We start from the raw sequence: 69,122 nt of genomic DNA on the forward strand, positions 1-69,122 counted from the left end.
TGTGGTGTTCAAAGGAAGACCCTCAGCATGAGTAACTACACCCATGAGAAATGGTGAGCAAAAACATGAAAGCAGATCTTGAAAATCTTGATTGTAGAAAACCTCCATAAGGGCAGGAAGCATCCCCCAAGGAGAAGGACGGGGATGCTTCAAAAGCCCTGTGCCCAGGAACACGTTTCACAGCAGAATTTCAATGGCGAGTTCTCCGACTTCAGGTTGCATTTTTGTTTCCTGCATGTGACAGACAGCCATTAAACACTCCACGACGCAGCACAGACGGCTCATGGCCGCTATAAGCAGCGGCTGTGACACGCCTCGCACTTCTCTGCCCCATCACACACGGCACAAGTGCTGCGAATTCTTAATCCAGCACCACGACTCACGTCCGTCTCGGCAGCAGCTTGAAGCATGGGAAGTGTTAAAAACCCTGACAGCGGATTGATGGATATTTGGGGGTGGGAGCAGGACCTGAGGGCAAAATTCTTCCCCGGGATTCAATCAGCCATAGGCTCCCATCATTTTGCTATCCTAAAAATGGCCCCACAGCACCCCGTTTTCCGGTGGGGTCCTGATTTTCTTTGATTCTTGAGCGAATCCCAGTGCAAGAAAATCCCTTAAGCTTCAGAGAGCGTTTCTCATACACAGAAGCGCTACCGAGAGCCCCACAGCCGCCTCCCTGTTCTGGAAAGGCAGTGAATGGGATTAAGCCCAGGGTTTTGCAGCATTTACGGTGCTCCTCTCATCATCGGAAGCACAGAGAAATCTTCTGGTGGACATTAGCAGAAGCTAGTGGCCAAGTCATTAACCTCAGAGTAGGGGAGTTTTTCATCAACCCTATTCAGTAGGAAAGTTAGGAAATGGTAAGGGCACTCTTAAAATCAGACAAATAAAAGGCAAGACATCCCCCCATATAGATACTTTCTTGCTAAAACGATTAATAAACATTGCACATTGCGTCAATCTTTGAAGGTCAAAGCAATCTTTTTCCCTAGTGGAAGCTCTTAAAAGAGTTTTTTTGAACTGCATTTTATTCCTAAATGTGTTTCTTTAATGAGTGCAATTTTACATCTGCTCAGGTAAAACGGGTTGTTGTACATTCGCTTTCTTCAATGGTTTTATTATACCTATTTGGCTGATGATGCCCAGCCAAAAGAAATGAAAGGAGCTGGGAAACAAAAATGGAGTTCCTGAAAGCGCTTGTCTTCATAATAAAATAAAAAAAACCCAGGCACATGAAGCAGTGTGCTTCAGTACGCGTTTACTGAGATTTCACTGTATGCCTTTTCCCAATATAAAAAAGCACTTAACTAACATAAAAAAAAAAACTTAATTCTTCTGCTAGACAAGCCATTTGCTTCCAACTCTTAATATACAAAGGAAAAACAAGATGGCTGTGAACTGCCCACAGGGGCACAAAGGCTGCCTGACACAGACAGAGACTCCAGAGCCTCTTAACAAAGGTAGCCCACGGCTGGGACATGGAGCAGGGAGTAAAGAACACTAAATACAGCCCAGGCCTGCAAGCAGGAGCCGCTAGTGGAAACCTCTCTAAAAAACTCCAGTACACAGTAAATTAAATCACGCAAAGCGGCTCGTATCTCTGCTGGCGATGAGAGGGCAGTGGAGAGAGTGATAGACGAGAAAAATTCAAATGAGTTTGCCCCTGAAAATAACGATAACTATGAAATATTATTGCTGCAAAGTGCCAAGGGAGGCCCGACAAGAGCAGGGCCTCCATGCTGAGGCCTGCACAGCGCAGAGGGGCAGCCTGCCATGCTCAAGCCCAAAATGTTCATTAATATTATTATGAGGATGATGACAAAGGCTCCAGGGGAGCTCGAGGGACCAGCCTTGGGGGCTGTGCGGTACGCTGGCAGAGCAGGCGCCACAAACGGACGACCCAGGCCTCGCCCCGCCGCCATTTCCCCCCCCCCCCGGCCGCCATTTCCCCCGGGCCCCTAGCAACCGCCCCCTTAGCAACGCCGAGCCACGCCCTCTCCCGCCCAGGCCACGCCCCTTCCGTATAACCACGCCCTTCGGACACGCCCCTCCGCCTGGCGGCGCCGCTCTCCCACCTCCCGGGTGGGGCCCGGCCGGTGTCACGTGACCGCGTCGCCTGGCAGCGCCGTCGCTATGGCAACGGCCGTACACAGGCCGCGGCCCGTCGCGCCGGCGGGAAGGGCGACGGGTAAGAGCCGTCCGTCGGGGACAGGGAGGGGGACACCGACACCCCCAGCCGGCCTTGGAGGACCGGCCGGCGGGACAAGAGGTCACCGTGAGGGGCGTAGAGCCGGCCCTCTGCCGCCCCCGAGGCCTTGAGGCCTCCTTGCACTGCCCTGAAGCAATAGCATGGGAGAGTGGGGAGGGTTGAGAGAAAACCCTGACAGAAAATAATCATTTTGGGGCCGGGGGCTGCCGGGCCCTAGGCTGCCGAGAGCCGCGGTGCAGCAGCCAGGAAGGCGCTAGTGCTGTTGCAGTGTCTTAGACCTCAAAGGAAACCCCAAATCTGTGTGTGGGGAAGGCAGGGCGTGAGGAGCCAGGTCTCAGACAGAGCTGCCACCCTGGGGTAGGCAGGTGTGGTGAGGAGGGGTGTCCAGGTATGCTGCTAACGAGGCGACAGGTTCCATCCCCGAAAAGGAGCTTCCTTTTTGTCTCTTTTTACATAAATGTATCATCTATATAATGGTGGGCAACAGCTTCTGTAGTTACGCAGCGTTTCAGCCCAATGCTGGTAGCAGAAAGATGTCCCTGGGATGCCTCTTCCCAGGACACTGGACTTTGCGATGTCAGGATTCAAAAGGTAATTCCCCAACGCTTTTAAACCAGGCTGTGTTCCTCAATCTGTGATTTCTCCCGAGCCTTGCTGGGGAAAAAGATCATTTTAAAAATATATATGTATTTCAGGCCTATTTCTTCAGTGTTCATGGGAAATTGCACTCATGGTTTTTGAACCCAAATGCCTGCTCTTGATGTTGTTCTCAAGGAGAGTTAGCATCGTCTGAGTCAACAGAAGGGCCCGTGATGTTGCCTGTGGTTGGCTCTAGCAATGTGTTAGTTACAAAGGTTTTCTCGAGAGCTTTGCTCGGTTTGTTTTGGGTTTTTTTTGAGTCTTATGTTTTATTTAGGAGACATACTTCCTATAAAGGATTCTTGAAATAGAAGGGGCTTTTTGCTGTCAAGAGCAACATCACAAAAACTGGATATCTACAGCTCTCTTCTCATACCCTATTCCCTTTGTATTATTGGTAATTATGTAATGTTAAAAGAACCTTAAGAAGAAGATGTAGGAACACACAATCTCTGCTCCTAAAACCTACTGTTCTGAGTTACAGAAACAACAGAGTGAGTGACAGGTGGCAAATCACAGGCCGGGGAGAATCTTTAATTCTATCAGTTTAATGAGTTCTTTCCTTATCAGCGTCAGCCCTTGTCCAGATCTGCTAAGTGGCTTCTCTTGGAGATCAAATGACTATGAATTAGTGTGTGGCAGCTCCTTTTGTTACACAACTGACCAGATTTTTGACAGTTCAATCTCTGAGGAGCTGTGCTGTTTCCAAAGTGTGGCTGCTAAAGCAAGCATGCAGATAGCAATTGAGCTCTTCTGAAAATCAAGCCTTGTGTGGGGCCAGATTGTGAGGCCACAGGGCCTCCACCCACTCAGGCAATGCCCAGGGCCTCACAGGGCCCAAGACGTTTTCACCCTGAGACTTCCCCAGGTTGGAAAGCCAGCTGTGGGAGCCAAGGCAGCCACGATACTTACGTTGGGAGCTTACGTGTTCAGATCGAACTTGTGTGACCGCAACCACACTGAAGCAGCAGCGATCCAGACTGTCTTGGGACGTATTTTGCACTGCCCTAGGAAATGCGATACAGTGTTTTGGGGGAAATCCACCTTTCCTTCATTTGCAAAAGTGTTTTCCATCTGGGAAGGCAGTGCACTGAAGCAATCCGGGCTCTCCACTCTTCTGCCCAGGGAATGGAACTAGCTCAGGAAAGGCATCTGTGGGGATAACCTCAGTCTCAGGTCTTCCTGTTCTAGGGCTCTTCGATAACTTTTAGAGTGGTGTAGAACAAGGACCTCGCTTGTCTCATTTCTACCATCATGAAAACCAATGTTGTTTTACCTTGGACCACATGAATAGCGGGGGCTGACCTCTTGATAAACTGGATAAGCGCTAAACCTCAGTGTGCAACCATTTATAGAGCTTTAACCCACATGAAGGCCACTTCCATCAGCAAAGAGAAACCTTGAAACTAAAAAGCCAAACTGCAGGTGGGCCTTGTTTATTAGGCAAAGGTACATTTTTTTCAGCAGATTTGAAATTGAGTTGTATTTTATAAATTGCCATTTTAAATTGTGACTATATTTATTCCTATTTGTCTTGTCCATAATATTTTCTTAGTGATGAAAAAGCTGTTTCTTGCTTCACTACAGAAGTCAGGAAATAAAGCCACATTTTGCACGGAAGACAAAGGCTCACAGCACATTTCACGTGCATGGGGACAGGTGGGGCAGATGTCACTGATCTTTTGATCATTGAACGAGGGATCTCTTGAGCCACATAGCTGAGGGGGGGTGTCCCTTCTAAGACTCATCCCTCTGATGCTTAGGTGACACTTAGCAGGAAAATGTATTTCGGTTTTGTAGCAGGAGTTGACAGCATTGATGCATTGCTGTGTTTGGGACTCAGGACACATGAACAGGCAGCTAGATCTGCACTGGCTCTGATTAAATTAAGTACTGTGGAGTCAGTCTCCTGAATTTCAGTTTGTGAGGAACAAATAGCACAGAGGTGAAAGCCTGCATTTTGTTACAGGCTCGCCAATACAACATTTTAATGAAGCATTTAGGAGCAAGCCTTGTGAATAACTATTTTACTCTGAGTTTGGATTTATTTAACGGCTCTGATTGATAGAATTTGAAGATTTTTTGGCTTCGTGTGGCTACTGACCTGAATTTAACTGCTTAAAAGCTGTAGATTAGCTGAAAAGAAACTGAGCTACATTTCGTATACAGTAAAAGAGGCATGATCGTAGACTGCATACAGAAATACACAGGCACCTTCACTGAAAGTTTGCCAAATATATATGTATAAATACACACACAAATGTGTACACAAATTCTGTAGGTGCATCCGTATGAATTATTTGTGTGCATGGTTATTTTTAAGTGTATTCAAAACTGTAGCAAATGACTAGCTAGAACTGAAACTGTTTTCATTTGCAGTTACAGTAGGTGCACCCGCTATCACAGCGATCACGCAAGGCTCTGCACATGCAGCCTTCTTAGAAACCGCCTCATGCAGCTTCTGTTGAGGCAAAGAGGTATTGTGCTGGTGCCTTTGAACCCGTACACCACATCAAGAGTGAGAAGAAAAATAACACACCAAGGACCTCAATAAACATGGATTATCTTGTTTACTGTAACTGCTTAAAAATGGCAAAGGCAGCCTTGAATTCTGCAGAAGTCAAGTACTTTGCCCTGTTTCTATAATAAGGCCGCCTCGTGCCTTGCCCGCTCCCCACATGATGTGTCGTGGGTCAAACAGGACTCAGAGTAGGTGGGGCCTTCACCAGGCAGCTCGGTAAGGCTTCAGAAGTTTCGGTTCCTGAACAGGTTTTGTAACACCACCACCCTGAAGCAAGAGCTTAGGAGACAGTTTGGCCGTGTTTAGTCATGAGCCACCGAGGCTTCAAATAGAGCTCCCTGAGTTGCTCATTGTAGCGTGCGCTGCTCCTCTGGCAGCAGAGGCAGAGAAAGCAGAAGCAGTTCATGGTATATTAAACCAGTAGAAAGACGTACGCTTCGATGTGTCTGGCATCCCACTTGCAGAGTCCAATGTCATCCTTAAAACCACTTCCTCCTTCTCATCAGCAGCATCCTGTGTGATTTCCTGCATTGTTTTGTAAGAGCAGTACAAATGAAAGGATTCCTCATTTATAGAAAGCCATTTTCTGTCTTTAGCAGCTTTTCTTTTAAATCTACTTACAAACCCCCTCTTTAAAATAATTTTTCTGACAGGTTTTCTTTTTTCTGTGGTTTTTTTCCTTTTTTTTCCTTCTTTTTTTTTTCCCTGGAATTCGGAGTATTTCTCCCTACAGTCAAAATATTTTTCCTGGATTTTTGTTGCTTTGTTTTGTTGTTTTGTGTTTGCCTTTTTCTAAAATACAGTTATTGTTAACACAGAAACCCCAAAATTTACTATTTCTGTTACAAAATATGTTTTCTGAGATACAGCACAGCAAATTTTTTATTGCATGCACAAGAGCCAATTTTTCACTGAAATCACTTACTGATCTTAATAACTACAAACATCTTGGGCTTTATTTCAAAAAGAAATTAATTTCCTTTCCATCCTCATCCAAAATCCACTGTGAAGAGCAGAGTAATTTGCATGCACCGTGCACCATTCCTACTATTGTTAGGATATCACACCCTCCCACAGGCACGTAAAGCTGCTTACTCAATGCTTAAATCCAAACTTTAATACTACTTTGATGGGTCCTAAATTGAGGTAAGTTGGCATCTTCTGGCAGCTCCTGAAACTGAGCTTTGCCAGAAATTTAACCTCCTTTACACTCAATTAGATTCTTTTAGTCTCACTAAAACTGACACCCACCTTCTATTGTGTGTTATAAACCCTCCAAACACCCTAAACTTTGTATTAATATGCAAATTAAATCAATTTACCTTCCTGCTAGTCATGTTCACCTGAGTACAGATCAATCTAAGGAGAAGTCAGCTGAGGCAAAGGCAGACTGCTGAGACTCCACCATATCCCTCTGCTCCGAACACGTTATTCTCTGTGTCTTGTTGGCTTGTCTGCTTAGAGTCAAACCAATTTACTCGATCTCTTGTTATTAAGCACACTGCCAATGAAATAAACCCGAGGATCTGTCTAGCAGAGGCAAAGTCGAAGGCTTGTTAGCACTGTGGGGACCAAGCGCATTTGTTGCTCCTGACCAACAGCATTTCCTGTGATAAGAATAGTTTCTGGTTACCACAGGCTGTCACATATTTATGCACAAATTCCAGTTTCTGAGAACTAAACGAGTATGCCTTGGGCTGCCCTTCGTGTGAAACTTGACAGGTTTGGTTCACACGGCTTGGTGAAAAACAATCTCAGCTTCCGTTGCTCGTCCATGGGTTTGGACTCCTTCTCCACAGATCTTTCGGCTCCGGAAGGCACCTTGCCACATTTCAGCCATAATATCTGTATTTAATCCACCATTAGTATAATTTTGACCTGCAACCATTAGCTGCCTTGTGTTAATCTGCAGTCAGCTATGTTTTACACTGAGAGCTGAAACCAGCAGCTAGACTTCAGGTTTTATTCTAGAATACCGGTATGACTCCAAGAAACCCGTTTCGGTAGCAACAAGCTAAATTCAACAGTAGTTTCTGTTTTACACAGACTGTTTTCAGAAGTTGTTGACCTAACCCCGTCTGTCTGGGCTTCTCTGTCATGACGACATCCTAAATGTGAGACCCCTGTGTTTGTGTGGCCATCCTTTATTCGAGAGCTGTGGTTTCTCAACCTCGGGATTCTGGCCCGTGCTCCCCAGCTGCCATGCTACAGGTACACGTCAGCAGCAGCAGGCGAGGAGCGTAAGAATTCTCCGAGTCCCAATTTTAATATGGATGCCAATGTTTGCAGTCTTTAGTCAGCTAATTACTCTTTGTGGCCTCAGTAAAATTAGGATTGTGCTACTTGGGATCTTCCCAGGCCTCTTTTAAGGATCAGTTGGTCAATGTACGTGGAAGGTTAGAATATATATGATGCTTTTTGAACAACAGATGTATTCGGATTTCTTGATTGCCCAAGTATTTAGTGGCTTGTGGCTTGTATGTTCTCCATCACCTTCAACCGGAAGTAATCAGCACACGCAAGGCAGTATCTAGCATCTTTGCGCTTTTAATACTTGGCAAGGTCGTGTCAGCCTTTTGTGGCTTTGACTCATGCCCTCAGCTCACGCTGCAGCTGGGACGGCCACTGGTGACCTCGGCGTTTGGACTGAGATTGAACCGCAGTTCCAGGAACGCTGCCTAGCCCGGCTTCCCTGCTGATGTGAACTGGGGTTGCTCCAGCTCCGCAGTGGAGCTGCGCTGACTTACTCTGGCCAGTGCCTGGCCGCTTGGTTCCTTCCTTGGATTTCAGTTTCTTTTAGGTCACAGACTGCCTTGGGATTGAGGAGGGCCATGAATCTCTCAAGATGCACTTGACAAGCTGACATGGCCCAAGCTACTAAAACAAAACACAAGCCATGGCAGACTTTCCCTGTGATCCTTGAACATTTGCAATCTTCCTGTTTTATTGTGCAGGTGAAATTATCGGTGAAATTATTCCCTGTTAAATTGTGTTTCTGCTGCGGATATTCTGCTTCCATCCAGAGTCGGCTTTTCTCAGAACTTGAAAACATCATTCTTTAGTGAACTGAATTGGACTTTGAATCTCATGAAGTGGCGGGGACTAAGTACACTGTGTTTGTAATGCCCCATCTGTCTTCTATGAAGCTGTACAGAGCACAGCCAGAGGATCTTTGGGCTCATCTAAAAACATTACACTCAGATGAAACCTGAACTAAAAATAGTAATTACTGGAAAACGAAGGGGAAAACCTGACCCCACGGTTGGCAGTATTAGTACAACAGCAGTGATATGTAATTGCCTGCATATTTCCAAACTACGCTTGAGAACAGCTTCCAGTAGCTTCCAAGTAGAGATGCACACACAGCTCTGGCAGATGGTTTCTCCTTACAGAAGAGAGGGCTCCTTGGACTATCCAGGCCCCATCCCAAATACAGACCAGGCTGTTTGGCATATTGCAGCTCAACTACCTGCAAAAGTTCTCAAGTGGCCCAGACCTGAATCTTTTCCCTGACAGCAGAGGATTTGAACAAAACAGTGAACCTCTAAATAACCTTGATAAAATAAGACTGGGTCATGATGCCCTATGCAGTGGTAGAAATCCCAGTGTTAGGTCAGGGTCCTGTATTATTAGGCAGGGAACAGATGTCCTGCAATCAGTGTGGAGAAAACAGGCATAGTATGAGAAATGACAAAGATTTGATCTTGCTAGAGTTACAGGATGGGTCAGCAAGCTGCACATCTTCTGAGCCTAAAAGCAATACTTTTTTTCACTGTCCATAATAAAGAAACTATTGGTACTGTAATTTAGTACTAATGTCAGTGAAATCTCTTCTAGCCACTCACTTGGCCAGATGGCCTTTATATTTTTTCCTGTAAAGTATACCAGATAACTCAAGAAACCTCTGTCTTCATACACGAATATAATTCTCCTGTCGTCTTCTTTTTTTCCCCCCTTTAGGTTGCTTTCCAATTCTCAGCTGAAATAAAAATGAATTCAAGACAGAGAGATTCACACACACAGAGGACTATTCCCAAACCAAAAGCATCCCTCCATCTAACACAGCCTGAGAGAGGGCAAGGTATGTGGTATTTGCTGAGCCCGCTGCTGAGAAAATGAAAACCATGCTGGCCTCCCGCATCTTCATGATGGATAACAGTTTACTTTCAAAGAAGCCAAGCCTAGCATAGACAACGAGCAAAAGAAAGAGGCCAGGGTCTTCAGCCTGCTCAGAGCTGCAGAAGCCTGCAATCGCCTTGAAAGCTGAGACTCCGCTGTCAGGAGCTGGGGGTAAGTTAGCCACCAGAGGGGATCTCAGCGGGGATCAGGCCGTAGCCGTGAGGGACAGGGCTAATGAACGCAGTGTATCAGACTTGTTCAGCCTATCCTCAAATGTCACTTTTCAGATATTCTCTCTATGATTAGAACCATAATGGAGATGAGCATATGGAAGAATCATAAAGGAAATGCAGAAATAAAAAGTAAATTTTTTTTCCTCCATGTGTTCAAGTTTCTCCAATGCTTTTCATCGGGGGCACCCTCTAATCTGTGCTGTGAATTGGCATTAAACTAAGGGAAAGCATTTCAACAATTATTATAGATGTTTGCATGTGGCAAAGTTCTCTTGCCTTACATTAGAGAAGTCATGAAATTTGAAATGGACGTTTGTACCACAATTCTATGGTCCTTTATACCAGGTTTGAGCACTACTGGATCATTTAGCAGGACAAATTCAATCCAGATCATGCCTGGGCACACAATTATGTTTCTGTTGAATTAGCCAGAGTACATAATATGGCGTTTATGCTGGCTTTATGCCGGGAGCAGGAAGAAAGACAGTATCTAATCTGGCATAAAGCCTACCAATACAGACTTAATGTCATAACTTTTTGAACAATTTTGAATGGGATCAGTGCTTTGGGTTGTGTGGTCTAGCATTTTGTATCTAGGAGCCCTAGAGCCCGATTTCCTGTATCACCAACCTATGACCATTTTTGCAATGTTTAGAGGGTTTGTTTCCCGTAAAATTTTTCTTGTTATGCCTCCAAACGTAAGCCCCTTGACCCATTTGAGTTACTTGTTGTACTATATGTAACATATTCAGGATCAGCTTTTCGCTGTTGCTCACATGGTCCTGCAGAATTGTATGTGCATGTAATTGTGTGTAAATTTTGTAATACAAATATCACAGTTGTTTGTTCGACTGGACCAATGGATGCACGCTAGCTGTCATTTGCTTGCGCAGTTACTATACTGTTGCCCACGCAGCCATGGGAACTGTCAGCGCCGATCTCTCAATCCATCTTTCTAACGGTCATTAGTGGCGTCTGATTTCTGAAGGGACCTATCTTCTGCATTTCTCCATAGTACAGAAGTCGGGCTGGAAAAGACTATGCTTGTTCTCGTTCACAGAAGGTGCTGTTTTCTAAGAAAACCGACAGAGTGCCAGGCTGTCGTTCACTGAGGAACTTAGAAGAATCTACCCTCTGAGCTGTTTTACCTGCTGACACTTCTCATCCAGCCAGTTTTAGCAAAGTAATCCTTCTAATTTACAGCTACAGGCTGGAGTTTCTCTGTATAGTCTTTGGAAGAAAACCCATTCTGGAAAAGTTGCTTATTTTAGAAGCCGCAGCCTCAAGAAAGATATTTTTCCCTAATCCCAAACTAAATGATATCATACTTGGCTAGTGCTGTAACCATGGTACTGAAGTTATTTATGACTCTGAAATTAATGCTATAGTTAGCAACACTGGAACAGGGTTTCTTCTATGCTACTGTCCAACTGCCTCCCTCCCCCCGCCCGAGGCTATACTGGAAAGCAAGACAGAGTGTCTCCAGAGGGTCTTTAATTTGCAGTAAACAATGTCAGCCTTTGCTGATTTCCAAAACTTGGCAACACGCAAGTGGATATGCACAAAGATGCATCTTCTAAGGAAAACAAAGCACTTGGCTGTGTTTTTATTGATCTTATTTTGTTAGGAGATTTATTTGTTTTTGTTTATTTTAATTCTTAAAGTAAATGTTAATTTCCGTGAAAGGACCTGGAACTGCAGTGTGCAGAGCCAGGACGGGCAGGAGGAGGGAGAGCTCGGTTGTACACTGCTCATCAGCTCCAGCATTAGGGAATCACCGCGAGGGCAGAGGGGAGAGGTCAGCTTTTACACCTGGGACACTCTGCAAAAGTCAGCTCATAGAAGTGGATAGCCTGTGCATAAAAGGTATCTGGGAACCAGACCAACATTATTGCAGTCTCATCCCTCTGCAACGATCCCAGAGAAGGCTGGGAAGAATCCAGAAAAGTAGAGAACAGAAGAAACACAAAAAACACACAGTGCTGAATCCCTCCTGGTCAAAGATCAGGTGGCTCCCTGCTTCCACGCTGCAGATCACTGGGGGAAAAGCTCACGGCTGCATCCTGAGGCTCAGACGGCGGCCTGAGGCACCTCTCTGCCCTTCCAGGGGACTCGCGCCAGCAGCAGTAGCTTCTGCGTGCCTTACGTGGCAGATCACCTCTCGAGTTAGGAACTGAAGACTGCAATTAAAACATTGCAAATAATAGAAAAATAAAGGGTGAAACACAAAAAGAAGAAAACAGAGGAGAAAGGAGAGCCAGGCAGAGAGCGCCAAGTAGTGTGAAGAAGTGATGGGATACTGTGCTGGGATGCAAGAGTACATGGGCAGCCCATCCGCTGATCCACGACTAAGGGCAGTTTGAGTGAATTTGGGTAGCTCATGTCGCAAAGGAGGCAAGCCTGGCTCCATCCTCAGTGCCTGCTCTCAGGTAGCACACTGATAGCAGATACAGCATAGCATTTTTGGTTGCTTATGCCGCTACCATGCTTCCATTTGATATAACACTCTGACTTCAAGTCAGTCCTGCTACCTGCATTAACCTTTTAATGCCCGCCTCTGAACACCAGTCGACATAGCAGTCGAATTGTGCTCACCCCAAGAATAATGAGGAGCCAAATCCCTACTCCTGGCTTTAGGGCTTTTCAGGTACTCTGGCCTTAGGCCCAATCTGATTTACAGCTAAAGCTGATGGAAGAAACTCTCAATGCCTTCACTGAGAGGTAGATAAGGCATTCAGCGGGAGATAAGGCATTTACTGGGGGAGAATGCAGCATTTATTTGGGGTTTCAGTTTTATTTTGGTTTACAGTCTAAACTTCTAATTCCCAGAGCCACAATTCTCCCATTGCCTTCGTGGGATTTATATTGGAGTCACTTGACCGGGTTTTGCTATGTCTAACATGATTGCCTTCTTTATTTTTTTTTGCTTTTCTAATTTTTTCTTCTTTTGACCACAGGCGAAGGAAATAAATCATCTGATATCCTGCCAGCAAACTGCTATAGGCACTTTGAGACTGGAGGGGTTTCTCCTGCCCCAGAAGAGTATTAAAAAAAAAAAAAGAGGCTGATGACTTGGACAGGGTTCAGGTATGTTTGTGCACATACCAGCAGTTAAACTGATTTCTTCTACTATCTTATCTGTCCATTTCTGGTTTTAAAGGGGAGGAAGTTTGGCAGGCAAGTTACTCTTGGAATGCACTCAGTAAACCATGGGCAAGAGAAGTGAAGAGCATAAATAGAAATAACCATAGGTACAGCAGCTGGGAGCCTGACTGCTGGCTTCTATTCCTAGCTTTACCCATGACTCACTTGCTGACCTTAGAAAGCCACTTCACCTCTCCCTGCTCCAGCTTTCTCACAGGCAAAATCACCCATTTCACTGGTCACCCCAGGCAGAGAGACCCTGTGTCCCCCAGCTCGGAGGAAAAGCCTCATCCTGCTCCCTCTGCCTGCCTCCCGCCGTCCCACCGCGCAGGATCAGGGCATTGCAGACGTGGCGCCTCTCTCCTTGAGAGGAGCTGGCAACTTTAACCGAGTGCATTTTGTGAAGCTTTTTGAGATCCTTCAAGGAAAGGAAAAGCACTATAACAAAATGTTGCTAATTATAGCGTGACAGCATGCAACGCATTCCTGCTCTGGACAGAACTCTGCTATCAGCCAACTTAATTATACCCTACCTTTGCCCAGTTCCCTCCCTATTAATTGTGGCCAAAGCACTGAGCAAAGCCAATTTGCTGCTTGCTTTCCATTTCTCCTTATTCAAGACCAAATCCTTGACAGCGACAGCTAGACCGTGAGACTGTTAGGCTGGGCTGGGTTTGCCCCCCTGCCTGTGCTCCCCACCTGCCCTCCCCCAGCAGCTGTAAACATGTCTCTCCACTTTATCCTGCCAGCCTGGAGCAGATTCCTGGGATGTTAATGCCAGATACAGCCCTGGCCTTGGCCGAGCAGTCCCCTGGCTGGAGCAGGATGGAGCTGCACTACTGTGCTGGGAACATGCAAACACCCTGGAATGGGCCACTGGAAAAGCAAACCCCGTTTTTGCAGGAAAAGCTTGTTACTGGTGCTTGGGAGCCTCCTGCACGGGTCAGAGGGGTGTCCCTCCACACATCCCAACCCTGAGGATCTAGCCACGGTGCAGTGCAGGGACGGGCGAAGGCTTGGTACTAGCAGCGAACAGGAAAACTGCAGTAAAAGCCACAGAGCCCACGTACACTGTTAGCCCGTCTGCACGCATCAAGGCCAGCAGCGGCACAAAGGCATCCTGGATCAATCTAATTTCTGTAGAAAAACAGGAAACTGCCCCTCCCTTCGCCAAAACAGAGGAAGAGCTGCATGGCCTATATCTGTGTCACCGAGAAAAGGGGCAGGGGAGGGAGCAAAGGGCTCCCTTCATCTCATCCGGGAGCGTGTCAGAAAGAGGATGCCTCAGTCAATTTGTTCTAGGGATACTTCTAAGTCTGTGCCCAGCACAGGTCTTGGAAAACAGAAAGTGAGAAGATCTGTGCTCCAACAGGGCTCAGACCTCTCCTAACATCAGCAGGAGAAGCAGGTGGGGGTTTTGCTACAAGCAGCGGGGCAGGGGTGCCTCCCCCCGACACCCCGGGCTGCAGGGATTTCATATGGGGCCTCCGTTTGAAATTCGGCGTGGGCCCATGGCAGCCGAACCCTAGTGCTAGCTGATGGTCGTTCAGTGACCTGGAGGAAATGAATCCTCACACACGAGCCTGCCAGCCCTCCCCTCCTCCTCCACCAGTCACAGCAGGGAAAGCCAAGATTGATTCAAGACTGAGAAAAAATAAACCTTTTCCCTTCAGAAACAGTGCCTCCCGCACTGGACCGAGCATTTTAAGGCAGGGGTGAGTTTCTTATTTGTGACACTTCTGTAATGAAAAACATCTTAAGAGTTCAGCGATGTCAAATAATATCTTTCCTCTGTCCCACAGCCATTACAGAAAGAAGAGAGGAAAGTGAGAAAACATCTATATTCCTTTTTGTCTTTATTCCCCTGGACTGCGGTGAATCCACCGCTGACAGCTGTAACTTGGGAACTAGCATCTAAGCCAACATTTCCTCAGTGCACAGCACCCTGCTCTCCTTTACTCCATCATCTCACATCGCTTTGGTGTTACAGAGGAGTCACGTAAAGGCAATACTAGAAGATGAAAGAGGTGGAAAATTAATTAGAAGACGCTGAAACTTTGAGGAACTCTCTAGAATAATTGAAGACAGCTGATGGATTGGGACGAGGGACCAGGAATAGACAGATTTTTCAGCTACTGAGTTAAAAAAAATGTTTCCAAACCTGTGCAACAGCTTCAGCTGCAGTAGATGGGCCTTCAGTGCTTGCAGTGTGGAAGAGCCAAAGGAACGGGCAGGTTGGCCACACAAGCTAGCCCAGGATCTCTTACTAATATAAATTCTGCGACTTGATTGTGTTTGCTCTGGAATTGCATGCACATAAATCAAGCCATAATCAAAGCTTTACCCATTTCGGTACCACCTGATCAATCAGAAATAGGGATTATATGGCGTTAAACCAAAAATCGCATACAAAAATCGTTGTTCTGCATATAGAAGTTGTTCTTAGCTTAGCATCTAAGTGAGAAACCTCAAAACCATGAGCAGTTTTTCCTGACAGTGAGTCCTGGACCTTGCTATGTTAAAACAGAAATACCAGAATGATATTTCTTCACACAGTCATAACCATCATTTTCTTTGTCTGCTGTCTTGTAGCCAGCAGGTCGTGTACGCTTGTGTTTAGATGTGTCCACAGAGGAATCTAACCTGCAAATAAAGAACTGCAACAGAAGTTGTGGTTTTGTTATTACTGCTCAAGACTGAGATTGTGTGAGAAAAACACTTTCCAGTTCAGATGGAGGAAATGGAAAGCACAAAGATTCATTACTTTGCTATTCAACAGAGCAGAATTTCTAATGAATCATGTCTACCAAACAATTTAGAGATGAGGAAGTGATGGAGAGATGCTTTTCATGCAAGTAGAATAAAAATCAGAGAATATAGTTCTCAGGCTAGATTACGCAACCAAGAATATCGTTACCTTCCCCTCTTGTGCAAAGTATGTTCTTCTCATTATAGACACTTGACCTTGACTTCTCAAACCTTCCCCTCAAATTCACTCTTCCCATCTCTAATCATCTACATCACCTTTCCCCTGCAGCCAAAGAGCGGCGAATTTCCACTAGTTCTCCATAATACCAGCAGGAGCTCTTCCACCTGTCTGCGGACTTTGTGCAGAGCCCAGACCAAACCGTGCTTGTTTTTACAGGTGGAGGGTCTGCAAAGTGTCTTTCAACTCCTCCTACATTTTAAAAAGTCAGAGATGCTTTTGAACTATCCCAGCAGATAGAGGTTGGAACAGACTGGATTTGGTCCAGTTTTTCCCACTGTCCATCTTGTGATCGAGGAAAGGGCGCAGCTGTCCAGATCTCCTCTGCCTGCTTTGGTTTCAGCCGAAAGTAACCAGAAGAGTCCAGCCACCTCAGTTTTGTCCTTATTGTCACCGCTTCCTGACTTTTTTCTGATGTGCTTCATAACAACTGTTCAGCCATCTCTCAAACAGTGCTCAGAGTTTGAGGGAAAGTCTGTAGATCATTGACGAAAACCATAGTGGTAACATGAATTAGTGCCCCCAGGGCCCTGTCAGCTTCTACCACCCGGCACCCGAATTATCAGAGCTGATAATACGCAGTGATTCCTTCAAGGAGGACATCGCTACAATACCAAAGGTAGGGTTTGGGGCTGCGGTGGCCGTGCTGCTCTTTGTCCCATCCTGGAACACCAGCACTAGCCCTTTTGGCTAAGACTTCTGCTAAGCTCCTTCTCCCTGCCCGCCCCCTCCCAACTTGGCATTAAAAAAACAAACAAACAAACAGCTCTGTGCGCTGCAGAATTGGTGGAGTCTGGCTTTCAACAGGCTGCCGTCTCTCGGGGGACTGACCTGGGTGCCTGAGAGGGCACAAATTCTGACTGAAGCTTTTCCCACGGTTTGGGCATCAGTCAAATGTCAGCTCCGTGCAGATTCTCTAGTGTCTAATAAGGTCTGACAACATGTCTTGGTCTTTCTCACAGTTGCAGCCCTGGCAGGGTCATTCTTTACCCAGTTGCTTGTAAACGCAGGAACTGAGATTTATACCTCTGTCAGTTTTGGATAAAACTGGCCAAAGGGTTAAAAAGTTTTTCAAGAGAAGAATTTGGAAGAATATGAGTGTGCTGATATACAATGTGATTGCACAAGCTCTGTTACATTAGGAAATCAAAATAATCGACCCTTTTCCCCCTAAATGTGATAGAATTTGTACTTGTGTTCCTCTTGGTAGTGCAAAAGCCCCTTTTAAACTTTGCTCTACAACTTGCAGAGAGCCACACTCCAGAACTTCAAATTCTTGCTTTATCTTCAAGCTTGAGTACAGGAGAGACAATTTTTACACTTCAGGCCCCTGTGGGAAAAACGTGACCCCATCCAGAATGACTCTTAAGTCAGCACGTGAGCAAGCAGTCATGGGGAGCCATGGAGATACGCAGGTTTGCGGCACACCTGAGGCAGAGATCAGTATGGGAAATGCGGCTCTGACGTTCCCTGGGCCTTAAGAGAGTAAAGAGGCTATAAAGGGTGCCCATGTCTTTCCCAAAAGGGAATAAATTAGCTGTGGTGGGACTGCACGGCCCAAACCAGGTATTCTACAAAGACAGCTCTGCACTGAGGCACAGGGGGTGGATTTTTTGCCCCGGAGCAGGGCTGGTCTCCAGGGCAGCTCTGCCTCCTGCCCCAACACGTGCCAGCACTTTGCAGACACGGCCTGGGTGGTGAGCCTCACCTCGCCGTGTCCTCGGGCTGCCCTCGGCAGACAGGAGGTGCATATTCAGGGACAGGACGAACACAACCTTTACAATCTCAGCTCTGACAAGCGTTTCCTGTGGGGTGACAGACGAGAGTTGCTTCTCCTGTAACCCCCACTTGGGCTGTAGCAGCTCAAGTACTGTCGCTTCCTCAGGGCTCCAGTCCCAGGTGCGTCTTTTTTTGCCATTCCAGTCAAACTACCCTCTGCCGCTTAGAAAGCTTTATAAGGCCCAGGTAGCTGGTGGGAGAAAGAGGGTTTTTCAAAGTAAAACACCTCGCCAGCCTCCATGCATCCCGTTTCGTTACCCGACAGCCTCCTTAGGAGCACACTAACTGGAAACACCCTGGGAGGGATCAGTCCACTCTGTCGCACCAGCGAGGCTGATACTGCGGAGTGCTTTGGAGATGGATATTGAGCAACCGTTGACAGGATTTCTCCACCAAATGGTGCTTTGCAGACCCACGGGGGAGCCTTGCTGTATCTCAGTCCTGACACAGGCTGACTCCTCTCAGATATTCATCAAAAGAGGCTTCCTGCTCCCTAGCACCCTGCCTGGAGTTATCATAGAATCACAGAGTCGTTTAAGTTGGAAAAAGCCTTTAAGATCATCGAGCCCAACCGTTAACGCAACACTGCCAAGTCCGCCACTAACCCATGTCCCTCAGTGCCACATCTACCCATCTTTTAAATACCTCCAGGTATGGTGACTCAGACACTTCCCTGGGCAGCCTGTTCCAATGCTTGACAACCTTTTTGGTGAAGAAATATCCAATCTAAACCTCCCCTGGCGCAACTTGAGGCTGTTTCCTCTTGTTCTACTGCTTGTTACTTGGGAGAAGAGACTGACCCCCACCTCGCTACAGCCTCCTTTCAGGTAGTTGTTACTGGAGTTCTTCTCCATAAGGAGGAAAACATGCTTTTCAGGTGCTTGCTTTGTGTTATTCTCGGTTCCCTGCTGCCTGTGGTCTCCAGGCAGAGGTCACTCCTGCTCACCCAGCTCTGCCTTATGGCAACACCTCCAGAAAATTAGAGCCCAAGCCCATGGAAGGCCCTGCTCTGTGCTTTCAGGGCACACGCCCTCCCTTCGGAAACGCCTGTCGGGTACCAAACGGAGGCGGCACCAGCACCTCACAGGATGGTGCCCCGGCTGCCCCAGTGCCCCTGTGCTGGAGCTGCTCTGCGACAGGCAGCGGAGGCTCCGCTGGCTGCAGACCGCCCGTCTCCCCCGCGCCGGGAGCCGGGGCCCGGGGCCGGGGCACCCGCCGCTCTCCCGGCGGAGTCGGGCGGCACCTGCGGGCGGTCCCCGCTACTGCAGCCGGGCGGGCGGGCTGGAAACCGGCTGGAGACGGCAAAGGCTGGACAGGATTTGGGTGGGAGAGCCCAAGGATGTGTTGACAGCTTGGGGCGCAGCCGGAGAGGATGCTGCGGGACCGGCACGGGGTGGAGGGGGGCTCCAGGCAGCGCCTCTGCCACCGACTGTCACCATTTAGCACAGAAACAGCTCAAGCCAGGTTGTCGGTCCCTTCCTTGGTGCCTCCGAGTGCGGGCAGGACGCTGCCTGTCCTTCCCAGGAGCTCCTGCTCCCATCCCTGCTTCCCAGCCCAGGCTGGCACTGGGGGAAAGCAGCTTCCAACCTCAAAGCCGAACCGGAGCAGTGTTCCCGGCTATTTATCGGCGCATTTGCAATAGCTAAAAAAGATGGGTTTCCCTCCCCAGTGTGTGTATTTAAAGAGGAGGTGTCTAGGCCGAGCTGTGGCACTGTGAGCACAAACTGCTGTGAGTTTGGCTATTCATTGACACCACTACTTTGCAGGTGATTTAGGAGCTCCAATTTTTTTGTCGCAATCCACACTTTCTTTTTAAAAAGGTGACTTCTTTTAAACGAAACACTCACAGTCTTTTCACCATCCGAAGGGACAGACTCGCTCTAGAACCACAAGGAATCACAAGCTCAAATGTTCATGGGGATTTCTTACAAATCTCAAACACACATTACAAAGCAGTTCCTGAAGATGTTGGAGACTTTCCGGGAATTTGTGAGCTTCCAGCTAAATGAACCGCTGAAGCAAATCGGAGGGGCCGGCAGCCCGGTCGCACGGCGGGAGGGAGCAGCCTGGCAGCTACGGCTCCGCACTGGAGCTGCTCCGAAGATTTGGAAAAGTTGCAATCAGAGGAAGGACCCTGCTTCGTCCACTGAGGTCCTTGGGCAGATCCTCCCCGGGCAGGCGCTGTGTGGCTCCCGCTGGAGTGAGCTGGGTGGGTAAAAAGAGGAAAATCCAGAGTATTGGACAGAGCAGGTTGAAACGGTGGGAGGTGCAGTGGGTGCCGTGCGATCCCCCCGCATGGTCGGGGGTCGGGGTTGGTGTTTTCAGCTGAGAAGTCGCATGTAGGGGACTATTTTAAACGCGTTCCCCACGTAGCAGAGTGCACGTCTCGAGGATTGAAATAGACGGTGGTTTGATCATTGTCTCTCCCAGGGAAATGGTTTTTAATGAGGTTTTAAATAATAAAGTGGGATAATTTCCCTGGCTGGCAAGATCATGAAATTTTTATGCCTCCTTTCTCTCCCAAAGTTTTATCACCCTTTATTTTTAGCGATGCATAATCCCCGTTTTGAAAAAAAAAAAAAAAAAAAAAAAAAACGAACAAAAAAAAAAACAAATGGAGAAACCACTGATTTAGGGAAAGCCGCTCCTTGGCAGGGACTCTTGGCAGGGAAGCATTCCCGGGAGCAGGTCCACAGGCGGCCCTGACCCATGCTGCGGGGATGGGCCAGGAGCCCGTGGGGGCAGAGGGGACCCCCAGTGCTGGTGCAAGGTGCCAGTCTTGGGTACTGGGTGCTGATGGAGGGTGCCAGTACTGGGTACCAGTATTTGGTGCATAGTACTGGTGCCTGGTGCTGGTGCAGGGTGCCAGTACTGGGTGCATAGAGCTGGTACTGGGTGCCAGTATTAGGTGCATGGAGCTGGGTGCCAGTACTGGGTGCATGTCGTAGGTGCTGGTGCAGGGTGCCGGCGCTGGGTGCCCATACTGGGGACTGGTGCAGGGTGCCAGTATTGGGTGCACAGTGCTGGTACTGGGTGCCAGTACTGGGTGCCTGTTGCTGGTGCAGGGTTCCAGTACTGGGTGCATGGTACTGGTGCTGGGTGCCCATACTGGGTACTGGTGCAGGGTGCCAGTACTGGGTGCATGTTGCTGGTGCAGGGTGCCACTATTGGGTGCATGGTACTGGTGCTGGGTGCATGTAGTAGGTGCTGCTGCAGGATGCCAGTGTCAGATGCCCATACTAGGTGCCAGTGCAGGGTGCTGGTGCTGGGACCCCATACTGGGTGCTGGTGCAGGGTGCTGGGAGCCCATACTGGGTGCTGGTTCTGGGTGTCCATACTGGGTGCTGATGCAGGGTGCCGGGTGCCCATCCTGGGTGCTGGTTCTGGGTGTCCATACTGGGTGCCGGTGCTGGGCGCTGTGTGTGTGCGTGTGTGTGTGTTTTGACGTGAGGAAGTGCCAAAGCTGCAATTGCTTTAGGAAGTCAATCGCAGGGGCCGGGGGACGCCTGCGCAGTGCAGCCGCGCCGCTCCGCTCCGCTCCCGCTGCCTCTCCCTCTCCCTCCGGTGCCGAGCCCGGAGGCAGCGCAGAGGCGGCGGCCGGGGGGCGGCGGGGCAGCGGCGGCCGCGGACGGCGCTGCGCGGCGGCGGCGCGGATGCCCGGCCCGTGAGTACCCCGCGCCCCGGCCCCGGGGCCGCCGCCGCCCGCGGGATGCCGCGGGGCGAGGAAGGGGCGGGGGGTGGGGGGGGGGGGACACACGGACACGGGCCCGTCGCCCCCCCTTTCCCTCGCCCGGTGCCGAACCTCCCTCTCGGCGGGCTGCGGGCGGACCCCGCTCCCCCGGGCGGACCCCGCTTTGCACACCCCCCCCACCCCCCCCACGTCCTTTGCAGGCTCCCCTCTGCATGCGCCCCCCGCCCCGGGCATCCTCCCTTTTTCACGTTTCGCACCGCCCCCCCCCCCCCCCGGTCCCGGACACGCACCGAGCAGCGCGGAGCGGCGGGGTTGATGGAGAGGTCGGGCTGTGTGTGTGTGTGTGTCTGGCTGTGCGTCCGTGTGTCCGGCTGCCGCCTGTCACCAGCCCCATGTGCGAGGGCTGGGGGGGGAGAAGATAAGGGGGGGGAAACAGCGGGATGCTCCGTGGGGACCGGCTGGCGGGGCGGGGGGACCCCGAGCACCGAGGAGGGAGGGGGCCCTCCCCGCCGCATCACCCCGGGGGAGGGCAGGGCTCCTGCGAGGAGGAGGAGGAGGATGGAGGGGGAAGGAGGGGGGCACCCTCCAGCCGCAGGGCCGGCTGCAGCAGGGCTTGCCCAGCCCAAGGCGGGGGAACTCGCAGAGAGGTTCTTCCCCCCCTCGCCCCCCAAGAGGCCTCCCCGGCCAGGGGCTGCCCCGGCCCTCCCTGCACCCACAGGTGGGTGCCAGGGCGGCGTTGGAGCATCCATGCACCGGCTCGGCCAGGCCGGCTTCCTCCCCATGCGCTCCCCGTGCCCCCGATGCAGAGGGGTGCCATGCCTCATCATAGAGAGCAGCAGCGATGGGGAGCCCCGACCTGGCCAGCCGAGGCAGCAGGGAACGCCGGGGCTCGGGGAGGTTGGCTGAGGTCAGGGTGATGGCGGGCTCCGATCCCTGCCAGCTCCTCCAGCAGCGGCACGGCCAAAGGGTTGGTCAGAGGGACCTGGCTCGGTGGTGGCTGGGAACACGGCTCTCCCTCGTAGGGATGTGACATCCGACTGTCGCCCAACACGAGCCCCTCACGTGGGCAGCGTCGTGGGATGCCACGGCTCGTCATCGTGTCCCCACGGCCAAGGGATGGAGAGGGCCAGGCGCGGCCGCCGCAGCTGCTCCGCCTGTGGATCGCGGTGCGTCTCTGGGCACGGAGAGGTTCCCCCGGGAAGCTCCCTCTCCCCACCGCTTCCATGAGGCTGCTCTGGCACGGATCCATGGCCTTATTTAAGAATCTAAACAAAAAGTGTTAAGTGAGTGGGAGGGATTTCCCTGCTGCGAGGGGAGTTCATTCCCCTCTAGATGCGTCTCCACCATCCCCGTCGATAAGAGACGCTCATCCCGTGTCACGCTGGATGAGCGGAGCCCGTGGCGTTTGCTAGCCTGATGGATATCGTTTTTCTTTGGGAAAATGGGTCGCCCCAGTGGGCACATATTTCAGAATATCTCCCAAGGGAGAGCGCCACATCAGATTTCCCTACAAGGATTTTAGCTCCTCCGCGTCAGCCCTTCCCCACAAATGACTCAAGCCGCTAATCAAAATACAGTCGTGTTCTTGAGCAATTAAACAAACTCCACCTCATAAGATTATAGTGGAGAAGCAGGAATTTAGTGACATGAATATATCTCAATCAGGGTGTGGGTGCCCATCTTGATATTGTTATTAAAAAAAAAAAAAGAAGGAACCGAAGGCAGATAATCAGATAATGCAACTCAAATCCAGAGAGGGTAGGGGAGAAAAATATCTTGGCAGAATAATTAATGCTGAGTCTGCCCGCGGTGCAGGAGCAGCACATCTCTGCCACCTCCCGAGGTGCATCCCCTCCTGTCTTTGCTTATCTTTGGTTGTAATCTCACTTTTAGGCTGGACTTGGGTGACAGAATCTTGAGTTTCCACTGGGCTCGTGCAGAGGGGACGGTTGAGCCCAGGGCTCAGGGCTCTTCCCTGTGAGCAACAGGTCCGGAGTGGCAAAGCGGCCGCCGTGTCGCTGCCTGACCTCCACAGAGCACGGGCTTCAGCTGCTGTGGCTTTTCCTCTTTTTTTCCCAAATTTTTATCCTCTGGATAAAACTATTTTGGAAAGTCAGCTCAAGGGGAGGTAAGAGCTGTGCTCGGTGCCGGTGCCTCTCCTAAGCCATCCCATGGGGTGCCCTGCCTTTACCTTCCTGCTCCTCCTGCCCCTTGGGCCGGTTTCTTGGGGTGCCTGAGCACCCCAAAAGCAGAGCGGCCGCGGCAGGTTGAGGCCGGCAGGCATCGCTGCCTTCGTGCTGCCGTGCCACGCACTCGCGGGGTTCAGCGCTTCGGGCTCTTGCCTGGAATAACAGCGGCTTCCGGGTGAGCCGGTGCCCGCGGCCTTCGCCGAGACTTCCTATTACTCAGTTCCTTATTCGTCTCTGCACATCTCTCTATGCATTTCCATTACAAAAGCTCTTCAGAGAGGGGTAGATCTGAAAGCAGTTGTTTGTATGCATTATTTTACAGCTGCCTCTTAATCTGGGGGGAAAGAAAGATACTGGACGTTATCACCTGTTATTTTCATCCCCCCATGTGTTACAGCGTGGGTTTTGCCCGTGGGGAGGACGGGATGGGGGAAGAGTGTCCGACATCTTCTGTGGTGTAAGAGGGGAAGAAGATGAACTCACCAGCTCGTGGGGACCTCGGTAACCCCATCGCAGACCGGGAAGCTGCTCTGTGGTGGCCATCACGGCCCCTGCTCCAGCCAGCTCAGGGAATGGGCATCCAGCCCCACAAGCATCTCCCTTTTCATACCAACCTGCACCCAGCGCTGCACGAGCCTCCTCCAGCTCGTTTCCATCAGCACTGGGCTCGGCCAGCCCCTTTCTTTCCCCAGCTGCTTTGTCATGGGTTGCCCTATGCAACACAGGGAGGGTGACCTGCAGAAAGTCCCAAATCCTTATTCCCGCAACTGTAGCATTGAGCCACAGCGTTGTTTGCGGCAAATAACTCCACCGTTGAGCTCTCCCGGCCGTGCCCAGGGGTTTCGGGACACCCGTAACTTTTCGCAGGGATCGGATGCCTTCAATGCTGCTGGGCATGTGCTGCAGGAGCCGCCGGCCCCGCTGTCCTGCTTTGTGGCTGTGCCAATCGGTGAGCCGCGGGGTGAGTCCCCTGCGCAGCCCCCCGGCCCGTCTGGGCGCTGCGTGGGACCTGGGGACACGGGAACCGGTGGCTTTGGGCTAAAACTATAGTGAAGGCAAAATCCTGGCTCTTGCTGTATCCAGAGCGTCGTGTAAAACAAGGCAGCAGCCCCTGAGCTTTGATCGACCCTCGCCTTTCTGCGGAAGCGCTCTCTGGGACCACGGAGTACTTTTTGATTTCTGTTATTTTTGGCTTGAAATCCACTGGGTTCCTTCTTCCGGGGAGACGAGTGACAGGGACCTCCTGTGTGTGACTCCCCCGCTCCCCGGCCACTGGGGTGGCCACAGAGGGTGATGCGCCAGGCCACTCCATCGGCTCCTCCGGGTCCAGCCGTCCCAGACGAGTTTACCGGGAGTGGCGGGGAGCGCTCTGCCTCTCGCCCGTCCTGCCTTTGGCCATTTTGTGGAAGCAGAGATTTAACTGGAGGGAGGGTGGAGCAGCAACAGCAACGAAAACAACAACAAAGTCCTTTGGGGTTCAGGTTTAACATTCACCTTAGACATGGAAAAAAGGGGGTTTCCTGACATTAGGAAAATGTATGGTAGAGTTTTATAACAAGCCGCCCTTCCAGTTCTCTAACCGCTTGGAAACAGCCCCAGTCGAGCTTTTGAGGGCTCTTTGCTCAGACTCTGAGGATACGCTGGGTTTGGGGGCCCAGCTTTGCCACGCTCCAGACTTGCTTGTCGGCACTTGCCTGCTCCGGAGGCAGAAATATCCCAGAGGCTCCGGGGCAGCGACAGGACAGGCAGAGGGTGAGCGGAGCCTGTGATGTCCCCGCGTGTGGCCGTGGCTCCGGGCGCGCTGGCGTGCTGAGGATGCGCTGGCAGGCCGCTCCCGGGGACGGATTTACTGCTGGTTCGGTATAGAGGGGATCAGGGAGCCAGCAAAGGGGTTTGGGGTTAAGGGTTTGGGTTTTCCCATTGCTCCCCCTCCTGCAGGCATGAACCCAACTGGGGCTAAAGTAGTTTCCTCCAACAGAAGGCAAATGCCCAAGCAGCGTTTCAGTGCAAAGGGCAGGAGAAGAGCAAATAGGTACATGTTGGCATTAGCGGGCAGGAACCCCGGAAAAGGAAGGGAAAGCTTCAGGCTAGCCTTGGAAAGCAAGAAAAAACAAGGAAAGATGCTGCCTGGGAGTCCGGTGTGGGTTTCACCGTGAGGAGAGAGCTCGCGAAGCGGATTTGGGGCTGGGGAAATGTATTGCCATGACAGCAGTGGCAGGCGAGCTGCTGTGTCCCCCAATGGTACAGCCGAGCCCTGCAGCATCCCGGGGGCTCGGCGAAGGGCATCACCGTGGCCTGTCACATCGGGGATCTCATTGAGATCCCCAGTCTGACCCTTCCGTGGCCTGAGCCCCGAATGCCTGCAATGGGCATCCACCTGTGGCCGGGCTCCCGCAGCCCTGTCCGGCAGCAGCGTGCCCGGCCGGAGCGGGATGCAGCGGCTGCGGCTGCCTGGCATGGCCCCGGGGCTGGGGTCCGCCTCTGTGGTACAGGGGCCACACAGGGTGACAGCGCTTCCTTCCTCCCTGCACTGCCAGCTCCTCCCCGGGGATGGCCGAGCCGAACGCCGCCGTCTTTCTTCCCCTTTGGTCAGGTTTTAAATAACCGGCGCGGCTGGTCTCGGAGGACGCGAGTTGCTCGCAGAGCTCCCCGTTGCTTGTCACGACGGGGGCAGGGCAGAGCATCACTGCTGCCCCAGCACCGGCGAGACTGTGGTGACCGCAGCACAGGGGTCACGGATGTCCCTTGGGATGCTCCAGAGTTGGGACAGGGTCACCACATCCCCCTTGTCCTGTGTATTTGCCCACAGGACAGACTCCTGGGAGATCCTGCAGTCCCTCACTGTTTTAATATTGGACCAAAGTCTAAAATGGGACGAAGTTTTCTTACCGGTGCAAGTGAAAGCTCGGCTCTGCAAGCTCTGGTCCCCGGACCCGTGGTGGCACTGGGTCTGGGGCCGGGGGGACGTCCAATCCCTGGGTGCTCAGCAGCGAGGTGTGACATCTGCCTGAAGCCAGACCCCAAAAGCCATCCGTCAGGGCTGGCAGCGTGCAGGCAGCGGGGCCCACTGCCGCCCGGGTGAATAAACCGCGGTGGGCAAACGTGCCCAGGGTGCAGCGTTTGGGGGATGGTCTGCCTTGTCCCCAGCCGTCGTGCTGGCATGGCCCCGGCCCGGCCGGTCCTGCCGCTGGCTGAGCCGGCTGCCGGGCTCAGCCCTGCCCTGCCCACATCAATGCCGCGCTTTGGGCAGGGAGCGTGGCTGGAAGCAGGGCCAGACCTGTCCTCAGCACAGCCGGACAGACCCACCTCCTGCCCAAACCTCCTCCCTGTGCCCGACCGGTGGCTCCCGTGCTGGTGCAGGTCTCTGGATGCAGCCGACGAGGTTTGGTCTCGTGCTGGGGCTGGGGAGAAAATCGCCCCTCGGCTGCGTCGGGGAGCGCTCGGAGCCGTGGTAAGAGACCCCTTTGATCCCACGTTTCCCTGTGATGCACGGTCCCTCCTTTTCATCCCGATCCAGGGTTGATTCTCTGCCTGGTTCCTCGTTTCCTCGGAAAGGGCAATTTCTTGTCTTCTTATCCTTGGTCCTCCTAGCATCCCTGTCCCCCAAATTACCACTAATGTCCCCAGAGGGACACTGTGCAGCCCGCGCTGGCATGTGCTGGGATGGGGATGAGGAGGTTCTGGGCTGGCAGCACCCCGTGGACGAGGAGCACCCCACCATCCTTCCGACTCAGCTCTCCCCCCAGCCACGCCGAATCCGTATCCCTCCCGTTCCTCTTCCCTTCCCTCCTGTCAGCTGCCGGGCTCCGTCCGCATGGTTTAGCCCCTGCTGAGTATTGATTACCGTGATCTTTCGTCTCCTTTCGCATGGATCATTACCAAATGCTTAATAGGAGTCTGCCTTAACAACGCCGCGATACCTCTACTAATAGAAACATAATTGTCAGGGCTTGCCTTATTAAATCCCCCAGCTGATTGTGGCGGGTGCTATTTTTACGCTATGAAATAATTAACTCCGTTTCAGTGCAAGAGCTGGGGCCGGAGGGGCGGGTGCCGGCAGTGCTGTGCCCATCGTGCCACCCGGCAGCCTGTGGTGGCCGTCTCGGCCGTGGTGGCCGTGCCGGGGCAGAGCTGCAGGTCCGCTCACCTCTTCCCAGCAGGTGCTGGAGAGGTTCATGTGGTCCTTTCGGGAGGGTTCGCGGTGGGATTTGGCTCGGAGGGTGCTCGGTGCAGAAATACACTCTGGCTACAGGCGAGGAGAGGGGCAGGGAGCAGAGATGGCCGGTGAGGAGAAGGACCCCAGCATCACCCACGGGGCTGTCAGCCCTCGCGATGCGAATGGACCAGGGAAGTGTTGGGACATGCTGCAGCGTCTCCCGGTTCCCATCAGCAGGACCTGCCTTTCCAGTCTCAGGGAATGGCAGAAAAATCACTGCCGGGCAGAGGAGCTCCCCAAAAGGCATCCGCTCGCTGCCACCTCCGCCACCACGTGCGCGGGCACATCTGCCGGCGTTATCAGCGACACGCGCTCGGCGGGGAGGCAGCCGGGGCGCAGCCACGTGAGCATCGCCGTCCCCTCGTCCTGATGGGACCTCCGTGCTGGCAGCATGGGGGTCAGCCCAGCCCCGTCCCCACGGAGCTGGGGGGACGTGAGCCTCACCTCTTTAGTCTTTTTTGAATAGATTGCTAAAGAAGGGGGGGGAAAAGCCGGGTCTAAAAATAGCTCCTAAAACTTCCTGTGCCGCTGGCAGGTGGCTGGGGCAGGCTGCGGGGGCGGGCGGCAGCTGTGGGGCTCAGCAGCGGTGCTTGCCCACGGGGTAACCCCGTCAGAGGGGGGCCCGGGGGGGTGCTGGCCCCCCATCGCCAGCCCGGGTTGCCTGTGGGGCTGGCCCAAGTCTGGTTGCACTCAGTGGCTGGTTTCAGCCAAATTTGGCAGAGGTCGGAGGTGCTGGGTCCCTCCCGGGAGAAGGCAGGGAAGCTGCAGGCTGGACTCAGCCCTTATTAGACACTGGAGAATCCCGCAGCGGCATGCGGGCGGCTGGGGCTGCCCAGCTCTGCTCGCACTGAGCCAGCACGGCCCGTCCCACAGGTGACGGGTGTTTTGCGGTTCCGCCAAGGCTCGGAAAGGGGCCGGATCCGGCGCTGCTCCGGAGGCATTGCTGGCGTGCGGCGGGGGCTCAGCCAGGCTGGGAACGGTCTTTCCCTCGGCACCGGGGGGGGGGGAGTTGTGCATCGCCCCCGGCCGAGTGATCTCTGCAAAGCTGCTCTCCTGGCTTTGGCCCATAAAATACGAAGGGAAGGTCCGTCCTGGGGTGGAGAACTCATACCATGGCTGGAGGCGGCCAGAGGATAAAAATATCCTCGCTGCTGGTGGGTGCCCCAAGGCCGGCGAGCTGGGGGCGCTGGGGGCTCCCCGGTGGGAACGTGGCCACATCCTGGCAGCCCCCGGCTCTCGGAGCTGGCCCTGCCCGGTAGCGGCAAAGGGAATTTTGGAAAACCATCTGGAAAATAAAGTAGGTTCAGGTGATGAGAGGAACAGAGCCCCGCTGAGCCCCAGTGGGTGCCCCTGAGCACCGCAGCGATGGTGGGGTGGGCGCCAGCAGGAGAAGGGGCTGCCGAAGCGGAGGGTGACTTTTGGGCAACGGAGGGTTTCCATGCGGATGGGGGCGGGGGGGTCTGGGGATGGCGGCGGTGTGACCGCGTTGGTTTCTGGGTGCCGGGGTGTGCGGCGTTGGGAAGAGAGGAGATAACAGCTCGGCGTCCCCGGGGAAGGCGAGGGAAGCAGCCGGGCCGGGCACTGGGCCGGGCTGATAACGGGCACATGCCATGGCCGTGCGCCTGGCCCAGTCCCGTGGCCCTGGGGGACCATGCAGGGGGTGCCGGCACCCCCCTGCCCCGCCCTCTTTCTCCCCTTTTCTCCGCTTTTCCACCTGCGGCGAGCCCGCACAGGCGATGGGGCAGCCACCGGCGGAGACCACAAACTGGTTTCGGTCACTGGTGTGGTGCCGGGGCTGGAGCCCTCTCCACCCGCAGCGGTGCCGAGGGCAAATTTAATCAACGAAACGAGGTTGGGCATCTGATTTCTTTCTCTCTCTTCTTTTTTTTTGTTTTTGTTGGGGTTTTTTGTTGTTGTTTTTTTTTTCTTTTTTCTGAAGAAGGGAAAAAAAAACCCAACCAACTTTGTTTGTGAGTCACTCTTGGCCGAGGGAGCCGGGCTTCGCCGTGCGTGGCAGGGGCTGGCGCAGCCCCGCGTTTTGGGGACGATGCTGCGCGGGGGGAGGCTGTGGCTCAGCCCACCCTCGGGCACTGGCCCCCATCCCTTGCTGCCGACGTCCTCCCCCAGCGGGCAGCATCAGAGCCCCGGGGCCACCTCCTGTGGCAGAAAGCACCGTCCCTTTGAAGGGGCTTTCTCTGGGTGCCAGGGACCACTCTGGGGACATATCCTGCGCAGCGCTCCACCTGGGGGAAGCCACACTGGTTGATTCCTTGGCCATGGGGCTGTTCCAGTGCCGTTGTGCCCAGGCTGTCTCCGAGACACCCGGCCGTAGCCATCACGACAGCAGGTGCCCATCCCAGCCACGGAGCCCTGGTGCGGCTGCTCTGGTGCCTGCGGCAGCCGCCGGATCCATCCAAGGGGTGGGAAGCAGGAGCACGGCCCAGCTCGGTCGCCGGCGGGGATCGCTGTGCCCTGCTCCTGCCCCGTCGGGGCAGCCGGCCCCGCGGCGAGCGGCAAGGAGAGGAGCCGGGCCCTGCCGGGGCTTTCCCAAAAAAGGTCTGAACTCTTCGGTTGAGTTTGCCACTTCCCTTACCACTCCCTTTCCTGTGAGAGGATGTGTTCGGCCGCTTTTCTTTTCTCTTTCTCTCTTCTTTTCTCTCCCACCTCCCTGCCCTCACACCCGGTGATCCTGGCGATGCCGCACGCCCCCTGAGCCGGCCAGGGTCACCCTGGCCGGCACCCGCCGCCGCCACCGCGATGGCCAGGCTGCAGGTAGGGACACAACACCGGCAGCTCCCCCCGTGCCCCCCCAGGTCCTCCCACCAGCCGTGGCACGGGGTCGGGTGGGCACGGCGGGGGCTCGGCACAGCCTGTGACCCCGCATCGGGGTGGGCACCGGTTTGTGCCCCACTCTGCAAAGGCGGGGGTGGCCGGAGGGGGATGCCACGCTGCCTGGGGCATTGTCCATGGCCAGGGCGCTTGGGGAAGGTGGGGTGCATGGAGGCGGGTCACCCCTGTAGCCAGTATTTGCCGTTGCCTTGGCTTTACCCACCCGGGCACCCCGATGCCACATCTCCCGTGGCAGCTGGCACAGGGCGATTTTGGCGACTGCGTTGCCCGGGGTGAGCGGGGCACGGGGCGCTTCATGTGCGGCTGCATGGGCCGGGGCTGACCCAGCGCCCCGGCAAGGAGCAGCCCGGTGCAAGGGGAGGTTTCCCTTCCAAAACCATTTTGGGGAGCGCTTGTCGTAGCCAGCTGCGTGGGGGGGTCCCCTCTCTGTTCAGGGAGAGGATGGGGCGGTGCCAGGCTCGGTGGGGACGTCATGGGCGCGTGAGCTGGCATGGCCCGGGGACACCCAGCATACGGGGACTCCCAGGCTGGGTGCTGCGGCCACCAGGCAGTGATGGCAAAGACTCCCGGGGGGGCTTGGGGACCTCACGGGGTTGGGGCGAGGGCGGCTTTTGGGGCGTCTCTTCTCTCTGCTGGGGAAATGTCCCTTTTTTGTCATCCTTCCTCTTTTCGCAGCCTCGCGCACACACCCTCGCCTTCCCTCCGGCGCTCAGAGGCTCCGCCGCCGCCGGGGCTTCCTTATCCGCCGGCACCCACAGCCCCGTGGCACATGGCCCCTGCCGGCACAGTGGGGTGGGCTGTTGTGGGGGCATTAAGGGGTGCACGGGGCGGGGAAACCGGCTGTGCGAATCCAGAGCACCGTGGGCCAGGGGGTCCTTTGCAGCCCCACACCTCCCCTTCTCCTCCGTGTCCCTGCCGGCACGGTCCAGGCAGCCGAGGTGTCCCGGGGCGGGTGCCACAGCACCCAGGATGGGCAGAGCTGATCCTGCCTCCTTGGGGGATGCTGAGTGCACCCCGCGGGCGTGGGGACGGGATGCTCCTCGCCGGGGGATGCTGCTCCACGCCGTTCCCTCTCCCGGGTGTTGTGGCTCAGCTGCTTGAGGGTCTGCTCCAACCAAGGTTGAGTACCCGCTGCAGAAGCAAAGTGCCTGGGAATCCTCCTGGAGCAATGCCACACGCTGTCCCCACGTCCCTGTCCCTTGGCCACCCCTCGTCCGCCTGCTCTGCACCCCAGGACTGCAGCAGAGCCGGGGCTGCCTACGCTTCGGGGCGGGCTGGCTGGAAGCAGGGTTTTCCCAGCCTTCAGGTTTTCCTTCTGCTCCCCCCGTTCCCACAGCTTCGTCACCGCTCGCTGCAGTCAGTGCCGCAGCCCCGCTGGGAGCCGTGCCCGGAGCCTGGCTCCCCCCGGCAAGCAGTGTGGGGCTGCAGCCCCCCAGGCACGGCAGCACGGCCGTGGCACCGTGGGGCAGGTGGGGTTGGCAACGGGATGGCAACGGGGGTGCGCAGGGGGAAGAGCGGCCAGCGGGAGTGGAAGACGGTCGGTCCGGGGGAAGGAAAGGGAAAAAAGCCGGGGGTTAAACGGACCTGAGGGTAGCGAGAGGGAGTGGAGCCTGCTGCTGAGGCGGGTGACAAGGTCACAGCCGTCCTGCCAGCACTCGGGGCTATAAATAGGGACAATTGGGAGCGAAACACAGACTCTCTCCTTTTTCGTTCCTGCGGGAGCGATGGGAGCCAGCGGGAGGGTTTGCGAGGGCCCAGGAGAGTTGCTCATGGGGAGCACTGCCGGGCCATCGCTGTGCTGGGGATGGGGGGTCTGCACCCACTGGGGCAGCTGTGGGCTCAGGGGGGGCTCTGGGGACAGCCCTGTCCCCAGCTGGGACCTACACCCTGGCTCCATCCCCTTCGCTGAGTCCACACAGGACTCAAACCCAAAGTGATGAGACCTGCAGCAGCTCGAGACAGGGGTGGTGGGGCTGAGGCGGCCGGGGGCTCTCCCTGCCCACTGTCCCCCCCCTCCATTCCTGCCCTTGGTGGGGCAGAGCCGGCCGTGAGCACACCCTTACCAGCACCCCGCACCGAGGTGGGTGCTGAGCCCCGGCACCGCTCCTGCGCAGGAGCATCCCTGCTCCGTGCTGGGCCAGCGGTGCAGGCAGGGGCAGGCAGGGACAGGCAGGGACAGGCAGGGCTGCGGGCACAGGGGGACCGTTCTGCAGCAGCGGTGCAGAGCGCTGGACTCAGCCAAACACTTGGCACGGGGCAAGTTTTGGTTTAATGCTGGGAGCTGTGAAAACTGCCCCCTCCCCGTTTCCTTCCACTCACATGATGCCGTGGAGCGGCTCCGACTTCCCCATCCCAGGCCTGAACATGCCACGGGGGGGGTCCGGCTGCGCTTCCCCATGGCACGGGGCACAGCCAGGGGTGCATGAGGCCGGCCCTGAGCCTTGTACCCACCCTGCAGCATGGGATGGGAGCGTGGGAGGGGGTCCCGGGCGACATGTGGGGCTGGCAGAGCATCTGCCGCTGCGTCTCCCCTCCTCCTTTCCTTCACACTTCCTTTTCTTGCCCACTTTCTGTCCGCCCGCCATGCCCCAGCTTGCTGCCTGCAAAGGGTTTTCCCTGCCATGGAGCAGCCCCCCCCTGCCCCCCAAAGCCACTCAAAGCCAGGGGGTCCCGCTGCAAAGGTAACGTAGCACCGCTTGTCTCCGCCCCACAGGCTCCATCCAGGAGGCGGCAGGGACGTTAGCCGGGGGGTCTCGGCGGCACGGCTCAGCCGGGGGCTGGGAGGAGCAGAGAGCAGCAGAAGAGCCCCCGAAGCACGACCCAACCCCGTCCACCGTGTATGAGGCTGGGACGCAGGTGAGATGGTGACCATCTGGGGAGCCAAGAAGAAATCACAGCAAGTCACTGGACGGGGCGGGGGGGCAGGGGAGGGTGTCCCTCCTTTACCTCCGAGTTCTTGCACGTGGAGGGGATAATCATGGGCAGCTCGCTGACCTGCGCCCTGCCCTCCTGCCTTTCAGTACGCAGGACCCGCGTCCGCAGAGACACCCCTTCCGATGTCCCGGCATGAGACTTCTCCGACAACGGTGCAACCCGCCAGCAACCACCGCCCCAATGCCTGCTGCTTCTGCTGGTGCTGCTGCTGCAGTTGCTCATGGTACGTCCCGTCGTCCGATAGTCAAGGGACCCCTTCGGATGGGAGATGGCAGGGTCACCCACATGCTGCTCGTCTCCCATGCTTGGTGCGGCACCAAGCGCTTGGGCTGCTGCCCAGGCAGGATCCCGGGTTCAAGGGAGACTCATCCCTGGGTGCTCCACAGCCCGCGGTGCAGCTGACGGTGCCTGCGGGCAGCGGGGGCGGGAGGGCAGCTGGGATGGAGCCGGCCCCGCTCACCAAGCCGAGCCTCCGGGCTGCTGGGCTGCTTGGGTTGCGTTGGGAGATGAGGGGAAAACCGGCGCCGCAGTTAGAAAAGGGTATAAACGTTGGGTTGGAGCAGATGGACATCAGTGGTGCCACGGTGTGTTGCTCTCCTCCGTGCGGAGCCTGGTGAGCCCGAGCCTCGCCGAGCCTCAGTGCGCCATGACTCCGTCCTGTCGGCCAAATCTTTTAAAATAGGTAGAGCAGAAAGTGGCACCAGGAACCGCCCTCTGGCTCTCCTGGGGCTGGACGTCCCCAGGTGGGCCGCGCAGGGAAGCCACTGACAGCGCCGGCGGCACAGCGCGGCGCTGGGCCAAGCTGCCCGACCTCTGACTCCCCAGCCCACCCTCCCCGGCGACAGGCAGGAGGATTTTGCTGCCTGTTTCAGGCAGGAGGAAAGCTGGGATTCCCTGCCCAGCCTCGCGGCTGCCTTCCCATGGTTGCGGTGGTGGATGGTCCTCATCCGTGGCAGCCTTCCCAGCAGCTCTGCCCTGGAGCAGCGGGTGCAGAGTCCGGCCCTGGGCTCCCAGCGCTGCCCAAACCAAGGACGTAACCAGCCCCTTGCCTGTGGCTGCATCTCCCATCCTCTCCGAGGATCCCCAGCTCCTTATTCTCTGGATAGCCCGGATTTTGGAGAGCCCGCCTGTTGTTCTCCATCCCCAGCATCAGCCCGCTCTGAGATTGCTGATGGATTCGGGCTTTGCAGCAGCTTTGGGCTTCACAGCCACCGACGGTTCCGAGCTTTGGAGGAGCAGCAAACCCTGGAGCTGAGCCCTGCTGCATCCCCAGCACCGATGTCAGCCCTGCGCAAACCCACGGTGCATCCCCAGCACCGATGTCAGCCCCGTGCAACCCTCCACTGGGTCCTCGGCGCCCCATCTTGCCTGATCCCCTCTCGTTTCCTCGCATTTGCAAGGCAGCGAGGGCGGCGATCGGCTCCCCTCACAGCCTGCCCTGAACGTCTTCCTCCCGGACGGGTTTGATGGGAGGACCTAGGTGGTGGGAGGACCCTCCCAGATGGGTTTGGTGACATTCAGCTGTGGGCAGGGTGACCCTTCGCTGGGTCCCTCCTTCGTCTCTGCAAGAGCCCGGGAGCCGAGACAGGGCAGAGATGCCCCCTGTGCCCCGCTGCTGGAGCAGGCGCGGGCAGGGACGTGCCCGCGGCTTCACCCACCCCATTCGCCCGCGCCGCCGGGGGAGAAGTTTGCACATTTAATCTTGCGCGGGCGGCGAGGGACGGTGTCGCAAGCAGGAAACGCTGCGGTTGGCGCCGGGCGCCGAAATTCAAGGGCCCGAGGGAAGTTGGCTGGAGGCGGCTCGCCCTTTGCGCCGCCGGCACCCCCGGGGGCAAGGGATGGGGGGACAGGGGACACCGGCACCCCTGAGCCCTGGTGCCACCATCCTGCACTCAGCCTCCAGGCTGGACCGGTGCTGGGGTGTCCCGGGGGTGCAGGGTCCGGCCCTTCGCCTTTCTCCATCTACCCTGGCCACCGGCAGGGTGTCACTGGCTGGAGATAGTGATAACCAGGCGCAGGGGCCAAGCGCAGCGCGGTGCTGAGCCCCGATGGCCACATCCCTAGGCCCAACGGTGGGGTCTGGGTGTGTCCCCAACGCCCCTGACTACCTTTCCATCTCCCCGTTAGGAACGAGGACCGGGAGCGAGCGTGGAGGGCGTCCCGGGAGACCAAACTGGAGACCATCCCAAACTGTGAAGCATGGTGAGTGCAGGGGCAGGAGGCGGCGGGGCTGGCACAGCATGGCACGGCACGGTCCCCACTGCCACCCTCCATGGCACCCAGCCCCGCATCCTGCCCGCCGGAACACACACAGGGAACAGGATCGGGGCGCCAGGACTCGGGGGTTCCTGGTGCCACTTCCAGCGGTGTGTCCCTGGTTCCCACCAAGGAACAAGGAACCCGGAGCCACGGGCTGCAGCCCCTTGCAAAGGGAAACTGAGGCACACGAGAACCTCATCCTGCCCGTTAGATCCGCTGCCGAGGGCACCTTATAGCCACAGGGAGAGGAGGGGACAGGCTGGTCCGGGGGGGGTTCAGCTCTGCAAAAGAAGCGGAGGCAGCAGCAGTGTAAATGTACAGCGGGACACAGCGTATTTACACTCGGGGAGGAGGGGAACGGGCAGGCACCCGGCTCCAGGAACGCTCCGCACCCAGCACCCACTCCATGGGGGCCGAGCACGACCCCCGCAGACAGCCCAGCCCTGCAGCACCTGGCACGGCAGGGTTAGGGGTCAGACGTGCTAATTAGCCACGGACAATGATTGCTCCTGCCTTGCTTTAGCAGGTGATGAGTGTTTGCTAGGGAGCAGGCTATCACCCCCAGCTGTGCCGGTCTCTCCCGGGGCGGCTCAGAGCTGCCACTCGGCCAGGGAAGGGCTTGTGCTTGCTTTTGGGTCTGTGCAAAGCCAGCACCAAAATACATCTCATCTGGGGAAATTCAAGCTGAAACCAAGCCCAGGCTCCAGCCCGGCCATGCGGAGCCAGGACAGACCCTGCGAGTGACCTCCGAAAGCCTCCGTGATAACCGGAGCCCGAGGAGGAACGGCCTCGGCGTGAGCAGGGGGGATGCACTGGGGCACGGTCGCTCTGGGACCAGGGATGAGCATGGCCGAGCCGCGCGGGGAGGGACGCGGCGGGGACCCCACGGTAACGCTGTCCCCTTGCCTCACCCGCGGGGACCCGGCAGCGCCAAACCCAGCCCGGAGGAGGTGCGGGGCTGGGCACAGTCCTTCGACAAGCTGATGAAGAGCCCGGCGGGTCGCAACGTCTTCCGGGAGTTCTTGCGGACTGAGTACAGCGAGGAGAACATGCTCTTCTGGCTGGCGTGCGAGGAGCTCAAAAACGAGTGCAACAAGCACACCATCGACGAGAAGGCCAGGATGATCTACGAGGACTACATCTCCATCCTCTCGCCCAAGGAGGTACGGGGCAGAGCCCCTCCCGCGGCTCTCAGGGGGCAGCTCAGGCTAAAATGGGGCTGGGGGGCTGGGGTGGGTGGGTTGTTTCTTAGGAAAAGGGCTCTCTCCCGGCTGCTCCTGCAGCCCTGCGGCAATTTGGGGATGGGGTGAGTGGTTGGGGATGGGTTTGGGGGGAGGGTAATGGGTTCAATTCGTGCTTGCGGATGCTCCCCCTCCCCTCCCCAGCACCCCGGGGATGCAGCGGGACCGGGGCCCGGGTTGTGCTGCGGGGCCGGAACCTCAGGAGGGCACTATCGGGCCGAGGAGGTGCCGCATCCCGGCTCACGGCATCCCCAGGGTGGGATCCCCCGACCCGCATCCCTCTGCCCGGCAAGGGGACGCAGGGAGGATCCGGAGAGACACCCCCCGCTCCTCCCTGCGACTCTCTCCAAAACACCCTGGCTCCAGTGCAACGATATTCCGGGGTGGACACACCGAGGGCTTCCCACGGTGTCGCGTTGGTACCCAGTTTCCCGGGGGAGCGCACACAGGGGTGGGTGTCGGGGTTTGGGGCTTGTGGCTGGGAGTCCTTCACCCACCCCCCCCACCCCCCGTTTCTCTCCCTGCCGCCCAGGTGAGCCTGGACTCGCGGGTGCGGGAGGTCATCAACCGGAAGATGCAGGAGCCGTCCTCGCACACCTTCGACGACGCGCAGCTCCAGATCTACACGCTCATGCACAGAGACTCCTACCCTCGCTTCCTGAACTCTGCCATATACAAATCGCTGCTCCAGAGCGTCTCCCGCTCCTCCTCGGAGTCCTAAGGGCACCCGCCGGCCGTGGGGACGCCGGTGGGGACACGGTGGCCTGGCGGGGGTGGTGGGCTCGGTGCCTCCTCCCCTCCGCCGCCCTCCCTGCCAGCCCCCTCCCAAGTTTTTAGCTTTTTACCTGTGAACCGTCACCCCGGTTTCTGGGCCACCCTCCAGGACTGTCCCCAGGGCTGATGCCACTGCGGCAGCGCAGCCCGGGCTGGCTCGTACTACTGAACCCCTGCCCCGTCCCCGCCGCTGGCCGGAGCGAGCCGCGGGAGAGCGCCCAGGGCCCGGCTCCACCCGCACCCCATTTTGAAGAGGTCACTTTATCCCCTCTCCAACACACCTGGGGACACGGCACGTCCCCGTTTCCCACATGAGACCCAGTTGGGGACTGGGTTGGGGTTTTTTTTTGGGGTGGGGGGGAGGTCGATTGTTGTTGTTTTCCTTTTTTTTTTTTTTGTTTTTTTTTTCTAACGTTTTATTTTAAATGCTTTTTTTGGTTGGCTTTTACTGGGGGACTCGAGGGGCGGGAGGGGGGGTTTGACAAGCGTCTCTGTACATATAAAAACTCGTCAGGTTTATATCACTCTGTCTGTTTGAAGTGGCCCACGGGGGCGGCAAGGGGGGCAGTGGTGCAGCCCCCTTTGTATTCCCAGCGGATCGGGGGGACAGTGCTGGGGCTGGATGGAGCAGAAGGCTGGCAACCTCCCCGCCCCCGGCAGAGACTCAGCCCCCCCCATCTCCAAAGCTGCCTGAGGGGCTGTGGGGGGGCCAGAAGGGACGGTGGGGCCATGAGGATGTGCTCGGAGGGTGGGCAGGGGGTACCCGACTGCTGCCTCTTCCACCAGTCCCCATCGCACCGCTCCAGCCCTGGGACACCATGGGGTTGTCACCTCAAACCCAGAGCATCCTGTATCCTCACTTCACGGACCTGAAGGAAGGGGAAAACACACGTCTGAGCTGTGCAGGTATTATTTGTCCTCCTGCAGAGACCCCACAGGCACCAGGACCCCAAAAGCGAAGTCTCCCAGCTGGCCCATGCCAGTCCCACCAGTGGGGACAAACCCAGGGGTCTGCCCTGGTCCCTCCGGAGCAGCTTGGCACCGAGCAGGCAGGGCTCGACGCGGGCTGGGAAACATCGCAGGGAAGATCTAGAACATCGGTGTGGTTTTGTATGGCACAAGGAATGGTTTACTGGAGCCCCAGCACCCAGATTTAAGTGCTTAGCGACATGGTTTAGTGATGGCTTTTGTCAGTGTTAGGTGGACGGTTGGACTCAATGATCTCAAAGGTCCCTTCCAACCTAGACAATTCCACGATTCTGTGATTTCCACCGGCAGCTCCTGTCCTCCACAGTCAAACAAAGCCATCACCAGGGTCCTGCTGCAGAAAACCAACGCTCATCTTTGCTTTTCCTCACCCAGAGCAGCCCCTGGTTTCCTATTTATCTCCCCCTTCCCCTTCTCTCTTCCTCCCTTTCAAAGGAAAAAGAAAGAGCACTGGTTCTTTTTATTGAAGATATTTTTTAAACAAAAAGAAAAAAAAAACAAAAATTTCTCTCGGCTTCTTTTTTTTTTTGTTTCCTTCCTCGTGGCATGACTGTGTGGAAATCCATGTCAGTAAATTTAGTTTTGTTTGCCACACTGGAAATACAGTTCAAGAAAATGTAGTTTTGAGAGAGACCAGAGATAGTCATTTGTTGAGGAATGCTGGTATTGTTATTATTTGGTGGTTGTTGGCAGGTTTCCCCCCCGCCAACCCCTGCGCGAGTGCGGAGCCTGCACCACCGCAGCCCCGCAGCATCCCCACCCTGCACCGGGGAGGGTTCGGTTGTGGGTGCTCGCTTTGCTCTGGGAGGAAAGGAAATGTCCCAAGGGCTGGGGCTGAGCATCCCTGGAGCCATTGAGGAGCGAGACAGGCGGGTCAGAACCTCTCTGCACATCACCTCAGCCCAGGGAAGCCCGCTGCCGTCTAATAATGCACTCTTAGTCCTAATCCTAGCATTTTTTACACACCTTGTAAGTGAATCTGTGCCTCCAAGACACCTCTTTATCCAGCAGCTTTCCCCTCACTCGCTCTTCCTTGCCGTTACCCCAGGAAGTGGCACAGACAATGGTTTGAGGGGCTGCTCCTGCTCGGGACTCTCCTAAATTCAGGATTGTCAGCAAACAGTACCCAAGCCCAGTTACCCTCCTTACAGAAGAAGAAAGGCAACAGCAGCTGGCACTGAGCTGGCTCCTGTTCATAGCGCACGAGGCGGTGGGCCTCGGCCAGCTTGGGGTCCAGATCCTGAAGGGTTTTGGTTTTTTTTCTTTTAAGCATGACTGCGAGGACACTCACTCTTCCCTCCCAAGCCTGGCTTGAATAATCCCCTTCGCCGCAAAACTCGTGAGGCTTAAACGAGTTGTCAGCATCTTTGAATCTTTTCCTTCTTGGGAGACTTGGCTGCACCGCGTAAAGTGAAAGCCCTGAGCGAAGGATGCTGTTGGGATCCCTGCCTCCGGAGGAGCACAGCCCTCAGAGGGGCTGCGAGCACGTTCCCTGCTGCTTTCATGTGGCTGCTTACTCCTCTCTAAACATCTCCAAGGTCTCTGCTGAATGTCTGCTGTCTGGCATGCTGAAAAGCCAGTGGAAATACTTGTTTTTCACTCTGGAACAGGGGAGCGATGCCATAGATGTGACTGCAAATGCTCCTGCGCTGCTTGTCAGCGCAAGAGCTGCAGTGCAGAGGACTTCTCTCGAGCGGCCTCAAACTCAGAGGCTTACTGGGGTCCCCCGAATGCCGCACCACCCCAGTTAAAGGCTAGGAAAAGAAAAGAAGAGGGATTTTAAGTCTCAGGCTGAAAGCTGTTGCGAGGACAGGCAGAATTTCTCCACTAGGTTCTAGCTGCCTCCCAGAAAGAGCCTGATCCTGCAGGTCCCCCTCACAGGGTCACGTTTGCAGAGATGGCGACTGAGGCTTTCTTTGCTACTAGCTCCTTTATCTCCCCCCTTCCAAGCACTAGCTCTGAGCTCACTTCAAACCTCATCCGTTTCTAGAGCTACATGCTAACAGCTGCCACTGATATCTGTAATCCCTACCTCTTCCAGGTCCAAGCCTCTGGAAAGTTTCCTGTATTTGCAGCATTTCCCCTCCTCCTGAGCCTCTCTGGCATGTCCCTCTGAAAATTCCGGCTGCCTTTCAGCCACCAAGCTAAGAGCAGAGCACACACAAGCAGGAAAGCACCTGGGACCCCCTTTTAACGCTCCCACTGGATTCCCTCCACCTCTTTTATTGATGGCTTCTCCCTGTATCAAGATCAGCCTTGCCTGGGCCGAGGACACCTTCCTCCCTGCCCTGCTCCCCCAAACCAACCATTTGGGTCGGGTTTTTGTGGCTGGTGTCACCCTGCGTTCAGCCTGTTACAACCTGGGTGGCACATTCTCATCTCGCAGCAGCCTGTGCTGTTGGCATTTAAAGGCCTGAGACAACAAGGCGCACACCCCTGCGAAAACAAATCAATGCCGTCAAGATGGAAAGCAGCATCTGATCTGGGCCCCAAAAGCCATGTTCCATCAACAGGTCTCCTCAGGCAGGTGAGGAAGACCAGTACTGCCCACCCAGCCAGCCCAGTGTTTTAGATTTCATGAGTTGACTAAGAACAAGCCATCATGCACCGAGGGGGTACCTACAAGCGGCTTCTCGATTTCTGGTGGTCCAGGCACTGTTCAGTCCTCTTCCATCTGGACACTCTCCGTCCGTCAAGCTCCCATGCCGCAAAAGCAAAGCGCTGCACGCACACAGTTCAAATAAAAGTCAGAAACTGACAAAAATGTTTAATATTAGTTTTGAAAGAAAAAAGTGACCATACTTGCTTAGATGAGAAAATAACGACTAAGTGTGTTTAAGTGAGCTCTCCTGCCAACCTGTCAGCCCACCGCTGTGGCTCTCCACCGAGGCCCAGGCGGAGAGGGAGAGGCCTCCCCGCCGCTGCTCGCTCAGCGCGTGACAATGCAAACTCACTTGGGACACAATACACAATGGCCGCGGGTGCTGGCGTATGGAGGTTGCGGTCTGATCTGCGTTTGGCTGCCGCTCTCGGGACACGGCACATATCAGCAGAACTGCAAGAGAAGGGAGTTTAAACCCCAATTAGAAGGTTTAGAACTGCCAAGGGGAGTTGTGGGTCATGCGTGTGCTGCCTAGAAGACTGTTATCCAGGTGATGGTCTTGTTTCTGAAGCTGGCAAGGGCTTGGGGATTCTGCAGAGGCAGGGCTCAGCCCCTGGAGTAGGGGGCAAACAGAGCTCCCATCGGAATCTCTCGGCTGTGACTCTTTGGCACTTGGTAGCCATTTCTGCTCGCCATTGACCAGGAGATTTCTGCTCACCCCCGAGCTCTGTGCGCAGCATAAAAGAGCAGTTTTAAAATCCTGAATATCATCACCACTATCTCCCGGGGGACAGAGGGAGCAGGGAAAGCACTGTGAAGCTGGTCATGGCAGAAGAGGGGACGTGAGGAGGGAGGCAGGGAATGCAAAAGTGAGACTCGACCCCAGCTTGTCTGCAGAGATGGGATGAACCCAGGAGCTCTTCCCTCTGCGCTGGGAGGAAAGATCACTTGCTAGAGCCAGTCGGCGTTTGGCAAGCCCCTCTGAGGGCAGCAGCTAAGCATCTGCAGCATCGTGGGTGCAGCACCCTAACACCCCTCAGTGCCAGTAATATCCTTGGTGCGCTACCTTCCAGCGATTCCCACACTCGTTGCACACGACGAAGGTGGTCATGGGCTCATCGGAGCTGCGCGTCTGCACCTGGGGGAGGACACGAGAGAAATGAGAGCCGAGCACATCGCACATAGCCCCGTGGGGGTTCACGGGGAGCTCCTTGTCCCTCTGGCCACCAGGGAGTCACACGCTGGGGGTCACATTGTCAGAAATCAATGAGACACCGAGCAAAAGGAGCTTCCCTGTAAAATGAGTCTGGTTGCTTTACACGCAGATATACACCTCTCTCTCTCTGTGTGTGTGTGTGTGTGTGTGTGTGTATATATATATATATAGATATACACCTCTCTCTGTGTGTGTGTGTATATATATATATGTATATATAGATATACACCTCTCTCTCTCTGTGTGTATATATATATATATGTATATATAGATATACACCTCTCTCTCTCTGTGTGTGTGTATATATATATATATATATATGTATATATATAAAACCCCTCTTCTAGCCTGACACTACCTGGAATGACATGTTTTGGGGCAGCAGATTCCCCCCCTCACCCCCTTTGCTGCCCAAACCTTATGGGTGGCTCTGGAGGTGGACATACCCACAGCCGGTCCCTCCCCGTGCTGTCCCCCAGGAAGGGATAGAGCTGGCGGTGAGGAAAACAAAACCCTCAGCCCATCAAGCACGTGTTCCACAGCGACATATAAAAAAGCACTCAAGCCATTCTCTTTTACAGTCCAGTCCTATGTCCCGGCCTCACAGGAACATGCTCTGGGTTACCAGGTTCTGCACATTTCCAGTCTGTTTTGTATTTGAGCCATTAAGAAACTCTGATATTTAACCCAGATGTGGCTGCTGCCTCTGACCAGCTCTTGCCAGAAACACATACTTTGCTAAAAAAAAAAAAATAATCAGATTTTCATGGCATTTGAATACCACAAGGCAGATCTATGCTGAAAATACTGGCACTCCCTGTGCAAGTCAGGCAGCAGAACTATGTCAAGGGGTAATTACGGTGATCTGCATGTGTAATTACCCAATGTGCAAGGTCACAGTATTTGCATGATGCAAATTAAGCATGTTTTGCAAGCATGCTGGATAGCTAAATTCTGTAACTCTCACACGACATTACTGCCTGGCTTCGAGCGCTTTCATAAATGCCAGTTCATCCACTTGGCACAACATCTCAGTCACCAAACAGTGATTTCACTGGAAAACTAATAAAACCGGAGAAAACCCTCTGATATTTCTGTTTCGAAGATGCTGCCGTCACCTGCCCCAATTCCAGACAGTCGGAGTCCAGTCCACTGCAGGTGGAGACAGGGACCCACGTGCCACCGAGGCCAGTGAGACAGCCCAGGCAGTGCTTCCAGCTGACTTACTGGGAGGCACTCGCGGAGCGAGGCCTCTCGCCCGAGCCAGCCTGCGGGATGCAAGACTGCGGCTGAGCCAAAGGAAAATCCCTGGTCAGCTGCCTGGCTCTCATCTGCATTTGCATGTCCCACCCAGGCATATGCAGGAGTTTCGCTCGGCACTTGCACACGCAGTTTGTGCACACCCACTCAGTAGCAATTGCGTGGCTGCTGCTGCATTTTTGGGTATCTGCACATTCTAAAACACTGACTCACAGCAAAGGCACATTTATCTCCAGATGCCTGGTGCAAACATGGGAACTAAAAAGCACTGGTAATGTGCAAGGCTTCCAGCAGCTGTCCATTGAGAAGAAAAATCCCCTCTGCCTGCTCACATCACTGCTTCGTTTATTCCTCATGTTTCACCTGTTTCATGCTGATTGATTTTAAGTAAGTTGGGATTTGTCCAGCCACAGCTTACCTACTCTGAATTTGCACTTTTAATACCATCAACGTGCCTGCCTCGGTTTCTGCAGTCTCTCTTCTCTACACCACCCACTCCTTTCTTGTCTGAATCCCCACATTCCCAGCACCTGCTTTCAATGTGCTGCTCGAAAGCTTCCTCGGTGCCACACAACCCCTGCTCTTGTACAAACGGGCCACAAAAAAAAAAAAAAGTTACACAAGCTCCAAGGAAAGACATGTGCAAAATCACCACATTTTAGAGAGCCTCGAGTGTACAAAAAGGTTCTCTCCACCAGTGGCAAAATTTGGGCCTGTCACAGAGCAGTACGAGCGCGTGACCATGGCAGATCGTGTCCTCTGCAGAGGTCAATGGCGCGGAGGCTGTAGGAGCAGGAAGACTAACCTGGGTGTAGGTACAGTTCTTCTTCTTGCATTTCCCACAGGTGAAGAGGTCCGTCTGCGTCCCTCCTGTCTTGGCCATCTGATGTTCCCGGATTGCTTCTTTCGTCATGGCTTTTCTGATCTCCTTCAGCTCGTTACTGGCCATTTCCTTCCAAAAAAGGCAATAAAGTCACATCTGTCCAGTTTTACCACCACACCCACTACAGTGGAAAGAGTTAACAGAACAGGGTGGCCTAACAGACAGGTATTACTACAGAAAGCAGTTCATTCCTGGTTTCTGGTTCATAACTAGGCCCCCATGATGATCTGAAGGCCCAACAGACTACTCTCCACATCGCAAACCCCATTGCTAGCTCGCTCCCCGTGCACTGTGGCAGCGGCTGCTGAGAAACCTGTGACCGTGGCAGCAGACCAGCCCCTTGCTTCAAGCTGAACCACAGGACACATCCCCTGTAAGAAGCAAACCCGGTTCCTCAGGTTTCCTCACCTCCGAGGTCATCACCGCGATCTGCTCGGGGGTAATCACCCCACACAGCACGTTCTTTTTCAGCTCAGGATTTTTGGAGTCCTTCAGATTCGAGATGCGGCTCCTCACTCGGTTTTTGTATTTCATGTCGGTGTTCTTGACATCTTGGTATATGCGTACACAGCAGTCAAGGAGTTTGCAATCAACCCAGAGCCCTCCAACCACTTTCTACGCTGCTTGTGAATAGCGGGGAGCGTTACCCGCTGCCAGGACACAGGTGAGGGTGCCGGGACCCAACGGCAGTGTCTGCTCTGGGAGGTCAACACTGGATTTGAGAGCAGGCGCATACAATCCCAGAGCCCAGGGGCTTTCACTTCTGGCTTTTTCACTCTGCTGGAAATAATCTTTACTTTGTTACGTTCAGGTTCTTCAACCCGCTCTTTCTCTCAGCCGGGTAGCCACAAAACCCTCCACTAAGAGGCCAGCTGCACCCCCAACCCCACAGCCCCCAAACCAAGCAAACTCCTGCCTTATCTCAAATGGACATAAAGCTTGATCCTCATTGTGCCACCCTTCCCATTGCTTTTGGCTTTATCAGCACACTCTCCTCAACAGGGAGGCACAAGGAATTTGCATGTATTCGGAAGCAGAGATGAGCGCAGGAAATAGCATTTGGACGGGAAGGACAAACTGGGCATTACACTCCATTACGGCGTGAACAAGGAGGAAATAACCGTGTCTGTCACACCAGCAAGGGGTGTGCCCTGAGCTCCCAACACCACACCGGCGGTTCCTTAGTGACCCACGACTCAGCCGAGCAGAGCTGGAACCAGACCCAGAACCCTGACAAGAGGAGGTGCAGCAGAACATTCATACAAAGAAAGACTGTCCCATTTTTTTCCTCCAAGCACATTAATTTCATGGCCTGCAGGCCCTTGAGGACGCCCCGTACAGTAAGGATATATTCTTCAATCTGGGCTGCTATGTGCTCACAGTCGGCGCCAATGGAAATATAGTCATCTGTAAGACAGGAGAAACAGGAGGTCAACAGCTTCTAACCAGGCAAGGGGTCCCCAGGCTCAGGATTTCTGAGAGACAAATCTAGATAGTTTGCTATTTTGATTTACATGCTCTTTCCATCAAATGGCATCTTGGCCTTGGCTCTAGCTATCCTTGGACCCTTTTGAAAAGGGCAGTGATGAAAATAGACCCATCCAACCAGTCTATACCCTCTGCCTCTCTAGGAGATGGACTGCACTAGACAAAGCTAACATGAACCTTGCCCTCAGAACACACAGTTTTCCAGTATATTCTTGGCATAGTTGAAATCAAACATACATAGGCAGGAATTGAGTCTCATCAGATATCCGCGTCAATGAGAAGCAGCTCTACTCAGACCAACCGTCTGGCAGGGCCCAACGGCATCAGTCAAGCCTTCATTTCTCTTCTCAGCTCAGGACTCTTCCCCTCCCCTCTCATTTCACATGCTTCTTTTTGCCAATTAAACAGCATCATATAGAATGCAATAACTGCTATGAGTTTGGACACCGGGTATGGTAACACCATAGAGCAGGGAACAGGGATAAGCTTTGCGAAAGACTCACGGGGACTATTTCCCAGACTTCATATGGAAAGGCTTTTTCTAAGAGTTATACAAAGTATTTAATGCAGCATATATGAACACATGCGCGCACACAGAAAGGCTAGAAATAAAGACTTTGTGAACTTCTCCATCTGCTGTCTACATTCCTTGGCTCCAAATTAATAAAAAACTCTGCAGTGCTTCGGCCCTAATTTTCCAAAGGGATCTGCAACTTGGACACAAGCATGTGCTCAGCTTGAGGTGTTTAAAATCTGACTTTCAGAGATGCTGAGCACCTGCAGTTGCCTCTCATTTGAGATGGCACAGTCGGAGTGCAAGAGACCTATTCCACCCCAGATCCAGAGGACCACGGTATTTAAGGGGCTGCAGCCTGCAAAGGCAGGGGAGCGTAGGAGCAGATGGTAACTGGCATAAGCCCCACTACTGACAAATTCCAAGTATTGAGTTACAGCTTCATTTTGTGCCCTAAGGGTAAGCAGAGATTACAGCTTTGTTTTCCAGCAATCAGACAAGACTGAGGCCTAGAAAGGGAAGCAAATACCTGCACACCTGAAGATGAAACTTCTGGCCAGACCACCACAGGCTGCAGAGCAGAAGACCCCACGTCCTTAACAGCCACTGCCTGACACATTGCCACTTTATAGCAAGCGCCTACAAACACTGCAACACCGCCTGGTCTGATAAAGGGGTGACCAATGGCAAGACCGCGCCGATGGCAATAATCCCTTGACAAGGCTCCTACAGAAGAGCATGTCCAAGAGGAACTGGCACTGACCTACATGCAGAGGTCTCTGTCAGAACACACCAGGAGCTGTGCAGCCCTTCAGGCAATGGAGTGTTTCCCCCAGCACTCACCATCAGCCTGTAGAGCTGTTGTCAGCATTTCTCTGCATTTGTTGCGGACTGCATCGCAGGTGACGGGCGCCGGAGGGAAGGTGGTGATTTTGGGAGTGGTCGGAGTCTTCGGAGGCTCCTGCCTTTTGTTGGAGCTAAAAGAGAAACTTCACCTGTCAGAATGTCTCAGTTCGGGTCACTGAGAGCAGAGAAGGGATCAGCAGGTATGTGGCCAAGCATCCTGTTAATCATAATACAAAACCAGTCAGAGGAAAACAGTGCAAAGACACATGCCCCAAATCAGCATACAGTGCAATGCAGCAACCAACACCATCAACCCAGACACGAGCTCTCCTGCAGACTCTGCTGGCTGCAATCAGAGGGTTAATCCACGAAGCGGGCCTGCCAAGCAACTTCTGTTATCAAACACATATCACAGCTGCTGCACCACCGGGCATTAAGTGAAAATATTATGAAGCTGTTGGACACCATCACTAACTCAAATATACTCAGGACTTCCCAAGACCATCAGCACTCTCTCAGCCCGGTAGCGTAGCACAGCACACAGATGCTTGGTACTTTTACAGATGCAAAGTCCATAACCGCTCTCAGCAGAAAGGGAGCAGAAGCCACCGCTAAGGTCAATCTCAGCAGGTGCTGGAGCTGGTTCTTCATCTCTCATACAAGATGTCATCATCAGGAAAGAGAACAAAAAAGCACCCTAGCTCTCTGTAGCCAACAAGGAGTGCAGCACGCTGCCTTCTGGGGCAGAAATCAGAGGAGCCTACACTAGCCCCTTCAGAAGAAGGCACTGCCATGCTAAGAAAAAGAAAGAAAATGGCTCTTTCAGCTCTGATATTACGAAAACCCCAACAACAAAGCATAACACCTGAGAGGATCTTCCTTTTTCCTGTAATCTGGACAAGACTCTCTGATTATTCATCTCACAGATCACCCCTACGCAGCCACACATGGCTCACACAGGTGCCAGGCTGCCAGAGGACTAATAAATACTGCTTCACTCGCAAAAATAACTTCATTTCCACCTGCAATCAATCACAGGCACAGGCAAGGGAATGCAAACACCTGCCTGCTGTGGCTGCCTCAGTCGGGTCACCTGCGAGGGGAGCTGGCTGCAGAGACCCAAGGTGAAGAATCACACACCGCTGCGGGGTCTGCGTGCCACAGGGGGAACCTCACTGAGCAGCTCAGCTGGGTGTACACCCACGGCATTGAAGACATCTTGCCCACAAAGCCTAACATCTGCGCATAGAGCTAGCCCTGCAAAAACTGCCGGTAAAAGATTTGGGCTATTATGATTCCCAGATGATTTTATAGAGCTTTTTTTTTTTTCACCCCTTTCCTTAAATCTAGGCAGCAGAACAGCAAATTTTTCAGCAGAGATTGCTCTGACTTTGGTGTTTGGGCCATAAAATGCACTGTATTTATGGCCAATGCCTGGTAAAATGAATGCAGTAAGAGACAAAGGAAAAAAAAATAATGAAGAAACCCTGATATTTCACCCATGCTACACTGGCTACATCTCCTTTAAGATCCAAGTGGCTTGACAATTGCTTTTAAGCTGGGTCACTACTGCCAGTTCTTTGCCATCAAAAATAAATCTGTTATGAACAGGCACTTCCACTACACTGTCCTGGAAGGGATTAGTCAGCCCACAGAAAAACAGAGCTAAGCTGAAAACCTTCCGAATCTGCTGCTGTACAAACTGAGCCAGACAACTTCGGGGACTTATCCTGGGAGACCCTGCTGCTGCTAAGTTCAAATCCAGTCTGGCTCTTCAGTGCCTCAAAGCCTGTAGATCGTCATTAGGGCTACCGGATTTCCACAGTTCAAAATCTCCCCCGGCCCTTTTAAGAAGCACCCACCAATGCACCTTCAAAATTGTTCGGCTCAAACTGCAGCAGCCGATTAATTTCTTGCTCAGATAAAATACATGCACTCTACGAGAGAGATTATATTGTGAGCTTACGGTGTTTCTCTTTGACCAGTAGCTGAATAAAAACACTCTTTAGCAGCTAGTTTTACTGGTCAGTGCTACAGGAGGCTATTAAGGAATAGATTTGTGTCCAAACAGCTCAAAACATTCAATAGGATTTACATTGCACATATTACAAAAAGAAAGAATTTAGCTTGCAAATAAACAACGAGATGACCTTCTCCCATCTGGGATGTACAAATCACCATCAGGTACTTTTGTGCTTAAGCAGCTATGCACAGATTCCAGGCAGCGCACACGGGGGTGTGCGTAGCAAAGCATACACAACACAGGAATAACTCATTTAAAAAAAAAATCACAGCTGATCATGTTGCATAAAACCTTTTGGAAAAATGAGACTTCCCAAAGGACAAAGGCAAAAAGCCTAGAAAACGTACCTACAACAAAAGGAAAGACTGAAGGAATTGGGAGCGGTTTGCAGCAGGGAAGACGAGTCCTGAAATACTGGAAAACTTGTTACAAAGGAGGACAGTGGGAAATATCCTCCATACTTCCTAAAGGACAAAAGCATGAAGAAATGGTCTTAGCAAGACAGGTTTTGACTGAGAGCAAGTTTCAAACTGTAAAGGTGAGTTATGAATTAGAAGATGCTGCCAAGGGCAGCTGTGGAAATGTCTTACCCTGCGGTTTTTTGGTGTTGTCAAAAAAGAGCTTAGAGAAAGGCCTGTCAGGGAGAGCTTGGGCAGAGGTTGTGCTGTCCTGGGAAGGGGTGGCAGGAGGAGCTTCCCTGAGAGCTCTTCCAGCTTTAACTTTTATCTCATTTTGCAAGCAACAGTGACACTAATGTCTCCCAGAGCAAAGCACTGTGTGTGAACCCTCAACACTGACCGTCACATTCAATGCTTAACATCAGCTCTTTAAACTAATATTTGCACAGGTAACGCTTCATTTTCTGGAAGGTTCTATCTACAAATGCCATTGACTTAAATATTTGTATGTTTATTTGCCAGAGGTGGAAGAAAAGTTAGACAAGATGCATGGTTATCCCACTTCTGTTAGCTGATGAGTGAAGACATATTCGCCCACATACACATACATGTCATACATGCCCTGAGATGACAACTGATCGCTCACAAATTAGATGAAACAGACTTCTCAGCCATTCCAAAACCTGTACAGAAAGTTATTTATTAAGCTTTAGAAGTGAGTTTCTAATTAGAACAGCTGGGAAATAGACCTCAAACACACCTAGAAGGCTTACTTCAGGAAATCCTTGTGGTTCACACTGTTCCTGTTCAACAGGAGAAAGAGCTTGTAAATCTATCCAGGCAGCAAAAGTTTATACGTGAAAAAGGCTACACTGGAACAAAATGGTGGCAAAGCAACAGCCAGGGACTGCAAGCAGAACTCAGGGTTGCACTGGAAGAAAATCCCACGGAAGAGCTGAATTCAGGCCACAGATCCAAAACCTCCTAATAAAGGCAGTTTAGAGTATCCTGGAAAAGAAAAAGCTCATGCTGCCAGAGACAGAGAAACATTAGACATAGCCCATTAAAATGTACTACACTAATGGTCTAAAATACTACAGCACAACAGAATATGCTTTGGATTACAGTAATGCAGTGTGTAACTACACAGGTGCCAGCTCCACGCTGGCTGGCTCGGAGCCTTCAGGTCTCGCAGTGCTCGCTCTCTAGTCACTACAGAGGGATTTCTACATCTGTGTTCCAGAAAGCAAGACGTTTCAGGCCAAGAGCTATTCAAGTATTTCTCCCTGACAGAAGAGGAAGGCCTAGCCAAAACCTATCAGACTAAGTGGCTGAAATATCTGAATACAAGCTGATCTCTTTGGTGTCTTGAGAGCAGCCTCATCTGAACCAGCTATCGCACACGGAGCAGCTAGTCAGACTCCCTTCATCACAGCCCGTGCGTCGAAGAACAAAGACTCTTTGCTGCTAATAAATTATATTTTTTTTTGTCAAGGCAAGATTAGTAGTTTATTTTGCAGCACTGGAGAATAAGCATTCTTGTCTCCGTAGAGAGCCTGGCTCAACAGACTGACACCAGCAGCTAACCACCTCTGCCTGTCTATGCTAGGCGATTTAATCCATTTGCTTCTGTTTATCCTGCACAACCAAGGGGATGCTTTGCCATTCAGAAGATGGAGGCTGAACACACAGCGAGAGCAACAAGGGAAAAAACCAAACCTGCAGTAGCTGCAGCACATGCTCAAAGCACAGGGGAGGGTTAGCAGCCCAAGCCAGAAAGCTCCACTCTACATACCCCCTGATAACTGTCCAAAAGCAAGGAGACAATGAGGTGTTGCCTGTCTACCTACAGCCAGGATCCTATTCCAAGTGAAACCACTACAAGCCTCAGCCTTCAAACAAGATGTCGTAGCAGGACCAGCTAGTTTTGTTCTTGAAGTATCTACTGCCACTGTGCCCAGGGAATACCCCACACTTCCTTCCCTCCAGGCTCCACATTCCCCAAGGTCAATTTTCCAAAGGTTAAAACAGAAGCTTCCCTTTTTCTTTGAACCGCAATACTACTTCCTAGAGTCAGTAACACATGTCTTCTTTCCCCATCAGGAACAGCCAACAAGTACCTCCACACAGGCTTCTGCCCTGACCCTGGAGGGAAGTCTGCCTCCCCTTACCAGTAAGGGCACACGCAAAGGCTCTTGTCCATAGAATCACAGAATGTGTTGGGTTGGAAGGGACCTCTAAAGGTCATCTAGTCCAACCTTCCTGCAGTAAGCAGGGACATCTTTAACATGACTGACTCAGTTCCTACCCTCATCAGCCCTACAACTGATCCTCCCCGTGTCCACACCCTGGGGAAGGCAGCACCAGTCTGCACTTTAGAGTGTAAGGACCATGAAGAGAAGGTATTTGCATCACAAGGATGGTGATACTGCTCAGATCAACTCTCAGCTTACAAAGCAATCCCTTCTCCTATCACTGACTGCTCTTTGGCTTCCAACCCTCAGCTCTCCTCAGTAGGGCAAAAGGAAACAGCACAGGGGAGACTCCATCCTACTGCTTTTATCCTGTACCACTGTCACACACCAGACCGCCACTGGATGTGTCATACACACAAATCTAGACAGCCCAAGCTCCCATGTTGCACAACAAAATTCAATTCTGGCTGTGAAGTCTCCCCAATACTACTTCCAGTTCTTTTTCATATTTTATGGAAGTAACATACAATCAAAGATGCCTGTCAAAGTTATGTAGCTCAGCATCAGCAGCAGCTTTGTGTAGAACTGCAAAGGCTCACACCAAAGTGTGAGAGATCTGAGCAAAAAAGGAAAAGCAAAGTGTAGTGTGACAAAAAAATGACCAGAGACACACTGCAATCATGGAAGAGCCTGCAAGCCAGCAGGACTATAGCCTTAATACTCTAAATCTTCTGGCAAACTTGGGAAATTGGCTAAATCACTTGAGGGTCAAACCTATGAAGCACAAACCCTCCTGGGATGTGAGGCTGAGAGAAGTCTCTCGCCTCTGGAACAAAGCTTTAAATCGCGTTTGCCCCCTCCCCTTTGATCACCGCCTCCACTCCACGGCTTGGCAAGCGCAGCTGCAGACGGTGGAAAGAGGACCGTTCAAGGCCTGGCAAGAAGCAAGCGTGCAGCAGACCTGCCAGATGGGTGGACATCAGTCCAGAGGGAAAAAGAGGACTTCTGCCAGGACTTGTCAAGGACAAAGAAATGGAAGTTTTACTGTAGTGATGTATGAATCAATCCCATCCATCACCTGAGATTGCAAAGGCCAAAAATAATCTTCATTCTAAGGAGTTCAAAGTTAGAAATAAGCAAAAAATCATATAAAAATGCAACACACACAAAAAAGAGACGAATGTTTTACTAATAGAAAAATCAACACATAACCAAGAGTAGAAAAGCACGAAGTAAGATGTGAATAAAATCAAAAAACTCACTAAAGCCATCGTATTTTGTAGATGTATATTTCTGCGTTAGAGTTTATTAAAAACCCCACACAGATCACCTCTGAAGAAGCCTACACTTCTGGTGTTTCTGACCAGGAATATGACTACGCAAAATTTCCAACTCGGACACTTAAAAATAAAAATGTATATCAGATGCCTTAAGAAAATTCAAATTCTGTAAGAGTATCATCTTTGCTCAAAGGGAAGTTACCTTTGGTCTCTTGAGTTACCAGTCTCCTTCGAGGAAGATGTTGGCAAGGACAGGCTTTTCTTTTTCTCTTCACTTTTTTCCTCAGAAGCATCTATATTCAAAAGAAGAGAAATGGATGCTAAAGGGTTCAGAACTGGTCTTTATGCTACAACCCTGCACGCAATAATCAATGTCTTAAGCTACACAGCATTGGCCTAAGGCAAGTTATTATTGCCCAAAAGGAATCAGGAGAAAGAACGCCTTTATGGCCTCCCATGCTTTCCAACAGGCCTTTTCCTTACCTCTAAGTAGAAACTAATTCAAACCAAAGCTTTCCTCATTAAAGAGCAATCACCTTCCCTGCCTAGGAGATAAACTTCCTCACAAGACATGCCCCATCACAAAAGTTTCTTTCAGAGACACCCTGGCTGCCGGGTACAGGTTAGATCAAGTTCTCTAAAGCACCACTAAAAGCAGCATTTCCAGCCAACAACACCCGAAGGGCCAGTACGGGCTAGTCCTTCTGGGAATACAACTTCTAGTGTTTCCCAAGTGCTGTTGGAAGCCAATAGCACAACCCTGGAGAGGACTTTCATCACACTGTAGAACAAGTTTGACACAGAGGTAAACTGTCTCAGCCTAGGCAATACACATCCACCCTAACTTGGAAGTGACGGCCCGGCCAGGGCAGGAAAACAGTGCTTCTAACACTCATTTAGCCCTGGGGTGCAGACTAGAGCCAGCCGCACAGTTCGCTTTGCCTCAAACACCACCTGGCTCTTGTTCTTTTTACACACAGCTGCCCCCCCAAAAAAAAATCTGTTTAAAGAATAAGGAGTGTTTGAATTTTGCATTGGGGCACTTTGCACTAGCAGAGTGGGAGACACGCAGTCTTCCTCGCAGGAGGACACAGGCAGAGCTGCCCTTCCAACCTCAGCGCTGCAGATGCCTCATTCTTTTATCACAAAGGTAACCTCTAAGACCATATTTGTCATCCCTAATTTGACATCAGTTTGTGCTATATCAGCATTAAAATTCCTCAGACAGAATTAGAAGCTTCTGCTTCTCAGCGTTCATCACCATGAAAGTCTTCCCAGCAGGAAACAGCCCGTGTAAATTTGTCTACAAGGTGTTAAACTGAGGTCCTTCTCCGACTCATCACCCAAAATGCATTCCAGCATTTCTCTTTCCGAGCCATTGCACGAGGTTGACAGCACATGCTGTACTAATGTCACATAACACAAGTGGGGGCGGAGGGTTCAGAGTGTAGATATTATTTCTGCAAATAACACCGCTAATTATTATATGGACAGGTACACGTTAAGAATAGTCCTGAAGCTTACAATGCTCTTTCAAGGATGAGCTTGAAAAACAGGAGCTAAATCTAGAGGAATGCATGGTAGGAGACAAAACTTGAAAGACAGAGGGTGCAATTGTAAAAGCTGATTTGCTAGAATGTTCTATTCAGATCAATAGATAAGCTCTCCTGAGAAACCCAGCCTCTCGCTGAAGCCAGCTCCTTCACAGGTTGAATCTGACAGGAACATGCTGATTTTCTTACCTAGAAGTTTTTTCCAAGATTTGATGAGGGATTTGGCAAGCGCTATCACTTCTTCGTCTGTGCTCTGCTTTCTCAGTGCATTTACTGACATCCCGATGCGGGTGGACTGCAAGTGAACATTCAAATGAATCATTCAGGAACGGATTCGTTATTTGTTACTAACTGGAAATCAGAAATAAGCACAACAAAGTCAAAGTAATGAGCAAGATATGAAGTATTCAAGGACTTGCAGAATTATTATCTCCTTACAACTTTGGAAGAGCGAAATGACATTCTCCAGTTTACTCAAACCAATCAGAATCCAGACATGCAGTCACCCACAAATACCTTCTCTACACACTTATAACTGACACTCAAGCTCAGAGTGAAAAAAAAATCCAAGATGCATATCTTAATCTCTAAATTGTAATTCCATTCACACCTCCCCTGTGTCCTGAATATCACCATGACAAAGACTTAAAGAACTTCTCCCATGACTGCCCTTTGTGTTTGCTACATTAATCTGGTCTTTCCTCTTTTTGCAGCCTAAGAAAGGATTTGAGCAGTTACGCACATTTGCCTCATCAGCTGCGCACAAATTTCAGGCAGCACATGGTGGCCCAGAGCTATTTAATTGCCAGTCCAAAAACCCTGGTTGAGTACTATTTTCTGGATTTCAAGTTTATTTTGATGCTTTGAGTGAGGCAAGAAGTGAGAGGAAATCAATATATTAAGTTTATTCAGACATTTTGAACCCATCCAGATGCAGACTTCAGCTTTTCACCCTAACTGTGCAACTCACCTGCAATAAGTCCAAAGTCATAGGCATACTTTTCAGTTCTTTCAGTAAATCCATTGCACCATCCTGGAGAAGAGAAGTGAAACAGAATGAGTGCCTCAGCTTTTAGCAAAGAAATGCAACAGCTTGGGAATAAATTCATAAAGTTGAATTTAAAGGCAAAAACCACCAACGAGCCTTCCCTAGAACATCAGTAAGATTACTGCTGGGATTGCTGTTCTGGACAGTCGGTAGATCCTATGACGTGGAGGCACCTGAGATATTGGAATGGGCAAAACAGAAGAGCACTGGAGTGCCACAGATCTTTGCTGGTGTATGGTACAACTGCAGCATTAGCTCATTATCCTTAGCTGGCAAGCTTAACATTTTTTAACACCTGAAAAATACACTCTGAACCACAACTGTCCCCTCGGCACACCACTGGGCTTGCAGGAGTAATCCTACTATCGAACTCACAATTTTGGGGACCCTGATTATTGATATTAGTTCACAAGAACAATTTAGCTTAGCTGCAAGAACTTCAGTCACACACCTAAAGTTCAAAATAATTGTCCAGAGCAAAAGCCAAAAGTATCCTCTTTCTACAGCATGAAACTTCACGTAGCTGTTTCCTAGTTTTCGTATTAATACCCCACTGTGCTCAGGACAAGAGCTGATACCAGGAGCAACGCCATCAAGCAGTGAAGCTGAAGAGCGGTTCACTGGAAACTCACTATATGAAGCTTCCTTGCATCAGCTCTGCATCCCAGAACCCAGATCCATAAAAAAACCAAACAACTAGGCAGTCTGTAAATACCTAAAATTGGTGGTCACTCAGAGAAATGGCATGGACGGAATCATAGAACCATAGAAACATTTAGGTTGGAAAAGACCCTTGAGATTATCGAGTCCAACCATCAACCCCACTCTACAAAGTTCTCCCCTACACCATATCCCCCAACACCACATCTAAACGACTCTGAAACACATCCAGGGATGGTGACTCCACCACCTCCCTGGGCAGCCTATTCCAGTGTCTGACCATTCTCTCTGTGAAGAATTTTTTCCTAACGTCCAGCCTAAACCTACCCTGTTGCAGCTTGAAGCCATTCCCTCTTGTTCTATCGTTAATGACCTGTGAGAAGAGACCAGCACCAACCTCTCTACAATGTCCTTTCGAGTAGTTGTAGAGAGTGATGAGGTCTCCCCTCAGCCTCCTCTTCCTCAAACTAAACAGTCCCAGCTCCTTCAATTGCTCCTCCTAAGATTTATTCTCCAGGCCCTTCACCAGCTTTGTTGCCCTCCTCTGCACTTGCTCCAGCACCTTGATATCTCTCTCGTATTGAGGTGCCCGTATTGAGAAGCACTAGTCTCCCTCCAGCAGCACTCAGCAGATCACAGCCTGGAGCAGGTCCCTCTCCATTCAGCTGGCTCTTTCCTCCCATCCCCCTTCTATCAAACAAGGCCTTCTAGTGTTCACATTTAACAGCTCATTTAAAACACCAACCACTCCAAGCCCATTTGCAGCACAAGACCTATAGAGCCTACGATTGTAGAGAAGCGAAGCAGCCTGCACTGACAGACCCTGTCCTCGCATCCCGTCCTCCCTACGCAGAAGGACCGTTTCCGATTCATCGCAGGACGCAATCCAGCTGCCAGTGCCGCCCTACAGAACAGATGCTGAGAAAGCCAAATCAAAGCAGAGTCAAAGCTTTCAGTGTGCACACAAGCAACTCACAACAGCATAAACCACGCATTACCATACCCAGAATGAGCGATTTCCCACTCAGGCAGTTTCACACCTTTCTGCTTCTCCAACAGCAAAACGGACTCCATTAAATCCAGCCCTTAACATAGTAAAAGACCGTGTGATTCCTGTCTCCATTATCAGAAATGGAGCCACTTGGCACAATGGCAGTAAATGGGGATCCACGAAAAAACTAGAGCAACAAACAGGTACTCCAGGCAACCATCCTGCAGGAAGAGTTCACAAATTAGCCAATACACAATCACAGGATGGCTCAGTACCACACAAAATGCCAACCAAGAGGAAACATTGCATACCGCTCATTTAAGAAGCTGCCTCTTTCTCAGTGAAGCTTGGAAGCAAATTCTGCAAAGTTGCTCCTTTCCTATTTCAACAATGGCGTTGAAAACCTGCTGTCAGTGGGAACAGACATCACAGGCTGCGGTTTAGCCCAAAGACGCTTTCCTGGGTTGTTACAACAGCTACAAGAGTGCCAGTGCTCACCCCTATCCACAGCATCCAAAAGTTCACATGACAACTGCACCCAGCATCCCACCACCCAAACACCACACTCCCGAACCCCTTCTCCTCCTCGCCCATCACCTCCCGCTCCCCGCATCCTCCCCGGCCCCAAAAGCCCTCTCCCCCACCCCAAAAAACGCAGCCTACCTCCATCGCAAATCCTTGTCACCCAGCCTGCTGCCTTCGCACTTGCGTGACGGTGCGTGTACTCATACGAGCACCAACTGACATACCCCACGAGGCAGGCAAATACTTGCTACTGCCCCCCCCCATGACAGTCACACGGGTTACAGCCCACCCTGCCAGACCCCCAGGGTGCAGACAGCAGCAAGGCCAGCCCTCCACACCGGGAGGAGCGAGCAGAAGTGGTGCTTTCATGGGATGGGGATGCAGAAGGTAAATACAGAAGCGTTTGGGTTTGCTCTAGGGGCAAAGCAGAGCCCCAGGCCAGCGGCGGGGGGATGCGTGAGGATCCCCCTCCCTAAAGGGCTCCCAAGGGGGGCAGGGGAGGGGGGCTGAGGATGCTCCCCAGGATGGGAACAACCCCGCAGGCCGCACAGGGTGAGCCCCAGGGCGCCGAGCTGTGGGGCAGGGGGTGGGTGAGGCGTGGGGCGGAGGGCGCAGGTGGGGAGGAGGGGGGGAACATGGAGCCCCAACACTCCCCCCAATAACGGCCAGTGGGATGGAAGGGGGTGGATCCCACACCACCGCAACGGATGGGGAAGGGAGAGGGACCTGCGAGCCAGGTCTGGGGAGGGAACCCCACCTTGATGGGGGTGGGGGGGCAAGCTTCTGCTCCACCACCATAACGGCTGCATAGAGTGGGAGGGACCCAAAATGGGGGAGCGGGAGGCCCCCCCTCCCCGGGGAAGGGGGAGGCCCCCTCACAACAGAGGGGCAGGAGGGTCCTACCCGAGGGGGACCCCGCGGAGAGGGAGGCCCCGGGTGCCCAGACCAGAAACCGAGGAAGGGGGAGCCCCCCCAGCCTCAACCCAACCGGGCAGCGGGGGCCAGACCGCCGCCACTCACCGCGCTCTTCTTGGCCACCATTTTGTCCAGCCGCCTGGCGATGCGCACGATCTCCTCCTCCCCGCCCATGGCGCCGCTCCCCGCGGCGGCCGGTGCCGGGGAGGGCCGGGGGGGAGCTGGCGGCGGCTGCCCGGTGCCCACCACAGCCCCCGGTACCGCAGTCCGGGCGGGCGGCGCGCGGGGCACGACGGGAGTTGTAGTCCTCCAGGCGCCCGCCCGCCTCTCCCCTGCGCGCCGCCGAGCGGCCGGACTACAACTCCCGGCGTGCTCCGCGCCCGCCCTGCGCCGCCGCGGGGCACGCTGGGGGCTGTAGTCCGTACCCTCGGGACTCGCAGGCCGCCGCCCCGCTGGCCCGCCGCCGGGGCCCGGGGGTCTCTCCCTCCCGCGGTGCCGTTTGAGGGTCTCCCCGAGCCAGCGGAGACCACACGCCTGTTCCCATCTGTCGCCGTGGCGGCTGAGCCAGGCCGGCTCCCCCACAGTGACCCCCAGGTGGAGGCCATCCCATCCCTCATGGACTCCCCCCTCCCCAAGGGCTCACTGAGCTGGGCCCTGGGTGGTCACCCACACACAGCCCAACCTGGCTGGGAGCAGGGAAGGGGGAGCCCTGACCTTTATAACCTGCCCGTCCCCTGTCACAGGTGGGCCTCGCTTCACCCCCTGTTCCAGCTGCAGGTGGGCTGATGCCCATGGAGCCGCTGCGGCCCAGGCAGCAGCACTGCCTGAAAGGGGACACAAGTCAGCAACCGGGGAAGCGGCTCCAGCAGCGATCGAGCACGGCAGCAATATCACCCCTGGCTGCAATCCCCCAGCGGGTTGCCCTCGGCGCCACGGTTAGCCCCACTGGCCTGGCTAAACCGAGACGTGAGGCCAGCATGGCCTTAGGGACTTGAGACTAATTAACAGAAGGGCAGAGAGCAGACGGATGGTTTGGGGGTGCCCAGGCCAGGGCACGGAGCCCCCCTGTAGGTGGCACTCGTACTCTGTGCGAGGGCGGCACGTCCCCCGGGAGCTGCGGGTTGGGACTCGCTGCTGAATATTGTTGCTCTCTCCAGCTGGTTCCTGGCAGAGGGAGAACTGCAATGCCTCCTCCTGCACAGCCGGCTTTGCAGCCCTCGCCAAGCGCGGATGTTTTGGAGAAGGCCCTGACTGTGCTGGTAAAGAGCGGCCGTGTCCTGCCCCGGCGGGGCTGGAGATCTAGCAAAAGCATAGAGATGTGCTACGTGCAGCCTCGAGCTGCAGGATTAGGTGTTGGGAACCAGGGCTCCAACCTTGCGCTGTCCTGTGGCAACTGAGTCACCGAGGCCAGAGTTTAGCTTTACCAGGACACAAAAGTAGCGGGTATTGAACAGATCAGTGCTAAAACTCTGCTGGGTGGCTGTCCCCCGAAACCGCCTGTTAGGTACCTAAAGCTGCCGGTTTGCTGTTCTTTATGGCAGCTCGCATGGAGTTGGACAGAACTGTGGGATCCCCTCAGGCAAGAGCTGCTCCCCAGATGTGTGAGACACGTTTTGATTCACTCCCAAACCAGCAGAGGTGGCCCCAGACCAAACCTGAGCTCCAGACCCACTCCCTGGCATGACGCTTGGAGCTACCTTGAAACTTCTTGGCTTGGCCCCATGTTTGCAAACGCGAGTTCCCTCCAACCCGCCGTCTGGAGCCTCTGCAGCATCTGGAAAGCTTCCATCCCTTGGCAGGGTCTGGCCGTGAAGTCAGGGGGTGCCATTTTGAAGAGGCCCACCTCTGCGAGGGAGGAGGAAACAAGTCCCAACAAGGGGACCTTCTGGAGGTCCTTGGAAGCGGGCAGCTGCCTGTCCCGTGTGTGGGGTCGGGTCACGCCGGTCCTTGGCGTCAGAGGCGCGCTCGAGCGACACTGCTGCCACTGTGAATGTGGTTTGTATCGCTGCAACGCGAAGATGGTTCCTGACCACAAGTATGGCCGGGGACGTGTCTCAGATTCCAGAGAGCACAGTCACCGATGCCGAGCGCTGTCACCCCGTCGCTCCCTGCCTCTGAGCGAGAAACCCGTCACCCCGCCAACGCCAGCCTCCTGCCGCGGCAGACCGTCCTCGCCCAGGCCCCACGACTGCCTAGTTGGCAGCAGGTCCCCAAGGAACACAAAGGCATGAAATCCTCACGCCAGCAGCCCTGGACGCTGCCTGCAGGGTGGGAGTGGAAAATGCCCCCTGCCCCTGCACACCCACGGGCACGGGCCGGCTCTGCAGCCTAACCCTGCCAGCCTGCGGCTCCGCTCTTCCCAAGGGTTAACAGGACAGGCGTTTGCAGAGCGGGGAGGGTTTCTGGCTGGCCTTGGCTGAGAAGCAGCGGTGGCGTCGCTCAGCCCAGCCCCCCGAGCGTGGAGCCGGTGGCCGGAGCGCTCCCCAAGCCTGGGTGGAGGTAGATCCAGAGGAAACTCCACCTCCGCGGGAGCCAACCTGCTATTGCAGGAATTCCCAGAGAAATTCCCGCTTGGGCTGATCTGTCAACGGATCCATGAACTTTGTTTTACCTCTTGTGAAAGCAACTACTTGAATGTGCTAAAAACAGAGCGGGGCGAGTCTGTCACTGGAGCTGTGCTTGGGGGAGAGGTCGGGAGGGGACTTTATCTGACCCCTGCACATTGAGAGGCACCGTGAAAGTCTCCGTCCGTGGTGCCTTGCTGGCAGCTCCCCTTGGCAGGCAGAGCTGGTGGAGCCAAGAGTTTGCTGCGAAATAAAAACCCACAAAATCTCACCTGGTTTTCCCATGGGCTACAGTGACTCTCAGCTGATTTGGACCCGGCGGATGGGCTTGATCAAGTCAGATGAGCTTTTTTTGCTTCCAGTATCCCCAGCAGATTCAAGTCACCATCATTTGTTTGGAGATTGGCCACCAAACCCCCCCCTTTCTGTTGCTCCCAACCACCGGAGGGTCAATCTTGTCCACTTTTGGAGAAAGCAGAGACCAGAGGCCCTTCTGGGCCCAGCCTTGCCCACCTACCCACCATGAGACCCCCAGGGAAGCGCTGTCCTGAGACACCCCCTAACTTCAGGTGTGCCCAGGTCTCCAGGATCTCAGCCTTGGGGTCACGGTAGGGACAGGAAGATTGGCTGTCCCTGGGCAACATACCAGGTCTCTGAGCTGGTAGCGAGAGACCCCATGCAGCAAGTAGCTGGTAGACCCTGAGCCCTCATGCAGCACCGCGAATGCCAGTCAGGAGATGGGAGCAGCTGTCATAGGCTTTGCCAGAGCAACGCTGAGTTTGGGGAGCGGGTTTTGACGCATGTCCCCTCCTTTTCACCCTCGTGAGCCTGCCTTGGCTGTAGCCAAGGGCTCCTGGTACTGCTGGGTGGTTTGTTTTTGGCTCTTGGCTGTCCCCACCTAGCCCAGCAACCACTGCAGCGGGGTTCCTGCTGCCTGCAAGCATTGCTGGCAAGGATGCCCACAGCCAGACACCCTCCTGCACTGGTGGTCAAGCCTTTCCCAGCGCTGACCTCCCTGGGGATGGTTATTCTGCTGTTCCTCCCTGACCCCAGGGCAGGTGAAACGTGGGAGAGAAGGAGGAGAGAGACAGGGGAACCAAGCCCCTAGACACGAGCTTGTGCCAGCCCTAGAATAGAGGCAGGGATCCTGCCTTTTGGCCCCCACCTTGCTGCAATTGTCAGTTCTTCATCTCCTAGCCCTGGCATCAGGGACATTTGACCTTGGAAGCCAAAATGCTCCATCCAAACACTTAAGAAACCTGGAGAATTTGGCCTGAATGGTGACTTGCATTTCTGTCTTGCAGATCATCCTGTTTTCTCCTCTAAGGAGTCAAAGGACCTCTCCACTCCTTGTCTCGTGGCGCAGGCCCTCCTAACACAACAGAAACCTCCATGGCTCCCAGGAGATAACACAGGCTCCATCCGTGCCGCTTCAGCAGAGCAGCCCACAGAGGCTCCGTGTCTTCCACTCCCCACAGCCTCCCACCGCATCTGTCCCAGCGCTGCTGGTGAGCAGCCCATGCCTGGGGACACTACCATCTGGACCTCCTGGGACAAGTCCTGCACCAGGAAGGGCTGCAGGATTTGGCTGCAGCAGGCAGCAGCCATGGAGGGGAATGTGGCCAGGACCACCCCGTGTGGTAGCCCAGCCTCTGCCACCCTGCAAAACAGGGAGCATGGAAGGGAGGACACGGAGGAGATGATGGTTCCCCTGGGCCCTGGCTCATTGCAAGCACCAGGGTGGAGTTTGGACCTCCAGCTTTGCAGATGCTCTTCCGAGGCACTTTGGATGTTCCCTAAATCTCCTCCTTCTAACGATTTTTATTATACTGGCTGCCATTCAAAATAATAATGACAGGGGGAGGGATGAGTGCTAAGCAGCAGCCTGTCACGCTTCGCGAGGTGTTCTCAGGGGACGCGGGGCCAGACAAGCAGCTGGCCCAGAGCCATGCCAGCCAAGTGGGTGCAGGCTGACGTGCCACACCAGCCACCAACGGGCTCTGGGGTCTGGGCTGGTCCGTGTGTGCGTGAGAGCGTGTGCAAGTGCTCAGGTCTCCTTTCTCTCCCCCTCGCCGTCTCTTTTTATTCGCCTCCATAAAACATAGGAAGTTCAAGCCATTCATTTTGCTATTTGTGTCTCCCTCCCCACGCCCCGGTTCCCTCCCTTGCCCCCTGCAGCCTCTCGGCTCACTGCTTGCCCAGCATCCTTGACCCCGAGAAGTCTGGTGTGTATGCACTTCCCTTTTGGCCCATGGAAAGCGCCACTCTGAACTGGTGCCTTGATAAGTCTGCTGTGGGAAGGCAGGGGCTCCTGGGCTCTCACACAGGGCTTTCCCATGTAGCATTTCCTATGTTGTCCCTGCTCACCAGCGCGATCTCCAGACCAGGGCGGTGGGGAAGCTCTCCGGATGGCGGTGCCCCTCGGTGGCAGCAGCTTTGTCCTCTTCGAGCTCTCGTGACTTGCTCTGTGTCAAAAGCAGTGGCGCGTGGAGGGAGGCATCCTCCCGAGGAGGAGGAGGATGGTTAGCTTCTCATGGGCTAATGTGGTACCTCTCTCTTACCCATAGCAGAGGACTGCAAAGGGCTTTGACCCCCCAGCCCCTTCCTCTCAGTGGTTTTGCAAACAGGGCTCTGATATTGTCTCCCACAGAGTTTGGGATCGACAGGACCCGTATCCTGTCTGCAAAGGAGCAAGCAGATGGCAGGGCAGCCAAGGCTGGGACAGAGCCCTCAGAGGGGCTGAATACAGGGATCAACTGGCAGAGAGGGAGGAAGAAGAGGCTCGTTGAGGAGGCTGAGGCACAGGGGGCCTTTTCTCAGAAATACCCTCCCCTGAGCTGCCCTGCCAAAGGACAAGGTTCTTGGCATTTCAGCCATGGGCTGGTGGCTGTGGTGGTCCCTCCATCACCAACACCATGGGGACACAAGGACGGTGCCCACGCAGTGGCTGCACGGACACACACCTCCTGCTTCCCTACCAGCGAGGCAGAGTGTGAAATGCAGGCAGGGAACAGGCGTTGTTCGGCCTCCTCCGTCCATGGCTGGAGCAAAAGCTGCTTCATCACGGCTGCAGGGAGCCCTGCGGGGCAGGTTCCCCCCATGGTGAGGACGCCCATGACCTAAAAGCTATCAGGGCTCCTAGGGCCAGGATTCATGTACTTGAGGGGGCAGCTGGGTGAGCTGGGAGAACTGGGAGGAAGAGTCTGCATGGTTGAAGTCAGCAGGGTGAGTGGCTGCACCGCGGCGTGCCGGAGGGTGAAGGGAGCCCACTCCCTGCCTTGCTGTCTCCATCCCTCCATTTGAACCCCCCCTAACTGCACGGCGAGGCCAAACAGAGCCAGGTCCCCAGGGTTTTGCCATGCCCTCTCCTCTCCGGCTCTCCCTGCGGTGATGGGACCGCAGATCAGAGCCTTCTCCCGTTTATCGCCCCATCAGCGGCGCTGCAGACGGCTCAGCTGCCCCACCGCTGAGCACCGAGCCCTGATCTCATCAGCGCGCCGCACACTTGCAGCTCGAACAATAACCTCCTTCCCTGCCTGACACAATTCCCAGAAATGCACAGCCTCCTGCTAAAGCCTCCCTGGGGGAAAACATGCCAGCCGGCCTGTCGGCACCAGCACGGACATTGCTGCCAGCCGCTGGCAAACGCAGCTCGCTGCGTCCCCGGCGCGGAGGCACCTCTGCGAAAACAAGGGCGTGCTGGGTGGGGTGAAGGGAGAGGCCGAGCGGGAGTCCTTGGGGCCATCCTTCACTTGGCTGTGCTCAGGAAGTTCCTCTCCCTCTGGGTGTTCGCGACCAGGCGCCTTGCCCTGTCCCAGCCACCCCATTCGCAGCCCCCTGCTTGGCCGCCGTCACTCTGCCTGCTCCCAGTGCCTGCTGGGTGCAGGGGGCTGCTCATGGGGCCAGGAGGCAAAACCAAGCCACGGCTGCCTGGGCTGGAAGGGTGGAGATGGGACTCGTGCCTCCGCTCACCCCAGCGGACCCCCAGCCCAGGGATGCTCTTCTGCATAGAATCACAGAATGGTTTGGGTTGGAAGGGACCTTAAAGACCATCCAGTACCACCCCCTGCCCTGGGCAGGGACACCTCCCACCAGACCAGGTTGCTCCAAGCCCCGTCCAACCTGGCCTTGAACCCCTCCAGGGATGGGGCAGCCACAGCTTCTCTGGGCAACCTGGGCCAGGGGCTCACCACCCTCACACTAAAGAGTTTCTTGCTAATGTCTAGTCTAAATCTCCCCTCTTTCAGTTCAAAACCATTAGCTGTCATCCTACAGCTCTCCTCCCTGATCCAGAGTCCCTCCCCATCTCTCCTGGAGCCCCTTTAGGGACTGGAAGGGGCTCTAAGGTCTCCGCGGAGCCTTCTTTTCTCCAGGCTGAACCCCCCCCAACTCCCTCAGCCTGTCCTCACAGCAGAGGGGCTCCAGCCCTCCCAGCATCTCCGTGGCCTCCTCTGGACCCGCTCCAACAGCTCCGTGTCCTTCTGCTGTTGGTGGCCCCAGAGCTGGAGGCAGCACTGCAGGGGGGTCTCCCCAGAGCAGAGCAGAGGGGCAGAATCCCCCCCTCACCCTGCTGCCCACGCTGCTGGGGATGCAGCCCAGGGTGCCCCTCACGGCATCACTGGGCGCCTCAGACTGCTGGAGCTTTCCCTCGGCACATTTGAGTAATCGCTGTTGCTGCTTCCAGATGGAATATCTGGACACCAGGCAGGCACAGCTGGATGCTCGAGGCAGGTATTTACCCTGCCCCAGCTGGGTAAGTCCCCCTGCAAAAGGTGCCATACCAGCACCATCCCACATCCCACATGGATGAGGGGCAGCACCCAGCGCGGAGCAGCAGCCAGGGTTCAGCACGGGTGCAAGGTGGCCACACTGGGCTGCTGGCGGGTGCGGGAGGGCCAGCCTCGGGGCGTCCCTGCCACGGGGGTGCATTGTTCACGAGAACACAAGGGGAATGCCGGGAAGGACAGACTCGCTGGCTACGTTGGGCTTCCTGCCTCCTGGCCGCGGCCACCGCCTGACATCATTGCTCCCGGTGGGAATGGCCGCCCCAGCCCCACTCGGTCCCTGACAGCAGCCGATAAGTTCCTGACCTCCTGCCAGGCTTTCCAGCTTGGTCCAGCCCTGCCGTGGTGTGGGGGCTTTTGTGCCCACTGTCTCCCTGCCATCGTGGCATGACAGCTGGCAAACCTGCCTCCTCTTCCTCACTGCCACGGGCACGGCCGAGGTGATGCTCCCCGTCACCTCACCATCCAGCTCCGAGGGTGCGGGATGGCACCGTGCCTCAGTCCCGGTGTCCCATCTGCTGAACCACCTCTTCCCTGCCCTCTGCAAGCCGGGTGGCTGGAGACCCTCCGTCTTGCACTTTGGGTCCTACATCCCTTAAGCCTGTGCCCTCACTGGTGTGTGGCATCGCGGATCAGGACCTTGCCTGGTCCCAGGGGCACGGCACAGCACTGGGGCCGGGGCAGGCAGAGCCAGGGACATGTGGCAGCCCCGCGGGCACTGCTTTGCAGGCCAGGATGGTGTCCCCATCCCACTCACCCTCCCATCCCACACATCCACCCGCACATCCAACCCAGCCCGGGAGCGTGTGTGCTCCAGAAATCCCCCGTTTGGGTTTACAGGGGCCCAGAAAGGCTGAGGAGGAGTGTCGGGGATGTGACATGGGTGTTGGAAGGATGCTTCCCCCTCCAAAATGCACAGGTACTGCATGGCCCCCGTGGACTAGCCCCTGTAGAGTCACCAGCCTTCTCCCCACTGTCCTCGTATCTGCCCAAATGACAGCAGGGACTGGGTGCAGCGTGTGCTGAATCGCCTATCCACCCCACACACGCCGGCGAGGGCTTCTTCAAATATACGGACTTTGCCGTGAGAGGGTGTAGAGGGATCCCGAAAGCCTGGGGTTGCCACAGCCTCCCTCGCCCTGCAACCCCTGCTCAGTCATGGGCAGACACCACTTTTTTCCCTTCTCACGAGCCGGCAGAGCACGACCTTGGGCTGCCGCGCTGCAAACCTGCCTCCTGCCCTTGCCCAAACCCGCTGCCATCAGCACTTTGCTGCAACTCCTTGCAGTGCTGCTCAAAGAGTTTTTCCTTGCAGCCAAATCCCCCCCCCGCCCCGCTTCCCGGCTCCATCCTTCTGGCTCCAGCCCACTGGGGATGGAAGGTTTCTCCTTCCCGAGTACAAATATAACTGTAATCTGCTAAAGCCCGCTGTTGATCCCGACTGCATCCTCCTGTCCTGAGCTTTCCTACAGTGCGCCTTTTATACCGGTAATAGCACCAGGCTCCTTCTCCCATCATTGTTGACTCGACAATGAAAACTGTTTGTATTATTGTGTCCCCGAAGCTTTGCCAATAACACATGTGTCCCAAGCTGATAGCAACAGGCTTTGGCAAGGCTGCGGCTCCATCAGATAAGAGCCTTTAACCTTATTTCTCCAGCTCGAGCACACCACGGAGGGCTGTTCCGTTGGGAGATTATTCTTCCCAAGCACTTACAGATCCGAGCAAGGTTGAACGGGCCGTGCAAGAGGGGTCGTTAGGGGGAGGGCAGAGGTGTTTGGGGCAAAAAGCCTGGGAAACGTCCTTGGTTTGGGTGAGAGAAGAGCACTGGAGGGAGACGGAAAGATGGAGCCGCTTTCCCAGGCAATTTAAGGGCTAAATGCGCGGCTGTCCTGTCCCCTGCCTTCCTCGGGGACCCGCTCCACCCCGCCGTGCTCCACCTTGGCCCAGCTCCCGCGCACAGCGGGAGCGAAGTGGAGGAGAAACACTGGAACCCGGAGGCCCTTGCACGCTCCCGGCTGGCCGGCGAACAAAGCCTTTCCCTTGGAGCCCTTCCCCGCCGCTTCCCTCCTGCCCCCAGCCCCCCGCGCCCCGCCAGCCGCAGGGATCCCCAGCATCAGTGCAGCCTTCATCCCTGGGTGTTCACGCCATCCTCCTCCTCCCACCCTGCGTCCCCGCAGCCGCTCGTGGCATACTCCAGCCCCAGCTCCTTTGCCGGGGGATCTCGCTGCCATTTTCCCCGGGCTGCAGCACAAAGGATGCTCTGAAATCAGAAAGTGCAGAAAAAGATGCTGCCTATGGCAAGCTTTTAAACCTCATTTTTAGGCCAATTTATGGGGGGGTGTGTCGCAGTTCGTGGGGGTTTGAGCTGGAATTGCAGCACATTCATGCTCATTTTCCTTCCCTTAATGTCCCCAGTACAGCACCAAAAAGCAAAAGTTGTTCCTCTGCTTGCAGGGAAGGAAAGCACTCAGGCCCTTTTCTTTATTCTTAGTATTATTGTTGTAATTATTATTATTGTTCTCTCTCAGGAAAGAAGCACTCTGTCAAAATTACCCTGATATATCCTGCCCTTTGCCGGGGGGAGACTGTTGTCTCTAAAGGGC

The 69,122-nt window shown here is 54.1% G+C and overlaps 2 protein-coding genes and 1 long non-coding RNA gene across 12 annotated transcripts; 2 read left to right on the forward strand and 1 right to left on the reverse strand.

The window, feature by feature from the left end:
* Positions 1–9,335: 9,335 nt before the first annotated feature.
* LOC128916618 (uncharacterized) lies at positions 9,336–15,462 on the forward strand. The gene is made up of 3 exons (XR_008469025.1): positions 9,336–9,659; positions 12,679–12,808; positions 14,668–15,462. It is a non-coding gene; the product is annotated as an uncharacterized LOC128916618 (long non-coding RNA).
* Positions 15,463–21,185: 5,723 nt separating this feature from the next.
* On the forward strand, positions 21,186–38,203 carry RGS19 (regulator of G protein signaling 19). 3 transcript variants are annotated; one of them, XM_054218843.1, is made up of 6 exons: positions 21,186–21,294; positions 33,290–33,432; positions 33,597–33,733; positions 35,638–35,712; positions 36,698–36,932; positions 37,543–38,196. In XM_054218843.1, exons 3-6 carry the CDS (start codon positions 33,633–33,635, stop codon positions 37,729–37,731), a joined length of 600 nt encoding a protein of 199 aa, XP_054074818.1. In that variant the 5' UTR covers positions 21,186–21,294; positions 33,290–33,432; positions 33,597–33,632; the 3' UTR covers positions 37,732–38,196. The 3 variants fall into 3 exon arrangements, with proteins under 3 accessions (XP_054074818.1, XP_054074816.1, XP_054074817.1); XM_054218841.1 differs by lacking the exon at positions 21,186–21,294 and adding an exon at positions 30,343–30,498; XM_054218842.1 differs by lacking the exons at positions 21,186–21,294; positions 33,290–33,432 and having other exon boundaries at positions 33,597–33,732; positions 37,543–38,203.
* Positions 38,204–38,273: 70 nt separating this feature from the next.
* Positions 38,274–59,461, reverse strand: TCEA2 (transcription elongation factor A2). 8 transcript variants are annotated; one of them, XR_008469014.1, is made up of 13 exons: positions 59,274–59,461; positions 56,000–56,062; positions 55,219–55,324; positions 53,679–53,769; positions 49,951–50,067; positions 47,578–47,711; positions 46,083–46,139; positions 45,141–45,295; positions 44,655–44,801; positions 42,440–42,511; positions 41,726–41,826; positions 41,395–41,492; positions 38,277–40,525 (listed from the first exon to the last, which is right to left on the reverse strand). XR_008469014.1 is itself a non-coding variant. In XM_054218497.1 (13 exons), exons 4-13 carry the CDS (start codon positions 56,051–56,053, stop codon positions 41,818–41,820), a joined length of 942 nt encoding a protein of 313 aa, XP_054074472.1. In that variant the 5' UTR covers positions 56,054–56,062; positions 57,741–57,949; positions 58,040–58,132; positions 59,274–59,420; the 3' UTR covers positions 41,507–41,817. The 8 variants fall into 8 exon arrangements, 4 of the variants coding, with proteins under 4 accessions (XP_054074472.1, XP_054074473.1, XP_054074471.1 ...); XR_008469013.1 differs by having other exon boundaries at positions 38,279–38,653; positions 39,738–41,492; XR_008469015.1 differs by having other exon boundaries at positions 38,294–38,653.
* Between the last annotated feature and the right edge of the window lie 9,661 nt (positions 59,462–69,122).

The sequence above is a fragment of the Rissa tridactyla genome, chromosome 12 (genome assembly GCF_028500815.1).
Source record: "Rissa tridactyla isolate bRisTri1 chromosome 12, bRisTri1.patW.cur.20221130, whole genome shotgun sequence".
Taxonomy (NCBI): domain Eukaryota; kingdom Metazoa; phylum Chordata; class Aves; order Charadriiformes; family Laridae; genus Rissa; species Rissa tridactyla.

Bases quoted from the DNA above. Each gene is read 5' to 3' on its own strand.
- TCEA2 (XM_054218496.1), bottom strand. From the start codon at position 59,342: ATGGGCGGGGAGGAGGAGATCGTGCGCATCGCCAGGCGGCTGGACAAA. The intron at 53,770-55,218 runs GTAAGAAAATCA...TTTTGAATATAG, and splicing joins ATCTTGGAAAAAACTTCTAG to ATGCTTCTGAGGAAAAAAGT. The intron at 46,140-47,577 runs GTGAGTGCTGGG...CCTGTCTTACAG, and splicing joins AACAGCTCTACAGGCTGATG to ATGACTATATTTCCATTGGC.
- RGS19 (XM_054218843.1), top strand. From the start codon at position 33,633: ATGTCCCGGCATGAGACTTCTCCGACAACGGTGCAACCCGCCAGCAAC. The intron at 35,713-36,697 runs GTGAGTGCAGGG...GGGACCCGGCAG, and splicing joins ATCCCAAACTGTGAAGCATG to CGCCAAACCCAGCCCGGAGG. The intron at 36,933-37,542 runs GTACGGGGCAGA...CCTGCCGCCCAG, and splicing joins CCATCCTCTCGCCCAAGGAG to GTGAGCCTGGACTCGCGGGT.